The sequence below is a fragment of the Alligator mississippiensis genome, chromosome 1, assembly GCF_030867095.1.
Source record: "Alligator mississippiensis isolate rAllMis1 chromosome 1, rAllMis1, whole genome shotgun sequence".
NCBI lineage: Eukaryota > Metazoa > Chordata > Crocodylia > Alligatoridae > Alligator > Alligator mississippiensis.
Genome location: NC_081824.1, coordinates 451,843,706 through 451,914,823, shown reverse-complemented (window position 1 = coordinate 451,914,823; position 71,118 = coordinate 451,843,706). Strand labels below are relative to the sequence as shown.

Genomic DNA, 71,118 nt, shown 5'->3' with positions numbered 1-71,118 from the left:
TAAGGAAGCAAGTCAAATGATTGCCTTTCAACCTAAATGTACAGCCCTGTGTGTATACGTCATGCTACTGTCTGTAGTCAATGATCTCAGAGCCAGAAAACTGTTTCATGTAGTGCACAGGTAAGTTTGGTGTTATCAGACTTCCAGAAGCATAATTTTGGACGGTACAACATCTTCTCATACTTTTGCTGGTGGGAAAGGAGATGTTATAATTAGTAAAAACCAAATTAAAGAACCTTATTTAGACTTCTAAGTGGCACGTGTCCAGCCAGCATGCACCTCTGAATGCTCACCAGTTTTCTATGCTTGCTTGCAGTGCTACTATCCAGAGTCAATCACTCGACGCTTCTTTGCTTTTCTCTTTCTGCAGAGCTAGTCTTCCCACAGGAAGCAAATGTGCTTTCTTATATGAACAGCCAGGGGAACGCAGACATCAGCCAAAGAAGAAAGCCAGCTTTCCGTGTCTCCCCATTGTCTGCTGCAGCCAAGAAAAAGAGGAGGCGCCTACCTCGCCTCTTTAGAGGCAGCAGGGTCAGACCCGAATGAGAGCATCCTGACAAGGAGCTGACACGAATACCATTCTCAGGCTGGGGGAGACTGGGAACCTGTGGGGGGTTGGGGTGCAGGCATGGGAGGGATGGGGTCAGGTGGGAATGGGGAGCAGAAGGGAATATAATTTATGTTCAGGAGGGATGTTGGGCACAAGGAGTGGGAGGGAGAGGGGGAAAATGGGAGAGAGGTTTGTTACAAGGCGGGGTTAAGGGTAGGGTTTTGCAATTGCAAGAAAGCAGACCCCTGGGTGGGGGAAGGGGTATATACCCTTCCCCTTGCCCCCCCAGCCCTGCCGGTGCCCCTCACTCCCAACCCACAGCCCCTTTCCCACCCACCCCCATACCTCCTGGTGCTCCTCCCTTATCCTGCAGAGAATGAAAGTAGCCATCAATCCCTTCTTCAATTGCCCTCATCCCCCTCAGCCTGCTCACCTCTGCCTGGAGCCCCCTCACCTGCCCCTCCAGGGCCTCAGTCCGGGCACAGGTGGGACAGGCAAGAGACTCCCGGCCCCCACGCTACCCCCAGGCCTCAGAGGTCCCGCCAGGCAACCCCCGCAGACAGGGCTCAGGGCACTGCCCACCCATCCAAGGGGCCTGTCTGGGTGGAGGCCTCACAGGAGCTGCGGGCCGGAGGCAGCAGCAGGGCAGGGGCCTTGGCTGCGCTCCGTGTCACCACCCCATAGTAGCACCCCTCCTCCTTCACTTCCCTGAAGTCTCTGGCATAAGCCCCCATGTGCTCCTGCCCATGCCTGGCCTGTGAACTGCAGTCAAACTGCTCCCCTGTTGGCAGTCCCTGTTCGCTGGCTCCCTGGTCACAGCCTGGTCCCCAACAGTTTGTGATGCACAAACACTCTCGGGAGACGAGGTTAGTTATATGCTCAAGACCTTTCCCAGCTTTCATTGGCATGCATGGTTTTCAAACTGTTTTGGGAAGGCTTCTGGATCATCTCCATGTTTGTTGTGAGGGGAGATTGGTGTGTTCAGCCTGAGGGAGCAGCTGGGGCTCGCTAAGCGCCTGCAACTCCAGGGTTTGACTGCATCCTGAGTACTGCGAGATGGTGTTTGCACTTGAACCTGGCCTCTTGGCCACCATGCTCATGCTGGCGCTGGACCTCTTTGTGCTGGCGCTGGGCCTCCTTCTCCACCATCTCCATTCGCTTCAGCTCCAGGTCATGCTTGAGCTTGCACTCCTCAGCTTCCAGCTGCAGCTGGTATTTGCACAAGTCCCACTCAGAGGATGGCCCCTCGGGTTCTGCCTGCACGTGCGGAGGTGATCTTGCAGGCGGTCATCATCACACAGGATCTTAATCAGGTCTTCTCTCTTCTGCTCCTTCCTCTCTCTTTCATCACCTCTTTCAAGTTGACCACAGTCATGTGGTCATACTCGTCAGTCACCCCAGCTATCTACGCTGCCCACTTGACCCAATGCCAAACGAGAGATTGTTTGCTCAAGGGTTTCCAGTGACTCTGTTCCCTTCCCCAAGTGATGCCTTCAAGAAAGCAGGTTGTCGGATCCCACAGCTACCATCACACGTGGTGGGCCAGTGGCTACTGCTCCTGCGTTGAGCCACCCACCTCACTGAGCCTGACCACCTTCCAGGCTCTAAGTGCGTCCCTGGGGGCACCTCACGTCCAGGCACCCCCACTCCTGGACCACACCTGCAAGGCTGGGGGAAATGAAGGCACCGTTCTCGATCTGGACTGATCTTGGCCCTATGCCCAATGGGAAACAAAGGCCTAGTAGCTTTTGAGGGTATTTGATCCACTGCAAGAACTTGGGGTGCTTCCCTGTCTGAAGCAGAAATAGAGGTCCCCCTTACTCAGCCAAACCAAGGGGATCCCAAGGCATAAACTACACCCTCTCCCAACAAGTCTCCCATGCTAGGAGAAATGTATTAGTTACAAGGAGTAGGTTTGCAATATGGCACAGGATTGAGCAATATCAGAGAAATCCCTTCCAGCAAATGGTGGCATGGTAGCCTTTGATCACGCATCTGAGTTAATGCAGGCTATCTATTTAGTTAGTGGGGCTGTGCAAAATTTTGCTGGGTTTTTCATTTCAAAGCTGTTTCAATGCATTTCAAACTCAAAACAGTGAAACAAACAAAACAAAAGGATTTGAAACAGCTTCGAAATGAAACAAGGGCACTCAGAACATTTCGAAAGTGTCAAAATATTTTAAGTTTCGAAGCTGGGCTTATTCGGGTTCAGCACCAGTCACAGGTGACAGGGCAGCCTCCTTTCATCCAGCTCACAGGTCTGGGGCTCGCATCCCTGGAAGGAGTCCGGCACAGCCTGGCAGCCTTCCCCGGGGTACAGGCTGCACCCAGCACTGGAGATAAATGCTGCTGCTGCCTGTCCCAGGCAGCAGCTGCAGCCTCCCCTCATCCAGCACAGATACGGGAGCTTGGTCCCCCAAGAGTAGTGTGGCACAGCCCAGCAGTCCTCCCGGGGTGCAAGCCCCTGGATTTCTGCTGGGCATGGAGTGTACCCGGCACCGGAGAGAACTGCTGCTGCCTCCTGTTCCAGGCAGCAGCTGCAGCCTCCCCTCATCTGATACACTGATCTGGGCGCTCACATCCCTGGCAGGGCTGCTGGGCTGTGCCAGACTCCTCCCAGGTATGCAAACCCCTAGATCTGTGAGCGGGATAAGATGAGGCTGCTGCTGCTGTCGGAGACCAGTGCTGAGGCCAAGTAAGCCCTGTTTCAAAATTCAAAATCGGTTCAAGCTTTTGAAATGTTACAAGTGCCCTTAGTTCATTTTGACTCCTTTAGTTGTGTTTCAATTTCACTGTTTTGAGCTTGAAACATTTTTAAACAGCTTTGAAATGAAACAGCTGGCAAAATTTTGCACAGCCTCACTAACTAAATAGATAGCCAGCATTTACTCACATGCGTGATCAAAGGCTACCATGCCACCGTTTGCACTAAGGGACTTCTCTGATATTGCTCTATCCTGTGCCATATTCCAAACCTACTTCTTGTAACCAGTACATTTCTCCTGTGTACCTAGCAAGGGAGACTCATTGGGAGAGGGTGTAGATTACGCCTTGGGATCCCCTTGGTTCGGCTGAGTAAGGGAAACCACTCTTTCTGCTTCAGACAGATAAGCACCCCAAGTTCTTGCAGTGGATCAAATACCATCAAGGACTACTAGGCCTGTGTTGCCCATGGGGCATAGTGCCAAGATCAGACCAGATCATGGTTGGTGGCTTCATTACCCCCAGAGAAGCACTTGGAGCCTGGAAGGTGGTTGGGCGCAGTGAGACACATGGCTCAATGCAGGAGCACCCTCTACTGGCCCACCACGTGTGATGGTAGTGGTGGGTTCTGACAACCTGCTGTCTTGAAGGCATCATTTGGGGAAGGGAACAGAGTCACTGGAAACCCTTGAGCAAACAATCTCTAATTTGGCACTTGGTCAAGCGGACAGTGTAGATAGCTGGGGTGACTGACGAGTATGACCACATGACTGTGGTCAACTTGAAAAAGGTGATGAAAGAGAGAAGAAGGAGCAGAAGAAAGAAGACTTGATTAAGATCCTGTGCGATGATGACCAGGCTGCAAGATCACCTCCTTGAGTCCATCCAGACCCTGAGGGGCCATCCTCTGATTGGGACTTGTGCAAATACCAGCTGCAGCTGGAAGCTGAGGAGCACAACCTCAAGCATGACCTGGAGCTGAGGCAGATGCAGATGGTGGAGAAGGAGGCCCAGCGCCAGCACAAGGAGGCCCAGCGCCAGCATGAAGCTGAAGAGGCCGGGCTCAAGTGCAAACATGATCTCTTAGGAGTCCAGCACAGCCCAGTAGCGCTCCCAGATCTGTGCCCTGGATGAGAGGAGGCTGCAACAGGGAGCACAGAAGAGAACATAGTCTGACAATAGTCAGAGGGATGGACAAGCCTGGGGATCCTCTCCACAACATCTTGGATGCGGGCAGCAGGGAGACAGCACACCTCTCGGGATAAGTGGTCCAGATGGCAGATAGGTCCTTCCGTGCCCCTCAGGAGAGAGTCCCCATCCCCACCCGGTGTGTCCTCCTCGGGGTGGGAATACTTACTTCCTGAACACTTATCTCCTCCTCTGGCGTCTCTGTGGGAGTCTCCTCCTGCATAGTGCAGGGAGCTACCTGATGTGCCGTGCCGGGGAGGAGTGGCCCCAGCTCTGCATGCTCTGGACCTGGAGACAACTGTTTTCCAGGTGGCTGCAGGGGGTCTTTGTTGCCAGTCTTCTCTGTGGCCACCTCCTCCCCCTTCTCCTGCACATCCTTCCTCTCTGCGCCGTTTCCCTGGAGTAGGGCCCAGCGGTAGTTGTCAGTGTAGCCTTCCTGGGCCTTGATGTGCATAGCTGGCGTAGCTCCTGCTCAGGCTCCCGCACTCGGCGCTCCAGGGGCTCCACCAAGGAGCACATCCCACACGTGGGGGAGCGCCTGTGCTCAGGGTCAGCAGCCGCTGCCACCCCAGGCAGCCCCCGCAGTCCAGGGCCAGGGCTGCACGCTCTGTCTGGGTGGGGTCTCCGTGCGGGGAAGCTGAAGCTGACGGGCACGGCGAGTCACTGCCACGGCTGTGAGCTACTTCTCATACTTACCTGGTCTCAGCAGCTGCTCTTCAGGCCTCTGGGCTCAGGCCGCTTGCTCGGACCAGCCCTCTGGGCGCCTTCTGCGCGCCCCTCTGCACAAACTCCCGTGCAAACCGCTGCTCCCTAGTTGGGCTGCGCCTGCTTATGCACTCTGTTCACAGGGCTCCCGGGGGGCTCAGCTAAGGAGGGACCTGGGCGGGGGGGTTTCCCTCCCGGGCTCCACTCAGCCGACATGTCCTGCCCGGCACGGCCCCACACGCACACATGCACACACAATCTCGCACACATGCTCACACTTCCTCAGCCCCCTACAAGCTCCCCTGTGCTCACTCACCCTCTCTCTCAGCCCAGCTCCTACCTCCTGGCTCTTCACTGGGAGGTCCGGGTCTTTGGCTCCCAGGAACACTATGGGCATGAACCCACGTGTCTCCCCCGGGAAGCAGACCCAAGAACAAATTTGACTAATGTAGGCCACTGGATGTTCCCCCACCTCCTGTGTCTGGGACAGCACCGCACCTAACGCCACGTTGGAGGTATCCGTCTGCCATATAAATGGCTTGTTGAAGTCCGGTGTACACCCCTGGCTGGGTGCATAGAGCATTTTTAACTGAAAAATGCCTGCTCCATCTCAGGTGTCTCAGGTGTCCAGCTCCCTGCTCCCTCCCAGCCCTCCCAGCATCCCTCACTCCTGAACTCCCCCAGCCCTGCCCGTGCCCCCCACTTCCAACCCACAGCCCCTTTCCCACCCTCCAGCCCCGCTGGTGCTCCTCATTCCCAACCCACAGCTCCCTGCTCCCCCCGGTAACCCTAGATAGGGGGGCATCGGCAGAGGGGCGGGGGGCAGAGGGTGTCTGCAGGGGGGTGGCGGTGGGGGGGCAGGTGCAATCCATGGGGGTTGGGTGGGGAATGGGTTGGCACAATTTGTGGGAGGATGCGGGCTAAGCACAATCCATGGGAGGGTTTATGGGGATGCAGGATCTGCAGGGGATTTCTGGGGTCTGGGAACGTTTGGCAGGATCAGGTTTTTAGCCCCCAGCCTGTGTCAGTTCCAGTTTTCGTCTAAACATGGCAACAGCACGGACGTGCACCCGGACAGTGTCTGCAGAATGGCTGTACAACCTCCATTCCTGAGATGACAAAATGTATATAGTTAAAAAGTTTATGTTCCTATTATTTAAGACAATTAAATATTTATTAGTTAAAAAGTCCTGGTAAAGGTCATTTTTTTAAACAGTTGTACTCTCCTGAACAAGATGTCTTTTCAAAAGGCAGAATGCTTCTTCGATTCAACATTTATTAATATTTTGCTGAAATTATGATAACATTAGGAATTAGCTGGTGTTTTTCTACGTGGCTGGCCCTGGGATGCTCAAGCAGCCGTCAGGTGTTCAGACATCCCTCGGGAAAGTGAAAATAATTGCTAGGAAAGCAGACAGTTAGCTCTTGAATGACTCCGGCGTCAGGACCCCAACCCGCTGCTCAGAAAACTGCAATAGGAAATGAAGAAAATAGAGAGCCGTTTTTACAATTTGTTCCTAATCAGATTTGTCACAAATAACACTTGGTACTGGGGAAACAAGTCCAGCAGAAAGCGTGCGTGGAGAACGAGCAGCCTACTTGTGAGACTCTTCAGAGAAACGAATACCCAGCGATTTCCAATTCGTTTGAGTTTTCTCCAAAATTCTTTGGACCATTATGGAGGATATAGATATAGCTACAGATACAGATATAGATATACTCAAGGTTGAGTAGGGAAGGGACTCCCAGCAGGAATACAGCTTTACAAAGTAAGACCTAGTTTTGGAATGAGTAAAATCGTCACCTTCCCTTTCTTCTGTCCCCACCACATCATGTCCCTTTCTCATCTATGAAGTGTCTGGAGTCCCACCACTCACGCAGGTTTCTAACCTGTGTACAGGACCTCCACCTGACACAGGAGGTACATGGTCCCACTAGGGGGAATGCCATACTGGATCTGGTATTGGCAACGGGGGATGACATGGTAGGGGACCTACAGATCGGTAGCGATCTGGGGGACAGTGATCACCTAATAACAGAATTCACCATAAGACGTCGAGTGGGTAAGGTAACTAGTAGAGTGAAAGTACTAGACTTTAGGAAAGCTGATTTAAGTGAACTCAGGCGATTAGTCAAGGACGCACTGCAGAGTAGTTTTGAAATGATGGAAGCCCAAGAAGGGTGGCTGTGCCTTAAGGAAACGATCCTTCAGGCACAAAGCGAGACGATCCCCATGCGGGGTAAAAGAGGGAAAGGGGCCAGGAGGCTTCCTTGGCTGACCGCAGAAATCCAGGGCAGCCTAAGGGCCAAAAGGAGAGCACATAAAAAGTGAAAACAGGGAGAGATCACCAAAGACGAATATACCTCCTCTGCTTGTGCTTGTAGGCAGTTAGATGGGCCAAAGCTACCATGGAGCTGAGGATGGCATCCCAAGTAAAGGACAAGACATTCTTCTTTAGATATATAGGGAGTAAAAGGAAGGCCCAGGGAAGAATAGGACCCCTGCTAAATGGGCAGAAGCAATTGGTGACGGACAGGGGGGACAAGGCTGAACTCCTCAACCAGTTCTTTGCCTCTGTTCCTAAGCGAGGGGCAGGACAAGTCTCTCACTGGGGTTGTAGAGAGGCAGCAGCAAGGTGCCAGACTGCCATACGTAGACCCTGAGATGGTGCAGAGTCACTTAGAACAACTGGATGCCTTTAAGTCGGCAGGCCCGGATGAGATCCATCCGAGGGTGCTGAAGGCACTGGCCGACATCATTGCAGAGCCACTGGCGGGAATATTTGAACGCTCGTGGCACACGGGCCAAGTCCCGGAGGACTGGAAAAGGGCCAATGTGGTCCCCATTTTCAAGAAGGGGAGGAAGGAGGACCCGGGCAACTATAGGCCAGTCAGTCTCACCTCCATCCTTGGCAAAGTCTTTGAAAAAATTATCAATGCTCACATATGCGAGAGACCGGCAGGAGAAATTATGCTGAGGGGAAACCAGCACGGGTTCATGGCAGCCAGATCGCGGCCCAGGTCCCTGCCCTTAGGTGCCTCTACTGTCCCCACAGCACCGACTCCCCTCCCCCACGGCACCCACAGGGGACACGGCTCCCCCACTGCCCCCCAGCCCCACCACACTGTTCTGCGCTTGGCCCCGGGCCCCACAGCCCCACCCACGGCCAGGCGGTGTTGGCCTGAGCGTGTCCCAACAGCCCAGACACCAGTGGGGCCTCCCGCACGGCACCTCTCCATTCCCACCCGCAGCCCCTGCCCCCCAGCCCTCTGCAATCCAAATAGGTCGGCAAAGGGGTTATTTACATTACTTTGGGCAGCTGAAGGTTTGTAGCAAATGTGCGAGGGGAGGGCAGGGCAAGGCATATAGCAGCTTTTTCCCAGCACACCATTTATCTTCGCTGCGGGGAAAAGAAGCACAGAGCAGGGGCTGTGAGCATGAGGAAAGTCACTTGTGGGGCATGTGTGGAAGAGGGGCACATACAGAAAAAGTGCCACTTTTCCTTTGTGAAGAAAGTGAGACCACAAGAAGAAAGGGAGGAGAAGGGTACGGAAAAAGAGGGGAAGATGTGCTGAGTGTTATGGAGGGGAGCATGGGGGAAATGGAGACAGAGGGGGAGGAAGAATAAAATGGGGGGGGGGAATGTGTTAGAAATGGCATTGGGGATTGAACTTGTTCCAACAAGCTTTCTTCTCCCACAAGTATCAGAAGAAAGCTTGGAGATGGAGAGAAACAAAATGGAGGATGGGGGAACAAAGATGGCTGCCGGGAGAACATGGAGGAAGAAGGGGGTGGGAAAAAGAAACAAACAGAAGAGCATTTGGAAATACCCTCGGGGCAAGGGGAAACTATGAATGCAAAGGATGGGAGAGAACAGAAAAAGTTAAAAGGGAGGGCTCCCTAAAGAATTGTGTGTCAAATTCTGGGACTGGGTGGGTAAGACTTAGTTGGGGTTTTCAGGAATTCATGGAACGGGGTGGGCGGGAGATAGTTTTGCAGAAGGGTGGTGATTCTACTATACAAGAAAGGGGATAGAGAAAAGAAGTTACAAAATTGGAGACCTACCACACTCTTGAATGTAGACTACAAGCTACACACATAAATACTGGCAGCATGGATGGCTGAGGTTTTAAAGCAGGTGGTTGGGGAACACGAGTCGTGTGTGGTAGAGGGAAGGAAAATCGTACAGATGCACTGAGTTTTGAGGGATGTGTTCGGACATGGGAGGGTAAGGAAATGGAATTTGGTGGTGGGGAATTTAGATTTAGAAAAGGCATACGATAGGGTGAATCATGGGTTTTTGTTTAGGGTTTTAGAGGGGATGGGTTTTACAACAGTTTGTGGGATGGATAGCGGCAGTATATGCTGGGTGGGGCATTTAGTAGGGTTCTGGTAAAGGGTTTTTTGGAGGTCATTTTCAAATTGGATCAGAGGCCAGACAAGGGTACCCCTGGTCTTTGATCTTATGTGTGTGTGGCATAGAGACACTGGCATGCAGGATTTGGGGGGATAAGGGCATTCACGGGGTACAGACTCCATGGTGGGGGGGGGGAAGCACGGTGCTTACTCTCAATGGATGATATTACAATACTAGTCAGGGATAGACTGTCATTGGGAAAAGTTTTGGGGCACACTGAGGAATATGGGGAAGCATCTGGAGCTGAAGTGAACGAGGGGAAAAGTATTTTGTGGGCAATTGGGCAATGGGAGGGGCTTGAGGGGTATGGGTTTCAAGTGGTAAAGGAGAATTTGAAAGTGCTAGGGGTGACATTTGACTTGACTGGGACAGGAGAAAGGGCATGGGAAGAGATAGGGTCAAAGGTGAAGCAGGTATTGCGGTTATGGGGAACAAGGGGGCTTTCCCTGGGAGGGAGGGTAGAGTTGTTAAAGAGGCTTTACTACCAGTGATATTATTTACAGGGATGGTGTATCCGCCATCCTGGCTTCAGGCAAGGAAAATTCAGACTGAGTTCTGTGTTTTCTTCTAGAGAGGAAAGAGCATGATGGAAGGGGAGAATTATATAAGGCGAAGGAATCGTGGGGGTGGAACTTTCCCCAAAGTGGAGGTTTTCATTTCTGGACACACGGTGGCAGCCATGGGGAGAGGGGGGCAAGGAGGAAAGGGAGTGGCAGGGAAATTTTGTAAGTATTCATAGGGTGGAGAGTGTTGAGGAAGCTAGGGGTTTTTGGGACCTGGTGGATGGAGTTGTGATCTGAAAAGCCATCACTCCATTATGCACGGTTGGGGGCCTTTGTTAGAAGAGAAGGGATTGGAAGTTTTGGGGGCAGGTGGGATACAAGGGCCAAAGAATATATTTAAGCTAATTGGGGGAAGGGGTGGTTTAACAGATAGGGGAGACTTATCATGGGAGCAGGTATAAGAGGTGTGGAAAGGGGGTATAGATAAAAGATGGAAGGCAGAACACAGGGAGTTTGAGTTTCTGAGGAGGTTATTGATGGGGAGGGAAATTCAATATAGGTGGGGTTTGGTGAGGTCAGGGAAATGCCCAAGGGAATTATGTAATCAAGAGGAGATGGCACACCATATTTTCTGGGAAAGTTTGTGCGCCCAAAAGGTGTGGGGAAGAGTTGGGACATTTTTGTGGGGGAGTGGCTGGGGGAGAGGCGTGTCATACAAGGTTATGTATGGATTGGTGGCGAAAGGGGAGAAAGAATGGGAACAGAGGGTGTTCTTCATGGGGATTCGGGTGGCAATTTGGAAGGTGAGGCGGCTATTAGTTTTGAGGGGTTTATTTTACACTGTCCAGGAATGTTTGCCGTTGGCATACCATGAAACGAAGGGGTATATAGGAGGGCAGGGATTGGGAAATGGTGAGTTGGAAGGGGTTGTTTTATCCCACGGGGGTGGGGTAAAGAATGTATGGTGGGGGGTCAGGGGGGAAGGAGAAGTGTTTTAATAGGAGGGAAAAGACATGTAAAGAGAAGCCTGAACGTGTCTAAATTGGGGTTTTTTGTTTTGTTTTTTTTAAAACAAAGAGAGTGGGCTTCTCATGCTATCACTTTCGAGTTAGGTTACCGTTTCTCTGGTTAAAGGCTCGATGAGATGGCTAGGTAGAGGATAGCGTAAAAGTTAGTTGTGAAGAAGAAATGGATTCTCATGGAGTTAGTGTTTTCTGCATTTTATGGTTTTGTTCGGGTGTTTTATGCATTACTAACAAAAAAGAAAAATATCCATTCTTACCAGCTTAAAAATTGCTGGAAAGACCAAGAATCACTTCTTTCCCTGCACTGGGCCTAGTATTGCATCTCCTCCAGGACCAGCACCAACCCAGTCCAGCAGACTGCCATAACAACAGCCGTAAAAAAAAAAAAAAAAAAAGCGAGTCAACTAGCAGCTTGTTTTTCTTTCCTCTGGTGCAGTGTGGGTTCTTGTCAGTGCTGACGGGCTAGGGAAGGCGGTGCCACCAAGACATCCGAAAGAGTGCCGGTTGCGGAAGCGACAGCACTGCTCAGCTAAGTAGCTAAAGGGTCTTACCGTTCACCAGAACAGATTATGCGAAAACCCTGACTTGGGCTAGTAGCCAAAGACCTGGCATCGCCCCTTGGTCAGAGTAGGTGAACGCCTGTACTTTGAGGACAGAACATGGATAAACACCCCAGGACCCTAGGAGGCCCTGATCCACTGACAAGTACACTTGAGGCACATCAGGAGACCCCCAGCTGGGACAGACCACCAACTAAGGGGTATGGAGGACCCTCACATGGGGGTGAGCCAGCGAACGCGAGTTGGCAATGAACCCCAACGCACCCCCTGCAATGTCGGGACCCTGACAGATGGTGGTGGACCCCCAGCCAGCGGCAGACTCCGGGAGGAAGAGCGACTCTTAGAGCCAGGAATCCTGGCTGACAAGAGCCACCTCCAGGCAGAGGACCCCAGATCCCAAAGCCCCCCAGATGACAGTGGAGCACCCCGAGTGATGGCAGATCCCTCTGGACTACCACAGCCCCTCAGCGATGACAGCAGGTCCTAAGTGGCAATGGCCCCTAGACCGCTGTGGTCCTAAACACCACACCCCCCCCACCGAGGGCCTCCCCACCATGGTGGGGGAGCTCTGGACCCCCTGCCACCAGACTCTCCGATGGATGACCCAGGCAAAAGTGCAGACGTGGCAGTGCTCACGTTCCTTCCCTTTCCCTCCTTGCAAAGCTGCTATGCCCAACCTGCCATCACACAGTGACCTGCACAAGCACCTATGGCACTTCCACCAGCTGCACCTAGCATTCTATTATGCCCTCTGCGGCACTGAAGCTCTTGAAGAACCACCAGAAAGGATGCAGAGGCCATGGAGCCAAGAGGAGACCCGGCATGCTGGCGAGGTCCATTGCCCCGGCCTGTCAGACCCAGGCCATGGTGCGAAGACCCAGACTGGCCACCCCACTGACAACCCCACTGGACCAGAACTCCGGGGCCCCCAGTGGAGAGATCTGTCCCAACAATGCCATGACGCAGGTCTATGGCCAGGGATCCCTGACTGGACGCAATGCCCCAACCACACGGCCCTCCTCCTCGACACCTGGGGCCACCCAATGCCCCTGATCTACTGAGGATCCCAGGGCCATCTGGAGGAAAAGCCACTGGGATCCTCCCAGCTCCTGAGCATGCCAGGATCTCCAGGTGTAGAGCCCACCCATCAGCAAAGGAAGCCCACCTCATGGTAAACCCTCTGGCTGGTGGAGCTCTCCCAGACCCCCACCTTCAAGGCCTTGGTGGCCCACCTCACAGAGGAGCTCTCAGCGGGTGCTTGGCCTGGCCGACCCTGCGGGGGCAACAACAACAAAACTACAGACCACAGCCACAGATGCAACCCAGGTGCCAGCCCTATGACCCAGTGGCAACCTCCCAGATCCAGAAGCTGTACCAGGCCAACTGTCCCAAGGCAGTGAGAGCGATCCTGGAGGGATCCTCAGCTTTCTGCCCAGTCCCCCAGGAAACTGTTTAATTATTTCAGCAGGGTCTTCAACCCCCCAGCAGAAGCTGCTGCCCCACGCCCTGCAACTGCTGGAGCATTGACCACTGGCCCCCCAGCAGAAAGGTTCAAGGACACCTTCATGCCACAGGAAGTGGAAACCCACCTCAAGAGGACCAGGGACACTGCCCCTGGCAGGGACAGTATCAAGTATAGTCTTCCCAAAAAACATGACTCAGGCTGCCTTGTTCTTTCTTTCTTTTTAACAGGTGCAGAGAATCCTGGCACACACCCACCACCTAGAACAGGGATATCATGGTCCTCATCCACAATAGGGGAGACCTGACTGACCTGGACAACTGGAAACCCATCGCCCTGTGCTCCACCATCACCAAGCTGTACGCCAGCTGCCTGGTGGCCTGCTTTACAGACTGGGCAGTGACTGGTGGGGCCAGCAGTTGGAGGCAGAAGGGCTTCATGTCAATGGAGGGCTGCTACAAACATAACTTCACCCTCCAGGTAGCTTTAGGCAAGGCCTGGAGGACCAGGAACCAGTGCATGGTGGCATGGCTGGACATCTCCAACGTCTTTGGCTCCATGCCCCAACACCACAACTTCGGCACCCTCCATGAGCTGGGCCTACCAGACAGCCTCATCCACCTGGGGTGAGAGCTCTACCATGGATACACCATGACTGTCCGCGCCACTGATGGAGAGACTGTAGAGACCGCCCCCCGGATGGGGATGAGACAGGGATGCCCCCTCAGCCCCATCATCTTCAGCTTAGCCATGGAACTACTCCTTCGAGCCATGGTAGGCAGCCCCAGCAGGCTCCACCTGTACAGCCAGAAGTTGAGCATCCTGGCCTACACTGAGGACCTCGTTCTCCTCGCCCCTGATGCCACCCAGCTGCAGCAGATGCCGGACACGACATCTGAGGCAGCCAGGTGGATGGACCCACGCTTCAGTGTTGCCACGTGCTCCTCTCTGCACACCGATGGCCAGCAGAAGAGCTGCGTCCTGGACTGCACCCTCACGATCCAGGGCCAGGCAATGAGGCACCTGCGTGACGGCGAGGCCTACTGCCACCTGGGGACGCCCACCAGCCACCAGGCCAAGCAGATGCCAGAAGAGGCCATCAAAGGGATCCTGCAGGATGCCCACAAGCTGGACTTGAGCCTGCTGGCCCCCTGGCAGAAGACAGACGCGGTGAAAACCTTCCACATCCCCCACGTCGAGTTCATCCTGAAAGGCTCAGCGGTCCCCAAGACCCCGCTCAAGAAGGCGGACGCCAAGATCCGGCCGCTACTCAAGCGGTGGCTGCACCTGTCACTAAGGGCCAGCAATGAGGTCCTGCACATCCCCTACTGGCAGGGAGGTGCCAACACACACAGCATGGGAGACCCCACGGTATGTACCATTGCTGCCAGTGCCCTGGAGCAGACCGCCCACAAGAGGATCGGGAGGCAGCCCACCGGACGTGACTTGGCCACCTTCCTCAGCAGCTCGCTGGAGTGCGTGTTGCGGGACATGTTAAAATACGTGTGGGGGAAAGGGGGTGGTGATGGGGAGCACGGATTTGGAGAATGCATATGACAGTGTGGCGCACAATTTTGTGTTTGGAGTTTTGGAAACAACGGGGTTTCTAGGGAAGTTTGTAGGGTGGGCGAGAGCACTGTATGGGAGGACATGAAGTAGGGTGTTGAAGGGGTTTTTGGGGGAAGAGTTTAGGATAGAGAGAGGGGTGCATCAGGGGTGCCCCTTGTCTCCAGGGTTGTTTGTCTGTGGGATGGAGCCGCTGGCACAGTGGGTTAGAAGGGAGAAAAGGGCGAGGGGGATAGCGGTGCCAGGGGGAGGGGAGCTAAGGGTGACATTGTATATGGACGACGTCACATTTGTGGCTTGGGATGAGGGATCGGTGAGGCGGGTAGTAGACAGGATTAGCGAGCATGGGGAGGCAGCAGGATCCCAGGTAAATAGCGGAAGAGGAAAATGTTAGCAGTAGGGGAGTGGAGGGGTTTGGGGGATAAAGGGCAGAAGGTGGAGCGGGGGGGGATAAAAGTTTTGGGGGTGCACATGGATGTGGAGGGGAAAGGGGAACAGGCGTGGGAGGAGGTCCGAGGGAGGGTGAAGAGAGGATTAGGGCTATGGGGGGGATGCGGGGGTTGTTTTTGGGGGGGAAGGTCAGGGTGGCAAAGCAAGTGTTACTGCTAACAGTGTTGTTTGTAGCAGTAGTGTACCCGCCAGCCTGGTTACAGGTAAGGCGGGTACAGATGGAAGTGTGTTTATTTTTGGGGGGAGGAAAGACAGAGGGTGGTGAGAAAGGAGCTGTATAAGAAAGAAGAGAGTTGGGAGGGTGGGGGTTACCGGAGTTAGAGGCTTTTGTTTATAGTCATTTTTGGAAGACAGTGGTGCGGGTGGCAAGGATGGAGGAGGGGAGGGAAAGTGGGGGGGGTTGTCAGTATTGGGCAGGGAGGTATCTGAGGAGGTTGGGATTACACAGGGGGCAGGGCGGGGCAGTGGACGGGTTTGTGGGCAGAAAAGCCCTGCGAGGTGGTATGTACGGGGTGGAACTTTTTGAGGGCAAAGGGGTTGGACAGATTAGGTTGTGAGGGGTTGGGGGAGGCAAAGAGGATGTTGAGGGAGAGCAGGGTAAAGGACGGGATGACGGATATTGGGGAGTTGTCATGGGCACAGGTAGGGAGGGTGTGGAAAGGAGAGCATGAAGATTTTGCATGGCGGGTGTTGAGGAAGATACTACCAGTAAGGCCAGAGCAAAGCAGATGAGGCTTAATTCGCTAGGCGAAGTGCCCGAGGAAAATATGCACAGGGGTAGAAGTGATAGATCACGTGGTGTGGGAGTGCCAGTTTGCACAGAGGGTGTGGCAGCAAGTAGATAGGTTTTGTAAAGCAGCTGGGGGGGGGGGGGGGAAGTGTGTTACTTTTGAAGGTGCAATGTCTGGGTTGGTAAGTCACAGGGAGAAGGAGTGGGAGAAGAGTTCTGTTGTCATGTACACGGGTGCGGTGTGGAAAGGGAGGTGTTTATTAGTGCAGAAGGGTTTATATTTTACATCAAGGGAATGCGGTCAGTTGATGTACGCAGAGTTGCGATATTACAAAAATAAAGAGAAAAAGAAATGGAAAGGAATCGATTGGAGGAGGTTGACCAAGAGGGAGGAGGGGGAAGCAAATGGAGAAATGTATAATGGGAATGAAGCGGAGATTTCGGAGTATAAAGGTGTTGGAACTATGTATTTTTAGATGTAATAGAGAGTGAGTGTAAACGTTAAAAAAGCAGAAGTAAGGGGGGGAAAAAAAAAGGGGCGGGAATGCACTAATAGCAGTTTCTTTTTTGTGGGGGAGGGGAAAAGCAACAGTAATAGATGTGAAATGTTTAGAATAGATGTAAAAGGGGAAAACTGCTCGAGTTTGTAAAATGGATTGCATGATAGTTTGTGATTTCTGTTTGGGCTTCATGTTTTATACGTTTTTGATACTTTGTTAATAAAGTAAAGTATTCTTACTGAAAGAAGGCTTTGAAGGAGCGACTCTGCTCACAAGAACAGAGTTTATGGAGAAGTTATTGCTTAAAGATATTGGGCTGAATCCTAGAGATTTAAGCACTGGGATTGTTCATGAAAATTCTGATGTTTGGGGGTTAACTTTTTGGAAAGAAAAGCCAATGAGGAGTTCTGGGAGAGACAAGGGCAACTTACAAAAGAAGTGAAATGGAAAGGATTGCGGTTTGAAACAGGAGAGAGTACTGTTTCTGAGAACGTTTAACCATGAATTAGAAAGAGAGGATGTAGAAAGATGCTTGGGGGCACAAGTGCACAGGGTGAGGTATTTTTCCATAACTCTTTCCACCCACAAGATCTGGACAGGGTCCTGGAGAGCAAAAGTAATATTAATGGAGGACCCCAATTTTGGAGGAGTAAGACACACAGCATCAAACTTCTACCTAGGGCCCCATACAGGCTACGCAAACTATGTTGGGCAGCCACAGTTATGCAGTAGATGTGGGAAAGGAGGGCACATTGCGGCTTTCTGTGCACAAACGAGGCGTTTCAAATGTGGGGAGATGGGACACAGGGCAAACGAGTGCAAGAAACAGATGAAGTGTAACACATGTGGGGAAGAGGGGCACACATATAGAGAGTGCCTGTATTCTTATGCGAACAAGGCAAAAAACCAAGAGAGAAGGAAAGAGAAGCTCAAGAGGGCGAGATGGAGGCAGACAATGAGTCAGGCATATCTGCTAATGAGGTCTCAGAGCACAGGGAAGCATCTGTGTGTGGGGAAAGAGGCAGGGGAGGGGCTGGAGCTGGCAATGGGGTTAGAAATGCTGGAAGAGCTAGAGAGAGACTGGCCACCTCCACGGTTGAAAATCGTGGTCGAGAGGGAGCCTGAGGGCAGGAAAGAAGGAGGAAAGCAGGCAGGGACACAACCAGCTTCGAAGAATGACAAGTCCTGCTCAAGAGGGAGTCAGGGGATCCCGCTGGGGCAGGCAGCGAGTGGGACAGAGAAGCCAAAGAGAGAAAAGAAAAGGGGCAAAGGGAGGGAAAACAAAACAGGGATGGGAAGAGGATGAAGAGGAAAGGGGTGGGAGACAAGGCGGGGGGAGGAAACACCCAGGAAAACCCGCAGCAGGGGAACAGAGCCTGGAAGGGAGGGGGAAGGGAGCAAAGGAGCAGAGGGTTATTTCAGCCTGGCGGCAATCGTTAACATAGCTCACGTGACGGGCATGAGGGAGACGAGGTCACTGGGTGGAAGGGCAGGGCAGGGCAGGAAAGGGGGCATAAGGGAAAGGTCATCCATGAGTAAGGAGATGAGGAAAACACGAAGAATAATATTGTGGAAGGTGAGGAGTTGGTTGAGGAAGCAGAGATGGGAGAGGATTAAAAAGATACTAGAAACAACAGAAGCAGAAGTGCTGTGTGTGCAGGAGTGTGGGATAGGGTGGGGAAGAGAGTGGAGCTGGTTAAGAAAGCAGTGGCAGTGGGGACCTTCCTGGTGGGCGGGAGCAGGAGGGGACCAAAACCTGGGGGTGGGAATTTTGATTGGGGAAGGACAAGTGCTGCTAAGAGTTAAAACCATGCAAGTGCTGGTGTAGGGGCAGGTACAGAAGATGGTGCTGGAGTGGGAAGGGGAGACAGTCACCATCTGGAACATGTATGCACCGGGGGTGACAGGAGAGAGGATGGGCTTGTTTAAGAAACTGGGAGTGTGTTGTGGGGGAGGGGGACAGAGAGTTGTGGTGGGGGATTTCAACTGCATCAGAGAAAAAGGGGACAGGGTAGGGGAAGAACATGAGGGAGAACTGGATGGGACAGGGAGATTGCTAGGGAGATGGGCACAGGAAGAAGGACTGAAAGGTATTTGGAAAGGGGAGGCTGTCTGTACAAGGATGGGGCCAGGGAGGAGGAAAAGATCAGGGATAGATTTTGTGTTTATGTCAGAAGGATTGAGGGTGCAAAAGGAGATAAGGGAAGTGGGAATGTCGGATCATAACATCTTAGGAGTGGAGATCGGACAAGGAGAAGCGGGGAAGGGGGTATGGAAATTGATTTTGAAAGACCTAGAAGATGGAGAGAGATGCAGGGAATTAGTGGAAGAATATAAGGGATGGAGAACATTGAAAAAGTAGTTTGAAACAAAGTGGGAGTGGTGGGTAATGGTGAAGGAAAGGATCAAAGAATGGTTTAGGAAGCAAGGGGGGGGGGAGAGCAAAGCAGACAAAGCACAGTTTGATACAGAAGCAGCAAGGAGTACAAGGATTAGTAAAGGAAGCACAAGCAGGAGAAGATGTAAAAGAGGAACTGGGGATGGCATGGAGGAAGGTGGAAGAGTGGTTTGAACAGAGAGGAAGGGAAAGAATATTTTTGGCACAGGCACCGTGGGTGCAGAAAGGAGAGGAGTGGAGTGGATGTTTTGCAGAGAGGGTTCGGAATGGGAAGAAAGAAATGAAGGAAATAGTAACGGAAGGGGGGCAGGTAGTAAAGGAGCAGAAGCAGATCTTTTAAAAGAAGTAACAAGGTTCTATAAGGACCTGCATAGTAAAAGGGAAAAAAGAGGAAGAAGAGATGGCAGAAGGGGAAGAAATACAGCAAATGAAGGAAAAGGAAAGGGAAGATTTGGAGAAAGAGCTAACAGCAGAAGAAATAGAAGAGTGTCTGAAAGGAATGAAGACAAATAAAGTGCCAGGGGTGGATGGGATACCAGGGGAGTTTTACAAAAAATTTTGGGGGTGGTTGGGGACAGACATAAAAGGAAGTGTTTAAAGAAATGATGGAAGGGGGAAAGGGTTTGCAGAAGGGGTAATAGTATTGTTGTATAAAGAGGGGGAGAAAAGGGTTGGCAAAAGACAGGGAACATTAAAATTAAATCAAATCAGTCATATTACCAACCCTTCTGTTCATGGGGTGGGTACACCCTCCATTGTGCAGACAAGCAAGGCAGATACAAAAAGGAATTGTGCGCATTTTTCTGGGGAACTAAAGGGAAAAAGGGGAGCACATAGCGAGATTTATAAAGCAAGGGAATTAGGGCGGTGGGGTTTTCTAGAGGTTGAAACATTTGTATATGGGCATGGGGTGGCAGCATTAGTAAGGGAGGCATGAAAAGGGGAAGAAATAGCCGGGAAGGTTGCAAAGTATTGAGGAGGCAGAGTTCTGAGGGCATGGGGGATATTTGGAGAAAGATGGACAGGAACGTGGGCACAGAAACCATCACAGCACGTGGACAGACTGGCGGCATTCGCAAGAGCACAGGGTTTGGAAAAATTGGGGCTGGAGGGACTGCAAAAAGCAAGGGTGATCTTCAAAACAATTAGGGGTAAAGATGGATTAACAAACATGAGGGATTCAACATGGGAACAGGTGAGAGGTGTGGAAGGGAATAGCAGATGAAAGATGGAAAGGGGTTCATGGGGAAGTAGCATGGTGTATAGTGAGACGGGTATTATCAGTAAGGGAAGTACTACATAGATGGCGTCTGGTGAGATGGGCGGGTGCCCTGGAGAGTTCTGCACACAGGAAGAAATGGTTCACCACATCTTCTGGGAGTGTGCGTTTGCGAGAGGTGTGGGGAAAAGTAGGGGAATTTCTAAAGGGAGATACGATACCCTTTGTGCCCAATCCTATGGAAGTGCAGTGTATAGATTGGTTAAAAGAGGAGAGAGGCAATGGGAAGTACTGGTGATCTTGATGGGAATGAGGGTGGCACTACAGAAAGCAATGTTTGTTGGTAGGGAAGGGGGTATATTTCCCGGAAAGGGCATGCACACAGCTAGGATATTATGATATCAAGGATTACATTGGGGGAAGGACAAGAAGTGAAGGGAATAGGGTGTGGCAAAGCGTTTGGTGGCAGGAATTTCTTTCATCCGGCCAAGATAGGGAGAGGAAAAGTGTCGGGAATCAGGGAAGAGAGATAAATGGAAAAGGTGGGGAAAAAAAATTGGGAAGACAGCAGTACAAAACATTGAATTCTGCATCACAAATGATGCATTACGAAAAAAAGTGTTAACTGGAAATAAAGCGGGGAAAGATGCAAGATGACATTAAAAGGGGGGAAAAAAAGTCAATGTATGGATTGTATATAAATAAGAACGGGGAATATGAGACAAAGGAATTATATATATGAAGGAAATGAGGAACAAATGGAAATAGGAAAAAAAAAAGACTATTTGTAAAGATGAAGAGTTCTGAGAAGATTTAAAGTGATTCAAGAAGAGATATGGGAAAATGAATTGTCACTGGCCTGTTATTGCACTTTCTGCAGGACCAGCACCAACCCAGTCTGGTGGATTGCCAGAACCACAGCAATAAGAAGGGAGCTGACTAGCAGCTTGCTTTTCCTTCCTCCAGTGCAGCATGGGTGCTTGTCTGGCATGACGAGCTAGGGAAGGCAGTGCTGCCAGTGCAACCGGCGCTCTTCCGGATGTACAAGTGACCGCGCCGCTCAGATGAGTAGCTGAAGGGTCTTACGGTTTGCCTTACCCAATAACGTAAAAATCCTGGCTCAGGCTAGTAGCTGAAGACCTTGGGTCTTCCCTCAGTCAGAATAGGGGAACACCTGTGCTCCGAGGACAGAACATGGATAAACACCCCCAGGTCCCAAGGACGTCTCGATCCACTGTCGAGAACCTGCAAGGCACGCATGGAGACCCCAGTTAGGGCGGACCGCTGACTAGGCATCACAGAGGACCCTGCCAGGAGGGTGAACCAGCAAACACGAGCTGGTGACAAACCCCCCCCACAATGTTGGGGTGCCGACAGGCGGCTGTTGACCCCTGGCCATTGATTGACCCCCAGAGGCAGAGGGACTCTGAGCCCAGAACCCCAGCGGACAAGACCCACCTCCTGGCAGAGGACCCCGGATCCCGAGGACACTCCCCAGACAATGGTTGAGCCCCCTGAGAAACGGCAGACCCCTCCAAACTCCCACAGCCCCTCGGTGCTAACAGCGTGCCCTGAGCAGCGATGGCCCGCAGACCCTGGTGGTCCCAAGGAAGACCCCCCCCCCTTCAAGACTCCCTCCGTCCCCTGGTGGAGGAGCCCCGAACCCCCAACACTAGATACCCCTACAGATGACCCAGGGGGAGGTGCAGACAGGGCAGTGCTCATATTCCTCCTCTTCCCCCTCCCCGAGAAGCTGTCATGCCCAACCTGCCACCCACAAAGACAACACAGGTCACACAACGACATGCAATAACACCTACGTCGCTTCCACCAGCTCTGCCTAGCATTCTTTTGCACCCTCTGTGGCACCGAGTACGAGACCCTGAAGCTCCTGAAGAAGCACCACAAGGAATACAAAGGCCACGGAGCCGAGAGAAGACCTGGCATGCTGCCACTGCCCGTCAGACCCAAGCCACAGTGCAAAGACCAGCCACCCTGCTAACAACCCCCTGAAGGTCTGGTCCAATGGATCCCCTGATGGAGAGGCCTGCCCCAGAGATGCCACCACACAGGTCTAAGCCCAGGGATCCCCGACCAGACGTGATGCCCGAACCAGAAAGTCCTCCTCCCGGACCCCCAGGGCCACCCGACGCCGCTGGCCCACTGAAGATCCCAGAGCCACCCGAAGACCACAGACTGCAGCCACAGAGGCAACCCAGGTGACAGTGCTGTGACCCGGCACCAGCCTCCTAGCTCCAGAAGCTCTACTGGACCAACCATCTCAAGGCACTGAGAGAGATCCTGGAGGGACCGTCAGCTTTCTGCCAGGTCCCCCCAGAGACTCTGTTCAACTACTTCAGCAGGGTCTTTTACCCCGCAGCAGAAGCCGCCGCCCCACATCCTGCAACCATCGAAGTGGACAATGCCCAGAGGACCAGGAAGCAGCATGCGGTGGTGTGGCTGGACATGTCCAATGCCTTCGGCTCCATGCCCCACCGCCACATCTTCAGCACCCTCCGTGAGCTGGGCCTACTGGGTGGCATCATCGTGGTGCGAGAGCTCTGCCATGGATGCACCACGACCTTCTGTGCCACTGACGTAGAGACCACGGAGATCCTCATCCAGTTGGGGGTGAGACAGGATTGCCCCCTCAGCCCCAGCTTAGCCATGGAACTGCTCCTTTGAGCCACAGCCTGCCCCAGCAGGCTCCTCCTGTATGGCCAGAAGTTGAGTGTCCTGCCCAACACCAATGGTCTCGTTCTCCTCATCCCTGATGCCACCCAGCTGCAGCAGATGCTGGATGTGATATCCAAGGCGGCCAAGTGGATGGGCCTGCGCTTCAACGTCACCAAGTGCACGTCCCTGCACATGGACAGCAGGCAGAAGAGCCGCATCCTGGACTCCAGCCTCACAGTCCAGGGCCAGGATCAGGACAGAGCTCAGGACAGAGATGAGGCACCTGCGTGATAGTAAGACCTACTGCCACCTAGAGACGCCCACCAGGCACTGGTCCAAGCAGATACCACAAGATGCCACCAATGGGATTGTGCAGGATGCCTGCAAGCTGGACTCATCACAGCACTTATCTTCTGCCAGGGGGCCAGCAGGGAACACCTTCCTCATTCCCCACGTCGTATTCATCCCGAGAGGCTCGGTGGTCCCCAAGACCCTCCTCAAGAAAGCGGATGCCAAGATCCAGTGGCTGCTCAAGAAGCAACTGCACCTGCCACTAAAAGGCCAGCAACGAGGTCCTGCACATACCCTACTGGCAGGGAGGTGACAACATCCCCCTCATGGGAGACCTCTGCAACATAGTGGTGGTCACATATGCCATTTGCCTCCTGACCTGCCCAGATGCCATGGTAAAATGTCATTGCTGCCAGCACCCTGGAGGAGATCACCCACAGAGGATCCCGAGACAGCCAACTGGATGCAGCTTGGCGACCTTCCTCAGTGGCCTGCTGGAGGGCGAGTTCAGCAGAGACAGCAAGGACTTTGCAGCACCGTGGAGCCGAGCCCGCAACACCACATGCCGCCTTCAGAAACACATTGGCTGCTCCTGGATCTGAACCAAGGAGTGCCAAGAGTCTCCCTGGAACCAGCCCTGCATGCCGACCGCATCACAGTGACACCCTGCATGAGGACCTTCCTGGAGCGCTTCCTGAAGGACCCCAACCGAAACAACTATGCCGGTGACCTGAAGGCCAAACCCAACCAGGGTAAGGTCTTTGACATCACCTTGAAGTGGGACTCCAGCAATGACTTGATACCCAGCAGGAGTGTCATGCACTTTGCAGACTGGCACTTCCTGTACCGCGCCCGCCTCAACTGCCTGCCTCTGAATGGGGCTGTCCACTTTGGCCACTGGGACAAGAGATGCCGGTGATGCGGCTACACAGCGGAGACCCTCCCCCACGTGCTGTGCAGCTGCAAGCTGCATGCCAGAGCCTGGCAGCTCCACCACAATGCTGTCTAGGAAAGCCTGGTGAGGGCCATCCCAGACACAGCAGGGGAGATCTCTGTGAACCGCACTGTCCTGGCCTGAGAGCCAGATGTGACCCAACAATCAGCATGAGCGAAGAGGCCAAGAAGGGCACGATCATGGACGTAACCATCCCCTTCAAGAACTGGCGCCAAGCCTTCACCAATGTCCGGGCTCACAAGCGGGAGAAGTACACCCCGCTGGCCAACATCTTGAGAGGCCGTGGCTATAACAGCACAGTCCATGTGGTCACTGTGGCAACGCTTAGACCCTGGGATCCCAGCAATGAGATCGTCCTGCGTGCCTGCTGCATCTCCCACCCCTATGCCAAACTGATGCCCTGCCTCATGGCATCAGACATGATCCACTGGTCCCACGACATCTACGTGGAGCACATCACGCGCTATCACCAGTACTCCGACCCCCCAGACCGACTGTCACTGGACTGGACTCAGGGGACCACCTGAACCTGGTGCTGCAATTGATAGACTTTGAGCAGAAGGTTCAAAAATGGACCACCCCGGTCCACTGGAAGAGGAACCCTGCAATGAGACTCTATATATTGACTGAGGAAACGGTCTTCAGCCTACTCTCTCCATTACAGACCGTTGTACTGATTTGTGTGCATCTCTCCTCTGTCTTGGTGTTGCAACCCCCCTGCCTCCCCTTTCCCCACCCCCTGGCTTAGTTGGATAACATCATATTTTTTGAAACCTAGTTGAATTCCCCTCCTCATCCCCCAACCCTCTTTTGTTAGTCCCTCCCTCAGGCGGTCTATATTTCCTTACTGGCTTTGTCATCTTTTTGGTTCATAACTCTTAACATCCACTAATAAAATTCAAATCTGTTCTTATCAGTTTAATTGCTGATAACATCCTTGATGGGAACACTGATGCATTAAAAGCATTCTTGGCACAGGGAGAGGGCCTCCAGGTTTGCTTCAACCACTCCAGGTATCAGCCTAGTATTGCAGTGCTGCTGAGCCAGATGCCTGCTCCCCTACTAGGGGAACTCCCCACTCAGATCCAAGAGCAGCACAGGCCTGGGCCTGGGGCCTGAGTCACTACTCCTGGGTGACCGCTGGGGGTGGGGAGGTGGGTCAGGCCCTATGCAAATTGGGGCCAGCCAGTTCACAGGGAGGCTGGAAGGGGCTTAGGCCAATGCATGGGTGCACACTCACCTCCCTGCCAGTCTGGCAGATGGCAGGCTGGGGCAGCCCCTGTTGCCAACAAGTACAGCAGCCTGCCTCCCTACCCCCCAGCCTCTCCAGGAAAGCCGCCTAAGACAAGACGCTGCCTTCGTTGAGCATTAGAAATCACCAGCACCAGCCAAAGCAAGAGGAGCAAGGGGGGGAAAGCCAAGCCAATACACAAATAGCCAACCCCAAGAGCAAGTAGGCATGTGACTGGCAGGAATGAAGGAACAGGCAGCACCTCACTGGTTGCCTGCCTGCCAGGAAGCCTCGCCCCAGAAATGCAACTGTGCCCTACAATGCCCCACCCCACCACACACCTGCAATGCCACCCACAGGGCCACTGACTGACTGTGGCTTTCCTGCAGGGGAACCAGGCACTGTGGGACTGCCACCCAACCACAGCCCCATCCAGAGAGCCTTCAGGCCCTGCCATGGCCAGGCCTCATCTTGGTGGGCCAGGGCCCATCTTACCCTCAGCCCTGGTCCTCTCTGACCTGACCTCACTCATCAGGCCCCCTCGGCCCCTGGCCCTGATCCACCTCTGGCCCTGGGCAGCTAGTCTTGAAGGCTCATATCAGGGCAGCCGGGGTGAAACCCAGCTGTTTCCTGGCTTGCCCAAGAGGGACCCAGGAGGATGGCAGAACAGGAGAAGACAGCAGAGCAAGATCCAGGCCAGACATGAGGGTGATCAATGGAGCAGAGACCCACAGGACTGCAGTGCTTTGAAAAGGTCAGGTACCTGAGGGGAGCAGGCCATGGGAGCAAGAGGTGGTGGGAACCCCAGGGTAGGTCAAGACCAGCAAGCTCATCATGGGAACTCCCAGCAAAGATGGAGTCCAAACCCTGGTATTCAATAGTTATAGGATTTGGATGGGGTCATGGAAGGCATAGGTAATTTTACATGCACAGGTGAGACATGGATGGGATTTATCACCTTCCTTCAGTAATTTCTTTTGGGTCACCCCAGGGTTATTTTGGACAGCCCAAACTACGTAGTAAGCGAGGGGGCACTTGAGGTTTTTTTGTTCTAGGACTGTTTGCTTCGGGTGTGGGGAAAAAGGCTAATACTTGTCTAACAAAAATAACATGCATCATGTGCAAGGAGGAGGGATATATCCCTTGGGATTGCCAGACCTCATACACAAATAGAGCAAAAATGGGGAAAGCGGGGAAGGGGAGGGAGGAGGTGGAATCTGAGAATGAGTGTGAAAGTGATATGAAAGAATCAATGGGAGACGCGCACATCTATGGAGCTGGGTAAGGGGGAAGGAAGGATAATTGAATTGGGGTCAGGGGTGGTTATTTGTGGAATGAAGCCAGTGGCTCAGTGCATTAGAAGGGATAGGGGAAGAAGGGGGTGGAAGAAGAAGTGAAGATTTGTTGTATATGGATGATGTCACTATAGTAGTTTGGGGTAGAAGGTCAGTGGAGAGAGTCTTGGGACATGTAGGGAGTGACAGGGAGGCATTGAGAGACATGGGTTACAGGTGCTGGGGAATCATTTAAAAAAAGGGTTGGGGGTACATTTTGAGATGAAGGGGAAAAGGAAGAGGGTGTGGGAGGAGTTGGGGGCATGGATACAGAAGGTGGTGGGATTGTGGGGTACAAGGGGATTATTTTGGGGGTGGGGGAAGGTGGAATTGGGCAAGCAGGTGCTGCTGCCTATTATTTTGTTTACGGGGAGGGTTCACCCTCCTTCATGGTTGCAAGTGCAATACATTTTAAAGAGAAGTTGGCATTTTTTTGCGTGGGGGGAGGGGAGAGGATGGCAAGGGGGAGATTTGTAAAACTGGTGAATTGGGGGGCTGGGGTTACTCAAAATAGAGCTTTTTCTGTAAGTGCATGTGGTGGCTGTGACTAAGGGAAGTGAAAAAGGGAGAGGGGTTATTGGGGAAATTGTTGAGACTGGGGAGAGCAGTTGTGTAGGGGTTACAGTTGTTGGCAATGAGATGGATGGATTTACAGGCTGAAGGAGAAAGAAAAAGAAATGATACATTATGCTAGGATGGGGTTTTGTTTTGTTTTTTTTATAAAGGGCAGAGGGACTAAAGAAGCTAGGCACAGAAGGTTGGGACAGTGCAAAACCAGTATTTAAAGTAATAAGCAGGGGGAAGTGACAAGGTGATGGATGTAGGGGATCGATCAAGGGCATAGGTGAGAGGTTTGGAAGGGGATAGTAGGTAAAAGGTGGCATTTATTAGCAAGTAAGGGGTTGTTTTTATGGTTAAGGAATGTTTGCAGCTGGGGTATTATTAGGCATGGGGATATATGGGAAAGGAAGGGCAACTGAAGCAGTGAGTATGGCAAAATGTGAATTGGGAAGAATAGTTTGCCCCTACAGGGGATTGGATAAGAAGATTGGGGGCGGGGGGGTGGCAAGTGTGGTGTCGAGGGATGACAATTATGATAAGGGATGTGTAAGAGGTGAAGCAGTGGGGATGAAGTTAAGCCAGTTGTAAATACATACATACACACTTTTGTTAAATGTGTTACAGATAACAGAAATCTTTAACATGTTGGGTATATGATTTACCAATGTGTAAGGTGACATGGAACCAGGTTGTGCAACGTATCTGTGGCTGAATGATAAAGGGTTGTAGATGCTTCTAAATCTGGAGATGGTTTTGTTGGGTTTTGTGTTGCAAGGTGGAAAGTTTGGTTGAGGTTGGGCATTTTAAATTCGTTACCTTATTAATAAAAGAAAGCCTGTAAGCATCCTGGTGGCACATGAAAATTACTGCATCTGGGACAGAACGTTTTAGGGAAAGGAAGGCATATAGTGTCTTTTGGGAGAGGCATGCAGAGGAATTAGCATGGAAGAGACAATTAACAGAACTGCGCTTTCAAGCCAGAGCAGACTCCCATGAAAGAGGGCTGTTTTAAGAACGATCAATGATGTAATTGAACTGGAGGACATCCAACATTGTCTGGAGGCTAAAGGAAAAAGAGAGTCCTTTGGGTGGACAGAGCTTTCAATAAGAACAAAATATGGACCGGTTCACAGAGATCTGGAATGGCGAGAGATCATTGAGGAATCAAACATCTTCCTTCCAGCTTCTGTTTGGGTCCCCATAGGGAATATATCTATTATTTTGGTCAACCAAGGTGACGTAGTAAATATAATGGACCAGGGCCCATTGAAACATATTGTCAATGGACAACAAGTTGCTGATGCTGTGGGATGGGGTATAGGGCAGGGGTATGCAAGGCTGAAGTAATGTGCAAAAACATGTTGGGAGGAGGGGCACAAATTTTGAAGAGTGCCCCCACTCATAAGGAAGGAAGTGTCAGAACGGGAGGGAGAGAAGATGGAAGGGGACAGCAAGTCCCTGGTATCCCTTCAGAGGATGGAAACATTCAGTATGGGAAGGAAGATGGCTGGGAGAGTATTAGAGCTCAGGACAAAGATGAATTTATTTGAGGAAGTAGAGAAGCTGGCTACATCAACTGTAGAAATTGTTGTAGAGCAATGGACAGCCACAGTAGAGGAGAGGGAGGCAGGAGAAAAAAGTGACAGGAAGTGCAAGGGGCATGGGGTTAATTGGTGTAAGTAACTATTTGGAAATTCTGTTGGGCAGGGAAAGGCTTTGCTGGAAAAATCATGCAACCATCCAAAGAGTGAAAGTGGGGATACCAAAGCAAAAACGGGAAGAACAAGAGAAGAGGAGTGAGAAGGGAAAAGATATAGGGGAAGAAGCAAGACTGACAAATGGTGTAAGTGAAATCAGGAGGAGAGTCGGGGTGGGGGCAGCTTTTCTAATAGCCCGTCAGCTATTGTAAGCTAGGCTTAAGCAACAGGGATGTGGAGGGTGGGGGTTGAGAAGAAATGGAGGTATGAGGGGGGAGGGAGGAGGACACTGGGGGAGTAAGACAGGGGAATGCATTTCATATTGTGGAACATGAGAAATTTGCCGAGATGGAGGTAAATGGGAGGAGATTAAGAGGGTACTAAAAGATAAAGGACGTGCTAGTCCTTCAGAAGCATAGGATAGGATGAGGAAAAAAGGTGCTGGGAATATGGGGAGGGAGAGGTTTGTCTAAGACAGGGAAGGTAAAGCTAATCAAGTCTGTGATCTTACCGATCCTGCTGTTCATAGGGTGGGTATACCCTCCATCGTGGAGGCAAGCGAGGAGGATACAAAGGGAATTGTGTGTGTGTTTCTGGGGAAGTAAGGGAGAGAGGGTAGCACGTAGGGAGCTTTATAAAGCGGGGGAGCTAGGGGGATGGGGTTTTCCAGAGGTGGAAACGTTCATATATGGGCACAGGGTGGCAGCATTAGACAGGGAGGCACGGAGAGGGGAAGGAATAGTGGGGAAATGGGTAAAGTACTGGGGAGGTAGAGTTTTGAGGGAATGGGGGATATTTGGAGAAAGGTGGACAGGCGTGTGGGCAGGGAAACCATCACAGCACACGGATAGGCTGGCGGCATTTGTCAGGGCAAAGGGTTTGGTAAAACGGGATGGAAGGATTACAAAAGGCGAGGGTAATTTTCAATGCAATTAGGGAGGAAGATGGATTAACGGATGTGGGGAATTTGGCATGGGAACAGGTGAGAGAGGTGTGGATGGGAATAGAAGACACAAGGTGGAAAGGGTTTCACATGGAAATAGCGTGGTGTATAGTTAGGCGGGTGCTATCAGTCAGAGAAGTACTACACCGATGGAGGCTGGTGAGATCGGCAGAAAGCCCGGGGGAGTTCTGTACAAAGGAAGAAAATGGTTTTTGGGAGTGCACGTCTGCAAGAAGGGTATGGGGAAGAGTAGGGAAGTTTCTAAGGGCAATAGGGTGGGCACAGGGGGTGTCCTATGAGACCGCAGTGTATGGACCAGTGAAACAAGGCAATGGGAAGTGCGGGTGATTTTGATGGGGATGAGGGTGGCATTATGGAAAGTGAGGTGCTTGTTGATAGGGAAGGGGGTATGCTTTACACAAAGGGAATGCGTACAGCTGGGTTATTATGAGATTAAAGACTACATGAAGGGAAAGGGAGAAAAGGGCAAAGGGAGTAGGGCATGGCAAGGCGTTCGGTGGCAGGAATTATTCCAGCCGGCCGGGATAGGGTAAGGGTAGGGAAAGAAAAGAAGGGATAGAGAGGAGGGAAAGAAAAAGCATCAGGAAGTAGGGAAAGGAAATGCGTCGGGAATCAGGGAAGGTGAAAACCAAGTGAGGAAAACAGTAATACTGAAACAAAAACGAGTTGTGTATGCTATAAATAAAGACGTGTGGAAAATGTGGTAAAGGCAAATAAAAAGAAGGGAAATACGAGACCACAGAGAAAGATTGTGTAAAATGTGAGGATGCATTATAAATGTTGAAAGTGTCCCAAGAACCTGTATGAGAGAGCAAAAGGTATTGTCATGGATTGCATTGATGATTATGTAAGAGGAGGATCTGGTGATCCAATTGTGAAGAAATTGTGATGGAGAAAGGAGACAGGAAGTTCCCATGGTTGTGTCATGCATTATTGATTCACGTATGATATTGTTTATTGTGAGATATTGACAAAAGGAGGCGGTGTGGAGAGATAAAGAAATATTTAATATTTCCTTAATAAAAAAATAGAAGGCAGAAAGCGTGCTGTACAGCCTACATGAAGATCAAAACATCCTCTAGCAAGAAACAAGTCACGGGGCATGTCATTAGAAAGAGCATTAAGGCAAAGAGCAGCGAATAGCGAGGCAGCAGGAATAACCTGAAGGCACAGTAGGGATCACCATTAAGATGGCTGCATTACCATGCCCACATCCCTCCTCTCAACATCCCATGGTGAAATCTTTGCATGGCTTCCACAGATCATCCCCTTCTCCACAGGGGCATTCTGATCAGGGTACCACTTCTTCCTCAAAAGAGGGAAAGACAGAGCTGGCAGGGACCACAAGAGGTCCTCTAGTCCAGCCCCTGCCCAAGGCAGGGTCATCTCTATCCACGGTACCATATTACTACTAGAACTAAACCAATGGCATTGTCACACACCCACAAATCATACGACCCCAAGATGTCCTTTTGCTTCGCCTGTGGCAATAGTAACCCATGTCCTCCTTCTGCAAGGGTTGTTAAAAGATGCTGAATGGCACACAAGGAAGAGGTCCATGCCCCTGCTACAAGAAGACACTCATCCCCACAATCTGTACCCATCTGACCAAGGGGTAAAACTTCTTCCTGACCTCAAACTGGGTGACCAGCTTGACCCTGAGCAAAGGGGCAAGTCCCTCTAGCCAGGAACCTACAGGTTTTACTTGAGGAAGGAGTATTGGCAGTCTCCAGCCTTGGTGACAGTCGCTCAGCGCTCCTGAGGAAGGAATATGCCTACCACAACACACAGCAAAGGACAAAGAAAAGAGTCTTTCCCAGCCTCATGCTTCTGGGCTTCACTGGTTGCCTCATGAGACACAAGCAGAGTAAAACATAGGCACAGTTACTCCTAGATCATTCCTGATCAATGTTTACCTGACCTCTTTTTCAACACCCCCAGTGATGAAGGCTCCACAACTTCCCTCAGCAGTCTAGTGTACTGCTGCACCCTTTTAACAGCCAAGTCCTTCCGGCTATCCAACAGTAGCAAGACCAGCCCTCTGTTCATGGGACATGAATAAAACAAACCAAGCCTTTCCTGTAGCCCTCTTGATGACATCCAGGTCAGTCCCGAATGCCCTGCCCCACTCCACAGGCATTAAGAGGCACTGGAGCACAACTTCACCTCAAGCTCTCCCTCCTTGACCTCATCCTCTACCACCCGCTCTCATGACAAACTGCTCAGTTCCTTTCCTTCAGCACTATGCACATACTGCTGAGACATCAGCACTATGTGCCACCATTCCCACATATTCCTAACACAGATTTACAGTGCCCGCCACCCCTTACAAGAGCTCTCTACAGCCCCTACACTCCTCCAACCACATATTTGTATTTCCAGAAGACCCATCATTACACAACATTTCTCCATACCCACCACCCCTTTTAGCATGAAGTGGTCAATAAAGCCCAAGGGTAAAACATCTTGGGCACCATCTAAAATACAAATAAAAGCATGACCACTCCTGTGCCACTCTCCACCCTTGTCTTCACTCTCTCCCTTTCAAATCAACCCTTTAAAAATGCCATCCACAGGGATGGGCCAGGAACCACTGAGAGTATGACAAAAGCCAGCAGAGGCCTACCGTTTCTGGTCTGGCTTCTGTTAGACTAGGAAGTGGCTTCAGGAGCTTGACTGCCTGGATGGCCTCATTGAGCCCAGGTGGGACCAGGCTTCTGCTCTGACCTTGCTGAGATGCCACCTGCTCAGGAGATAAGATCAGATTGAGAACCTGCAAGTCCAGGGCCCTGATCTGGCCTCCTTACAGTATATGCAGGCATTGTGCTAGAAGTGGGGGCTTTTGGGCTAGCCTTCTTTGGGTGGCTCTGACAGAAGGCTCATACATTTTCTGCAGGTTGCTAGAAATAGTCTGCCAGTCCATAACCTTGCCAGTCAAACACATTAATACCATTTCCTCCCTAACTTTTGGTTGTCAATGGTGATTTTTTGAGTTGGAATTCCTTATGCCCCCAGCCAAAGAGGATGGTTTGGGGACTGCCAGGAATAGGTTGTCTTTGTGCATAGCTTTGCCAGGGAGATGTAGAAGACAGGGTGGGCACGCAGAACATCAGATAGCTACAAGCAGAAGGACACCATGTTGGTGACTGCAGAGATGGCATAGAGTCCTAGATACCCAAGACCTTGTTTGACAGAGTTGAGGGGTGGCTTTCAGGTATTAGGAAGAGAGCGATTCTTTACTCCTACAATGGACGTGGAGCACCCCCCCCGCCCCGAGCACTGTTTGTAGCCTAAAACTAGACCTTCTTGGCAGGCTAGTGGTGGTGCTTCACGTCATCATGTATTCATTGCAAGTGGGTTCCCAGTTCTGTGACTACAGGGGTGGAGATGTTGGACAGGGCTGTGGGGAAGTAGGGATGAAACCCACACTTGGCATCAAGGGGCTGCACTGGCTGGGTGACAGATCCAAGTTGTTGTATGCAGATATAGACACGGGCAGGAGCACAAGCCAGTCATGGTGATGGCAGTTAAGGAAGCCTCATTTAGCATTGCTCCAGCACCTGGTTCTCCCTTGTCTGCCAGTGTCAGACAGACTAGAGCTCCTGCTCTACCCCCAAAAGGGACAGGAACAGAGGGCCCAAGACTGATACAGTACAGGTAAGCACCCCATGCAGCCAAAACAAATGTCCAAAGTTACTGGATCCAAGTTGAGTGGGATGCCCACAATGGACTACTCCATTGTAATGGGGTTCACCCTGTGCCTCACTAGGAGGCACCTCTCTTTGCAGAAACACTTGTCCATTAAGTTGTCCATAGCACCCAAGCCCACAAGGACTGACAGCTGTACTGCTAACCAGATGGCATGGGCAAGGTCCTTGTGCTCCACAAGACTAGCAGAGGCCCAAAGCTCACAGCTGGTTCTTCTAGGTCTCCCACAGATACAGTTCCCTGGATTTCTAGAGCAGTAGATCTTCCTGGGGCACCAGGAGACCTGGGATTGTGGTGTGGGGTCCCCTCTCATGGCCATCTTTTCCACACACTCCTCTGGAAGGCAGTGGTAGATCCACAAAGAGCTCAGTCAAGGGCCCCAAGCAAGCAGGGGACTCAACAGGAACAAGTTCATCCTTCAGCTCCTCACTAAGCCTCTGGCAGAATTGCCACAACTTCAATCACCTCATTCCACTTGAGGCCAGGGGCCTACCACTGACGTGAGCCACTGTGGGCTTTAGCTGGCTGCCATGCTGAAGATTTTAGGGGGCTATTTTGGCAGAGATGAACTGCAAGGGGTGGGCAGGTGCCTATGGGACTTCTTCCCTGTAAGGCTTGGATGGACAATTTGAAAGACTGAAGCCCTCGAGGAGCAAGGAAGCCCAGGTCAGGACTTCTCCCTGCAAGCAGGCCAACCATTAGTCCCATCTTGGCCTGGTCTGTGGAACAGATGATGGGGCACAGTGGAAAGAGCAGGCAACACTGATCCAGGAATCCCAAAACACTTCTTTGGATCTGGCTCAAGTGCACTGGGAGTGGGACTTGTGGTAGCAGCAGCAGTCTTCTGACAGCAGGGCCCCAGCCAAGGCTCGATTGTTGCTTCATCTCTTGGGGATGGTTTTGCTCAGCATTTGCCAGGCTCCAGCTTTAGCCTGTGCCCCTTCCAGGCAGTCCAACAGCTCTGGTTTTCCCCTCTAGCTGTTCAAACAGTGCCTGGAGCTGCTGAACTGCCTGCTGGAGATGGGCCATCATTTCTTGGGATTCAAGGGGTTGGAGGGCTTGCAGGGATTCTCGGGCAGAACGGAGTTTGTATTTCTACTTTGGGTCCTGCCCCACAGCTCCAAAAAGACTGGTCCAGGTAAAAGGTTGGGACCGAGGCATTGGTGGTCTGGCCTAATGATTGGATACTTGAAGCATGGAGGGCAGTCCAAAGTGGTTTCCTAGGGACTGGGGGTATCAGGGGGTCGGTACTGGAACTGGAAGCCGCTGTCAAGATGGAACAGGGCCAAAAGCTGCAGCCAGAGACAAGGTACTCCCTGCATCTTCTTCCAGGGTACCCACAGATTAGTCCAATTGGTAGGCATCCTAACTGGTCCCTAGCATGATGTTCTCCCACATTCATTTGCACAGTGATCCATGTCTGAGCCAAGGCTGAGGTAAGCCTCACTACCCTTCATGTATCTCATGGGCTCACCCGGGATCCTGTTACTGGGGGCCATAAGTTTCTCTTTCCAGAGGTGATGATGTATATGGGCACCTTGGACTGGAGGGGAACAAAAGCTCTGTTCAGTCAGCTGCCTCACAGCTGTTGTCCAGCACCTGCAGGAGTTCATCAAGTCACCCTCAGAAGCCAGGAGGTTTAGCTTTTGGTCCTGGGCCCTTGGTAAGCCTCCAATGGTGGGACTTGGGAGGCAGCCTCATTTCAAGTTCGGAACAGCATTTCACCATTATGATCAGGAAGTGACAGTGTAGTTGTTGTAGGCCTTGGGGACCATGTGTGGAAATCTGGCCTGATATCCCAGCTCCTGGAAGACTCATGGCTAAGGCACTGAGCCAGAGGCCTGCACTGACCTCCACGTGGACACCTTGCTGTCTGGGTGCTGTCGTGGGTCATCAGCAGCCAAGGTGCATTCAACAGCCCTCGCTGGACATGAAAGCTTTCTGGTTCAGGCTACAATCCACCCATTCACTGCCCAGTCCATGATCTGAGCTGTGTTGTGGCCCAGCATATTGTTTACATTTAAAAATGGTGGAGCAAAGGGTGATGGGCCCTTCAGGGATGCAGATGGTCAGGCTCACTGTTTTTGTGGATGAGCCAGGTCATTACCTTCTTCCAGGACTTGGCCATGCAGCCAGAACTTCCATCAGGTGGCCAGAGACATCAGCACAAGGCCGTCTGGGTCCCACTTCGTTAGCTGGACTCAGTGCGGTCTTGGTCTGGAGCTGTAGTCCATGTCCTGCTCTAACCTCCACCTCTTCCAGCAATAAGCTTAGCTTGGCAGACAGCTTGAGGGTAACTGGCAGCAAGGGTCCCTGAGGCAGGTCTGTAGATCACATTGACAGGCAGCAGCCTTCACCATTGAGGACACCACCATAGTAGGCAGTCTCTCCTGCAGGGACTGTGCAAGATAACCTGGGACCCACCAGATCTCACTGCCTTAGGGAAGACTGAACAGTCTAGTTTCTGGATCCCAGAGCTGGTTGCTGATGTGCAGGCCAGAGCTGTGGTCAGTAACTGGAGCCACACAATGACAGGTGCAGACAGTGGACCTTGCACAAGTTGGTATTGGGGATACTATGGGCTTATGCTGATCTAGAGCAGCATAATCTACACACTACCAAGCCATAGCCTGGAAAAAAAAGAAGGAAGTCTCTTGGTTGCGGCCAACAGTAATGCGCTAGACAAGGAACAAGGAGTTGTCTCTTGGAACATGTTAATAGGAGCTGAAGGCAACAGCTGTAGTGCCCCACCACCTATTTTTATATAATTAGCCAGTTGGTCTCCAAGTGATAAGGTGTTCTTGCTAACCCCATATGGTAATCCTCCCTTCAGGCCCATCATGGCCATTTGCAATTCTTATGCCATACTACAATAGCATGGCTCAAGCAGGAGGCGTCCAGACTGTTTCTAGGAGACCAAGTGAGCCTTACAGATATTACCATTGTTTCATCAGTCAAGGAAAGGAATAAATCAACTCATCCAACTAAGCCAAAGCAAATAGAGCAAATGGCCTAAATGATGGCATACTTAAGTAGACCATCCCAATACACAGCATCATGCCTTTGGCTTTAAAGCCTTAGTAACAGCAACTGATCTAACCAGATGCATCTGTTAGAGGAAAATATATCTACCCACGTGTCCAGTTCCTTGGAACAAAGCTTTTTTCTTTTCCATAATTCTAGCAGCTTTGTCAGCATGGACCATAAGTCAGAGGCGAGAAGAACACACAATAGGTGCAAGCAACAGCAGCAGCAGCGTTCCACGATGGTGTGGGGAAAGATACAGTTCTGGAAGGAAAGGTTCTGCATCTTGCACAGAAAGGTGAAAACCCCACCTAACTGACACCTTCACAATCCATACAAGAACTGCTTTGCTTCAGTTCCAAGAGGTTCCAGGGAAACCAAGCAATGTCAATAAAAACAGGTCACAGCCTTTGCGATGGTACTGGAACAAGCTGTCTCTAAACACAGGGCACAGACTACAAGGGAAAGTTCGAGAACTTCCCAGATTCTAAGCCAGCTGCTGCCAGTGCGTGCTACCTCCCTCCCAAGTTTCCCCAGTTGGTGCAAGTGAGAATTTGTTGTGCACTTGTGGGTTGCTGGACATGCACTGCAACAAGCATGTGTTCTCTTGCTTTGGCATGTAACAATAAGGCATCAGACTGAACAGGTCACCTGCTCCTTTTCTCAACTGAGGGGTGGCAATTATGGGAGCCATGACTGTACCTTAAGTCTTTGTCCAAGCCTGCAAAAGAAGTCCTGATCCCTGAAGGGCTGCAGGCTCATCTCTTCACAGCCTGACAAGTCCCAAGGTTTGGGGAACAGGTGGCTGGCCCACTGCTGGAGAGAAGAGCAGTTGCATGCGACTCTGGTCTCTTGTTACAAAGGCACCTGGGATGGCTGTCCATCTTCCACTGCCTTAGTTAAGCAACAGCTGACAATTCTTTGGTCAGTCTGTTCCATGAAGTTTCCAACTTCCAGCAGACTACAGACTTCCCAGGTCTCTTCACCCAGCTTCAAAAGCCTATTCTGCAACTCTCACTTTAGCCTCGCAGCTTGAGGTCAGGCCTGAACTGCTGGAGATGGAAAGAGAGAAAAAGAGACAAGTGTGTCAGTAGCGTTAAGGTGGTTGTTACAGCCTTATGAATGCATGAAGCAAAGGAACCTTATGCCTATGAAGCTAAATATACTACAGGTTTTAGTGGCCACAAACTGGGACTCACTTCACTGGCCATGGCCAGAAGCAGTCAAGTCTGTTTTGTATCCAAGATCTGAATCATCCCAACCAGCAGAGCAATGCCCAGGCTTTCAATACATGAACAATACAGATGCAAAGTTCAGATGCAGATGGACGTTGCCCAGACACAGGATTTCTGTTTTGGGCTCACTGTAGCACCACTATGGGTATGTGTGTACACGTGTTTTACAATCAATACGTTATAGTACATATATTATTAATATGTTACAGAAAATTGTATCTTTCTACAAGGAGTACATGTATAGTCCTCCCCTGCCATAGAGAAAAAGCATTACGTGTTTTCACAAGATTTTGCACATGTACCAAACTACCTACTCCTGGACAATAAATGCAGTGCTCTAGGATGCTTGTACACATGCCAAAACTAGCCTTCAAAAAAGTGACTTAATTGCCCTTTTGCACCACTTTAGTGGTGTTGCCGTTTACACACTTGGCAGCACGTCGCACTTTCATTTCATGACAATGTACATTTTAAAGCAAAATATGCTGTGAACAGTATAGAAGGAGAGGAATTCAAGGCAGGTATTTCAGGGCACCTTATGAAATACACCTCTCCTTTGAAAAGAGCTGCTAGGTACTTGGTTTCACTGGGCCCCAGGGGCAGTTGTAAGATCTGGAAAGGTGGCAGGGGAGGGGGAGGAGGGGCTGCCACGTCGCTCCATAACACAATGACTGTTTCTACAAATGATAAAGAAACTAAAAGCCTTGCTAATATGCTATGGGTCCAACGCAGCCTGGCCACAGATGGAGCAGCTCTCTACACTCCCACATACACATCCCTGAGACCCTCTGCAGGGCCCCAAAATGCCTCCCTCTGCCCTTTCTGCACTGCCCTGCCACCTGCAGTGCCCCTTGCCTCTTCCACCCACCATCCCCTCTCACTCCTCCAAGTCCTGCCCTGCCTTCTCTCCATCCCATAAATCCACTATATCCTGCACATATGCATCCCACCATATCCCAGCTCTCCCGACTCCTCACTGCCCACCCCCAGCTCACTGAGCCCTCCCAAGCATTCAAACCTCATTGTAGCTCCTCATATCCCCTGGCTGCCCCCCTGCCCACAACCCCTTTTCATCCACCCAAAGTCTTCTCCTGCCTCCCAACCTCACCCCCCAGCACCTGCACACCTCCCTATACCTGCAGTGCCCCAATCCTTCCTCCCTATGGGGCCTCCTGCCCCCCAAAGTCCCCTCATGCTAGTGACCAACCCTCATCCTGCAGATGCTCATGGCCTTGCAAGTCCCTTCTCTAGAAAAAAACAAACAAACAAACAAACAAACAACTCTCCCGAACCCTTTCCTTCAGAGACCCTGACCATGAGGCATGTGGGGACAGGACTTCCCCCTCCCCCCACACATCCCCCCTCCTCCTTACACTAGGCCAACTGGCTTCTGTGCTCCACAGACAGAGACTAAGCTATCTCTGGTATCCCAAATGTATCCGACAAGCAGCATCCCTACTGGGAGAATCAAATCCACCCATCCACCTCTGCCAGGCAGCGTTTGCATTATAGCTCAAAATACCACCTTTCCCTTCTATACGGCATGTGGGGGGCAAGGAGGTGTGTATGGGGCTTGGTTGGGAAGTGGTTGTGTGGGGGGTGTGCAGGAAGTTGTACGGGGTGTGGGCATGGTGGGTGGGGAAAGACTATGGATGTGTGAGACCATACAGGGCGAGTCCCCAGACAACCCCAGATCCTAGATCTGCATTCAGGGGCAGACGGTGTGGACACATTGGCAAGATAGCATGCAGCTCCAGACATGGGCATGATAATTAGGGGCTCCTCCAAGGGAGAAGGCAATGGGCCCAGTTTGAGTTTCTTGGAAAAATACATTTCTTCCTCTCCACATATATAGCAACATAGCATCTATCATAAGCTTCCCTTTACATACCTTACAAACAATTTGAACTCCTACATAGCCATTACTACCAATGCACCCATCTCCCTCATACCCACCCACAGACTTTATCCTAGTTCAAAAGCAGGAAAAGCTAAGAGACTATTTGGGTTTCACATTGGCCCAGGACCTTTTTGCTTTCTGGTACTGTTGCTGCTGTGGTGCAAGACCCGATTCTCAGTCACCTATTGGCAGGTTATGTGGAGCAATATAAAAGTGAGTAAGGAGGAAGTTGATTTTCATATTTCAAATAGTCAAAGGACTTTCCAGCTTCTTAACACATCACCCATTCCAAGCCTTCCTCAAACAAAGACAAAACAAAACAAACAAAAAACCAAAGCCCAATCCTTCAGCTTTAACAAGCAAAAGCAGGGCTCTTCCCGTCATAACACAAGCCCAGCCCTTTCTCCTTCCTAGCTATTAAAGCCACCCCAACCACCTCCCTTATGCTCTCTCAGCTAGCCCCTTCACTGTTTCCACCTGCAGGGCCACCCAGGGGCCTGATCCTCTCCACCTGCACCTCATCACCAATTCAGGCTGTCTGCACCTCTTAACTCACATGGTCCCTTTGGAGAATTGCAGTAATACTTCTTGCTCATTATTGGAAGTCCAATACTATGTGCTCAGTGTATTTTCACTGGGAAATTTGAGTCACACTCATTCATTAGGGGTTATTTGGCCTCTAATTTACTTCTGGCTAATGTCACACACATTACAGATTGACTAATGACCTGCTGTAGTCTCATGGCACACCTTAAATGAGCTGGTAATTCAAACACATTTCCTGACCACCTACTCCACAGCACAAGGGGCTAGGACCCTCAATCCAAACTGGCAGAAGGAATAGGTATACTCCCAAGATTCCTCCTGTACAAATTAGAAATTTCAAAGGCGCAGCTCATCTGGTCCCCTTCTGCTACTGCTCGAGTGTCTCCCTTAGGCTAGTGTCCCACTCACACCCAAGAACATTTGTTAGCAGTTCCTACAGCTGGCCAATACAAGGCTGTGGTTATCTACCACAGCTGAACACAATTAAAGTCAGGGCAGTCACTGTAAACCTTCTGGATCAAAGCAATGGGCTCCCAACTCTTTTCAACAAGAGGCTTCCACTCAGTGGGGATCTTTCAGTTATGGCAACAAAGGCAAAGCAAAGGACCTTTTCCTTTATGTGCCAGATGTTTGTGCTGTACAAAAGGAAGTGTTTTTAGATTTTCCAGCAAGAACATGGAGATGACAAATTGCTATTTCCATATAGAAAAAGGCCTTCAGTTTTCTGAGACAATAAATGTGTCTTCTAGTGCACATGCACTGCCACCAAGAACTATCTTTTTAACAACTTTAATCTCATGACATGGTGTAGCTGAGGTGATCCTTGAACAACAGCAGTCACTAAAGCACAGTTTAACCAGGTACAGCACAAATTCTGCAGCCTGGACCGTTTGCTTGCTCATTATGATGGTTTTCTATAGCTGGTTTATGAACACTTCGTTTATCAGCATGTCACAGGCAGAAGCAGCATCTTATCTAAGAATTTATAAGCACGTTAGATGGAATTGTTTTTAAATCGTTACTAGCACAGTAACCCATTAGCCTTTTTGGAGCTCATGTCATTTCTAATAGATTCTTTATTAAAAGTTCTCCCAATAATGTACTAATCCTCTGTAACGTGTTAAAAGTTGAAACTGTAATACAAGCAGTAAGGCCCAAAGTGAAAAAAAATCAGTATATCTGGCATATCCATTGAAGAGTCCCTTTTTTGTTCCCTGAAAATAGGGGGCAGGAGTGAACAGCAAGAGACTTTCCTGAGGTTTTACTTACAACATGCATTCAGCATTGTCCACAGAAACTGCTTATACAAATGACCTCTTTTTACCTGACTATGTGAGGGTCACTCTACTCATGTTTTCCATGCTTGACTCTGGTTATGTGCTAGAAGGGTAACTAAGAGTATTCCTAATCTGCACCCTCATTAGTATGCATGTTTCAGGAGGGGGCTTCTCACACCTTTTCTCACTGTTTGTGGCCTTGGGTTTACTGTTTGAGGTCTAAAACAGGCTATTGTAAAGGGCAGGTGGATCAAGTTGTGTGTCCACTGGCCTTCTCTGCCAAATCAGTGACACCTGTAGGCACACACCAGTTGGTAACACAAAGTTAGACAAAGGTCACTGATGGGTCAGCCCTCCTCTAAGCAGTGCCAGGTCTGCAATGGGGTAACCCTTCGTTTTTATAGGAAGCTGCGATGTAAGTGGGAGAAAGAGGAGAGATCCCAGACAAGAGTCACTTCCTGGGTGGTCTTTTTAAGTCAATAAAAATCCCTGTAGTGGGTCCAGGGCTAAACCTGATACTTCCTGTTGCTAATGTGCAGGCCAGGAGCAATCCAGGGCCCTTTTGTGCACGCAGGCTGTGGCCAGCAGCCCGGGCACACGGGATCAGAGAAAACAGGCAGCAAGCTAGAATTAGTCACAGACACTTAGTGGTTGATTTAAGATTGTTTACTTACACCAAAGATGGTCACAGTGTAGGCTGGACAGTTTTCCAGGCACAGCTCCCCTTAAATGCTCGTTCAAGGACTACAACAAGCTCGGTATCTCCTACAGATGTGTCAAAGCTCCGTGGATCCGTCTCCTTTGCATGCAGGGAGGGGTACATCTAGGAATCAATCAACAACGGGGAGAGGCCAGAGGCTGATCAAACCCCTGTTGCCTTTTAAGAAATGCATTGGGTCCAAAAGGATCCACAGTATTTAGAGATCTTCACACAAAACAACAAATTCTCTCTCTTTCTTTCTCTCCAACTTGGACAGAAACCACCCAAGCTTCTCATACGGCTAGCAAGCCAATCACTAGCCGCCACGTGTGCATAATTTAACACAAACCAATAATGTGGCTCGAATTCTAAAACAAATGGCGGGAATTCTTTTCAACGAGCATTTCTCAGATGCAAAGAAGAAATGCACACTGCAAAGAAAGTTGCAAATTTGGTGGGAAAATAATTTAGCAGTGCCAAAGCACACACAAAACAAAAATCACAGCTTTGGGTTGTGACAGCTAAATGAGCTGAAATTCTGTGCGCTTGCTGTTGAAGGTGGTCAGGGTCCAAAAGGACTGTGGTTTCACAGACAGGCTGAGGAGGGCCAGTAGTGGAGTAGGGCCAAGTCCTGGTGGTGATGACCCAGTGGGGATGGTCAGAGCAGCATTCCCCAATAGTGCTCTCCAGTGTCTAGAGCAGTGCTGCCCTGTATCAGAGGTGCAGCAACTCCTGCGCAGGTTCTCTAACCAGCACTTACTACTTGGGCTGGGGTAGGTGGTTGAGTGCTCAAGGCAGAGTGGCAACCCCTGGCAGCAAGGGCCAGCACACATGTGGGGTGGTGGCCCTACCCAGCACTGCCACCATTTGCAAGTGCAGCTGGTAGAGCCCTTGGGCAGCACCTGCTTTCTAAGGGAGGTGAGGGATTGTTTCAGCTGGCCACAGCCTGCTCTTGCTTTCATTGTCCAGGGTGCTTGGGTCTGTGTCTTCTTAGAGACTGGAAGGAAGACCAAGCCTCCTTTTGTGTGGTTAGGTTCAGCTGCATGATTAGCTAGAAAGCAGCCAAACTCAGAAGCCCACTGAGCTTGAGTGCTTAAAACTGAGTTGGGTGTGTGGTGGGAGAAACCTCCCTAAGGTTTGTTGTCTAGCTGTAATTTGATAGACAGACAACGCAGGTAAAGAAAGACAGCTGTTTATTTGCTCGAGCAAAGACCATAAAACCAGCAAAAGGCAAAATGGCCCCCCCTCAAGGGTGAGGCGATCTTTTGTACTTATTACAATAAGGCAAGACTTACAGGGTTAACAAAAGCATTACTTGGGCAGTGCTTTACAAATCTTTGTAACAGCATATTTCTATTAAGTTGAACTAGCACTTTTTAAAAGCTAAATGTTAAGTAACAGTAACATTATGTTAGCAAAACCTTACACAGTAGTAGATACTTCTCAAGGACACAACCACTGCACCCAGAACAATGGCTTCCCTGTCTTATCTTGCTTCTTGCTGTAGCTGATTTTTCAGCACAGACACAGATCCACTTTTTAACTCAGAAAATTCTTAATACAGTTAAAATGATTACTTGACACAAGCAAAGGCTTAGCTATCATTCTGCCTTGTGGTCAGCTGCACTGCTAGGCCACAGGTCATGCCTTGTATTCAGCTGTAAAGCTAATACTTCTTAATAATCCAAATTATTGTTAGCCTAACAGTATGCTATCAAAAAACTATTCTATTTCAGGGTAATAACAAACCTGCGCACTACAAGTGGGCAGCCATTTCCTCACGAACTCCCCCTCCACCCTGCCCCCCATACCTTTTTTGCTTGCTTTGCTTTGCTTTGACTGGGCAGCAAGCCCCTGGGGTTTTGCTCACTCATGCTCATGCATCCTTGCAAAACCCTGCCTACCTCTTTGTCCTACTACCTTTGGGTTGTGTGGATTCAATGTGAAGATGAGGGTGAGAGACTGAATCTTTTACCCTGCACTGGAAAATGTTCCTGATCGCTTTGCAAGGCTGGATTAAGGTCAGCAAGATTAGGGCTCGAAAATACATGTGGAGAAGGAGAACCGTCTATCAGCCCTGGAAAACCAAACAAAACCTGCTATATTCTGTGCTTTCCGTAATTCAGCCTCGGCCCCCCAGCCTGGGTTGACCAGCCCCAGCCTGGAGCCAGGCAGCTGCAGGAACAAGAAGCCTCTTCCTCAATGGGGCTCCTTCCTGGTACCACGCAGCTTCTCCCTGCCCACGAGTGGGAATGTAGGTGAGGGCCCGCGGCTGGGGCAGGGGCTTCAGCTGGAGGAAGGGACGGGAGCACGGGGGTGCTGGTGCCACTCGCTGCAGGGGCACAGGACTGTGCGCTGTGGGTCCAGGGGGCAGATTGCTGCTGCCACGTGTGGGCAAGATTGTGGGCTGCGCTGTGCCAGGAGTGAAGATCCAGGGCCCTGCACACCACTAACCCTAACCCCCCCTGCACCTTCCCGCACACCCCACCAGACGCACACCTGCTCCCGACCCACCCCCTCCACCTGCAATATAGAAGGGAAAGGTGGTATTTTGAGCAGAGGTGGGTGCGTGGATTTGATTCCCCAAATAGAGATGCTCCATATCTTAGTCTCTGTCTGTGGAAGGCAGAGGCCAGTTGGCCTGGCGTGAGGAGGAGGTGCGGTTGGGGGGAAGCAGCTGGAGCCCTGTTCCTACGTGCCCCATGGTCAGTGTCCCAGAGGGAAAGGGTCTGGGGGTGGGGGCCTTCACAAGTTCCACGGGGTTTTTGGCGAGGACCCCCATGTTGGAGCACTGCAGGTGCAGGGAGGTGTGGGGGTGGCTGGGGGCCGGGGTGCAGCCGGAGTCTGGGCGGATGAAAAGTTGGGAAGAAAAGGGGTTGTGGGGAAGGAAGGAGGCTGGACATGTGAGGAGCCGCAGTGAGGTTTGAATGCTTGGAGGTGCTGGGATGGGCCCAGGGGAGGGGGGTGGGCAGTGAGGAGTCAGGAGAGCTGGGGCATGAGGGGGTGCATCTATGCAGGAAGCAGTGGATTTATAGGCTAGTGAGGAGGCAGGGCAGGACTTGGAGGGATGTGAGGGGCTGGTGGGTGGAAGAAAGGGGCACTTGAGATGGCAGGGGCAGGGGCAGGGGCAGCGTATCGGGGCAGAGAGAGGCACTGGGGGCCCTGCAGAGGGTCTGAGGGATGCCCATGTGGGAGTGCTGGGAGCAGCAGCTCTGTCTGCAGCCAGGCTGGGGTGGGAAGGTAACAGCTATACCTCCCTAGCATTATGTGCCCCTGCCCCCCCTGGACGTGGCAGTGACCCCCCAAGGTCTAGATTTCTTTCTCTGCTTGGATTAGAAACTGAATTTGTAAGGCATCTAGTTCCTTTATCATTGGTGGAAAAATATTCACTGTGTTATTGAATGATGCACCACACAGCTTAACTGCCCCTCCTCCCCCTCCCCTGCCACCTTTACAAATCTTACAACTGCCCCTGGGGCCCAGTGAAACCATGTACCCAGCAGCTCTTTTTAAATCAGAAGTGTACTTTATAAGGTGCCCTGAAATACCTGCTCGAATTCCTCCTATTTTATACTGTCTCCACACGCTGTAAAGGTGGCTGGCCCTGCATGCGAGATACGGGGGTTGCAGGCAGCCGGGGGCAGCTCTGGAATCCTGGACCCTGCTAAATTTTCACCCAACACGTTCTCATCCCTGGTCTTCGATCTCGGGGAATGGGGCAGACGAGTGGATGGGGCGACGGTTTTCTAGCGAAGTCAGTAGAATCAGCCCTACCGCCAAATGAACCTGCGTGTTCCCTGTGTAGGAGGCGGCCAATATTTGAATGCGAATGAGACAAAGGACACGATGGGGATGCAGCAGGATTCGCTGCGCCTCCTGAACTTATGTGGATCATACTTCACCATTCTTCATTTTGGTGCCCCCAAAATTGTAACTGCTGCCCCTGAGATGCCAGAACTGTGATTCTCCACCTCTTCAGACACGAGGTACGTCTCAGTAAATGTCAGCTTTTTTAATACTGTTTTTCAAGTTTGGAAAAACAATAAAGCCGGCTTTCTGTTGCAAAGCCCTATGAAAGACTGCAAGAAGTAAGGATGTTTTTGCTATTGTGTGCTCCTGTTTGAAATCTCTGGGTTTATCTCATGAGTCATGTTTGCACTTTTAACAGTGTGACCTGGTGAGGTCCCCTGTGACGCCTGTGAAAGGCTCTCAAGGCACCCCAGGATGCTAGCTCCCTGGTGGAGAATCGCTGCACTGAGCTCCCCAGACCAGTTCAAGAGACTGAGAACAAGCAAAGCACTTGCTGTAGCAAAATGGCCTTTCCTCATAGTGCTGTTTGGAACAGCCCTGCCCTGTGATACCAGTACAGGGCCCTCCATTCTCCTGGTGTGCTGCCTTGCTGACCTGGAGCAGAAGGGCTGGTTGATTTGGCCCAGACTAAAAACAGTAAAACATTCAGTTAGTTGTCCAGGAGCAGCTAGTTTTGGTTCATGTGCAAAACTGTACAAACACCTGATGCTTTGTTTCTCTCTATCTTTATTGAGGGCGTGGGGGGAGGTATACATGCACTCTTTGAAGAAAGATTTGATGTTTTCTGTAATATGTTAATATATCTACTATAATGTATTGAATCTAAAATATGCACCTATACTGGTGCTATGATGACCAAAACAGAAATCCTATGTTTAGGGAACTTCAGATCTGAACTGGCACTTGCATGTGTATTGTTCCTGTACTGAAAGCCTGGGCATCGCCCTGCAAGCTGGGATGATTCAGATCTTGGGTACAGAACAGACTTGACAGCTTCTGTCCATCGCCAGTGAAGTGAGTCCCACTTACGGTGGGCACTAAAACTTGTAGCTTATTTAGCTTCATGGGCATAAAGTTCCTTCATCTTTTGCATTCATAAGGCTTTAACTACAATCTTGATTCTACTGACACACTTGTCTCTCTCTCCACAGCTTCAGGCCCGACTTCAAGCTGCAGTTCTGAAGTGAGAGACCCAGAAAAGGCTTGGCAAGCTGGGTGAAGAGACCTGGGAAGTCAGCAGCCTTCTGGAAGTTTGAAACTTCTGTGAACAGATTTACCAAAGAACTGTCAGCTGTTGCTCGACTAAGGCAGTGGAAGATGGACAGCCAGCCCAGGTGCCTTTGTAACAACAGACCAGAGTCCCATGGCACTGCTCTTCTCTCCAGCAGTGGGCCAACCACCTGTTCCCCAAACCTTGGGACTTGTCAGGCTGTGAAGAGATGAGCCTGCAGCCCTTCAGGGATCAGGACTTCTTTTGCAGGCTTGGACGAAGACTTAGGTACAGTCACAGTTCCCTTAATTATCCTTGCCCAGTTGAGAAAAGAAGCAGGTGACGCATCTTCAGCCTGATGCCTTATTGTCGCATGCCAAAAGCAAAACAACACATGCTTACTCCAGCGTGTGTCCAGCACCCCACAAGAGCACAAGGCAGACTGTACTAACTTGAAACAAGGCTGCCTCCTAAGTCCTGCCATCAGAATGGTAGCCAGGGGCCCTGGATGAATGTAAATGTCTTGGACCCTGAGGAAGACTTGATGACCTCCTGAAGGTGCGGGACAAAAGCAATGAAGCAGCTGACTGGACAGAGCTCTTATTTCGATGCAGTCCAGCGCACCTCACTACCTCATCTCTGGAAAGGGAAGCTTCTGTGGCCCCCAGTATCATGATCTAGGGTGAGCCCAGAAGCTAGCTGGAGGGTAGTGAGACGTACCTCGGCCTTGGCTCACACACATGGATCACTGTGCAAGATGGATGCAGGAAAACATTATGCTGGGGATTAGGCAGGATTCCTACTAACTGGACTAATCTGCATGTATCCTGGTAGAAGGAGTACCATGTCTCTGGCTGCAGCGTTTAGCCCCGTTCCATCTTGACTGCAGCTCCCGGTTCCAGTGCCAGACCCCTCTGTACCCCCAGTTCCTAAGAAACCACTTTGGACTGCCCATATCCTCCAAGTGTTTAATCACTAGGTCAGACCACCAATGCTTTAGTCCCTGACAGTTTAGTCCTTTTGGAGCTGTGGGGCAGGCCCTGAAGTGCAACTACAAACTCCACTCTGTGTGAGAATTACCAAAAGCTCCCTGGAGCCCCTGAAAACTAGGAAACAATTGCCCATCTCCAACAGGCAGTTCAGCAGCTCCGGGCCCTGACTGAATACCTGAAGAGGAAAAACGGGACCTATTTGCCTGCCTGGAAGAGGCACAGGGCAAGGCTGGGCAAGGCCTTCCCCAAAGATGAGCTGTCAGGCAGCAGCAGAACTTGCTTTTGGCAGCAGGGCCCCAGCTGAGGCCAAAGTCCCACTCCCACAGTACTTGAGCAGGATGCAAAGAAGCCTTTTGACATTCCTGAATCAGTGTTGCCTGCTGTTTTCACTGTGTCCCCTCGCTGGTCTCTCAGACCAGGCCACTATGGGGCTTAATCATTAGCCTGCTTGCAGTGGGGAGTATGGACCTGGACTTCCCTGCTCCTAGAGGCCTTCAGTCCTTTTCTGAAAGGCTTGGATGGGTATTTTGAAAGCCAAGTCCCATATATGTAGCAGGAGTGCCTGTCCACCCCCTGAAGTTCAGGTCTGCAGAAATAGTCCTCTAAAATCTTCAGCTAAAGGATTGAACATGTGCTGGTTGCATCCCGTGGTTGCTTGGGGACTTTGAGTGAGCTCTGTGTGGATCAACCACTGCCTTTCAGAATGGTGTCTGGAAAAGATGGCCTGGCAGAAGGGACCCCACACCATAATCCTAGGTCCCCTGGTGCCCCAGGAAGAGCAGAAAGAGCAACAGATCCTGAGATGGAGAGCCCCATCTGTCCGAGGTAGAATAACTCATGGTGGGCAACTGCCCTTTGCTTATCTTGTGGAGCACAAGGACCTTCTGCAGCCATCCACTGTGCAAAGCACAGGGGTCCCCACTATAATGGCACAGAGGCTTCTGGTCAGAGCAAGGGGAACCAGGCTGTGTAATGGTTTTATAACCTACTCCTGCCCATAATTTGCTCCTTTAACCTCAGGGGCAGGGACCGCTGTAGAATGCAGCCCTTTTCTGTTGTTGCTCACCCCACCTTGTCAGTAGTACAGCCAACAGCCCTGGCCCTGGCCTGGCGGTTGACTGGCTTTTGCTTCAGGGTCCCACTCTATGTTTTCTTTTGTTTCTGCAACCCATTTCCTTTTCCCTTTTCAGCAGCTGTATCCAATTCCATATGTTGTCCCTCCACATCCCTCTCCCTCACCCTTCAAACATCTCTTTTGTTCCTCCCTTTCCTTCATACAACCCCATTTCTACTCCCCAGCAAACTCAGCATGGTCAACATTTTGCAAAACTTCCTCCATCTGGTCATCCTTTTCTGATTCAGTTAGCAGTTTCGCTGCCTCAGTGATGGAGTCCTGCTGGGTTCCAGCCTTGGGTGTTTCTTCAACAGTAAAAATGCCCAGCTCCGACCCACTGCCCCGGTCTCTTCCTCCTCTTCACTCCTCTCTCCCTCTTCTGCAGGTTCTCTAGCACGATTCACATGTGACTTTGGATACTGTCTACAAACATGTCCTACCGCCCACTCCCACCACATAAAGGTCACATTGTAATTTCTCCTTACACACAGCTGCTCTGTGCCCATTACCACTGCACCTGTAATAAATGGTGAGACTGCAAAATGCAGCCAGGTACCTTTCCAGCCCACATCGGGTGCAGCGTTTCGGCGGCCCATAACAAATTAAATATCCACCCTGGGGCCCAGTGGCCCAGCATGCTGTGATCACTGTTCATTCAAACGCTTCCAGGTAGGCCTCCACATTGTCTTTGATGGTCATCTTGGGGATCCTGAACTTCTCAGAGGCTCCTAACACTGCAGCCTGTTGGGCCTGTATCTTTTCATTCAAGTCCTGCTGTCGGGTAAGCGCAGCTATCCGTGCATCCGCTTCTTGGGCCCAAACCCAAATCAGCTCCTTCAGCTGTACCTGTTGAGCCTGCATAATCCGAACCACCATTTCGTGGGCTTGTTGCCAGTCTCGCGGGACCGGTATCCTGTAGCTGGGTGGAGGGGTCCTCCATCTCTCAGGGCTGGGTTAGTCAAGACTTACAGTTATGTCGGGTCTCTTCTGTTTCCTGGCCAATGCACCACTGTAAGGGGGTCAATGTTGTGTTGCCCAGAGTCACGTTGCCTTTCGACTGGAATAGTAGTGTCTCGTTGTTGTAGACCACCTGCCATGCCTTCGATGTTATGAGAGATACGTCTAGACACTCCTGGGAGACAAGTGAGACTGGTTATAGACTCAGGGTATCAGCAGCTCTTCGCAGGGCTCTGCCATCCCCATCCCCTGTCCTCACAACACCTGATGTTCTGGGCATTGTTGTTTGCCCCTGAGGTCAATATTCCTTCCCTCGTTTGAAGCACCTTTGGCTAGGGCCCATTTCTAAGTGGCTGCTTGCCCCTTTCTTCCCCGCACGGGGCCCAAGTCAGCTATCTTTCTCTCTTCTGGTTCCCCCGTCACCCTCCTGCGACTGGGCCCACTCTCTTGTCCCCCACCTTTGGAGAGTAATTCTGCCTATGTTTTCTTCTTCCCCTTAGGTCACTGGAGTGGTTCTCTCCACCCCCTGGTACTGGACTTAACAGCTAATCGAGCCTCTTTGTTGGATCAAATTTCTCACTGGCTCTTGCCAGGTAAGTTGCGAGTTGGGGTCTCACTTTAGCTTCTGGGTCAGTCTTTTCTCTTCATCTGCTCACTGATCTCCTGTTCTTCTCCTCTCTGTTCCCTTGTTTCCTCCAACCCCTGGACCCTCCCTCAGCATCCCTTAAATCTTCCTTTTTCCAGTTGCGTCTGCTGTGGCAGCTTCCTATTCGCTACCCATCTGACCCAGCTGTTCCTGCTTTTCCTCTCTGGTGTGGTTTCCTTTTTTTTCCTTTTTCTTTTCCCACATCATTTTGCTCTTCCCAGGCTTGAATCCCAGAGGCTGGGTTTGCTAGGGCAGCCTTTGATCTGCCACGGCCCCAGCTGACTCCTCCGGTCATTTTGAGTGTGGTGTTTTGCATCTCTGGGTTTGCCACGGCTACTCCTGCTCCTCGAGGTAAGTCTTTCTCTCTTGTTTGTCTCTCCTCCTGCCGGTGGCAGAGTGGTTCAGGCACCCTGTCATAATGATCAAATGGTTCAGCCTATCCTCCCCAGTCACTGAGTGCAGGTAGTTCTTAATAATCTTAAGCTTACTAGAAGTGTGTTCCCCAGATGCAACAGAGACTGGCAAGGCAGTTGTCATATTGAATGAAATAGTTTGAATGTTTGTAATAGTTGCCCATTAGCCAGTTCAGGAAGACGACAAGATTTATCTTCTTATCTAGGCCATTGTTTTGGTCTACGTGCAGAAGGTCCTGACTTTGCTCAAAGTCTTAACTCTTGAATTTTATCTTTAGAGGCCTTTAACAAAGTGAACATAAAAATGACCCTTAAGCAAACATCCCACATTCTGAGAGATCAAACCCTAGGAGCCTTTTAAAAAATTGGAAAGAAAGGAAATTCCTCAAAGTAATTAAAATGGTCAACAAAAGAAACTAATTACCAAGCAAAAGAATCTGTTAAGAAAGATCTGAGCCCAAACTTGGGAGTAGTGACAGGTTTGGGTAGGAGGGGCCCAAGACGGCAACTCACTCAATACAAACTGTAACCTACTGTCCCAATTTGGAGGTGACCTCACTTGCGACGAAGGAAGAATCGCAAGTGTAGGCCGGATCAGACCAATCACCTGAACCACCCTCTCTGTGAACACAAATCTCTTAGTTCACGCTGAAGCCGCGGAGCACCCGAAAGGGATTGAAGGAAGGGGACTTAGTCCTATCAGTATTGAGGCCAGCCCATTGAATTGTAATCCTGAGGTGAGCCCATTGAACCATACTACTGAGGCCAACCCATTAAATTGTACTACTGAGGAATGAAGCCATATTTAGGTGTTTGGCTTCTTGGAATTCTAGGATTGTAAGTATATTATGCAAATAATAGTATTGATTCAAATTTAACTTTTAGTTGTAATTGTAGTTGTTTTTGTAATACTAATTCTTATAGCATTGTTTGGGAAGGAAGTGCATTTGGAGCATTGTTTCTGATATCTGTAGTTATTGTGTTTTTAATGTTTGTGGTATTTCTTAAAGCTAAGCAGTGTTATATGTGTAGCAAAGAAATTTGAAATAAAATTGTGTTGTATGAAGTAAGTGTGTAATCATTGTGAAATCGTGCAATTAACCAACTACTCCCCCAGCCAGTGCATCAAACTAATCAGTAAGTTGTGTGGGATTTTCTCTATTCCATAACCCACTAGAGATAGCAGTGAGCATTTTCAAGCAAATGCATATTTGAGGGAACACAGATTCTAGATCTTTGCCATAAATCCAGTGGCAAAACTCAAGTGCAGTGCCCATGGCTCCTCCAGAGGTGCACAAATATGAGTCTTTTCTGATTTTGTAAAACAGGCAAAGTTCTTCTTGCAACTCATCCTTGTTCACATCTCTTGGGTATGTGGTGGACAGGCACACTGCAAACTTTGTAATTTCTTCATCCTCTGCAACAGCTGGTGGGTCAAGTATGGGTAAGAACAAGCTTGAGAGTTTCTTCATGGTCTCAGCTAGGCTTCAGAGATCAGAGAGGAGCATATCCATGGCTGTGATGAACACTTCAACCCTGAATCTATCTTCAAGGGAAGAGATTGTGTGTTCTGTATTGGCTGGCTCATCGTGGACAGGCTTCATCCTTTGGATTCTTCTGTGTGTTCTCTTGAATTTGGTGGTGACACCTAGACCCTCAGCGATGACCTTAACTTCTGTGAGAAGACTTGGTCAGGAATTATTCAACCACTGAATTTCTTTCAGGAGGCTCTTGACATGTTGCAGCCCTTTTTCCATGGTGAGCTTGGATCCTTGGACAAGCTTGCTTTGGTTATTGATAGACTTGTACCACACTGTAGTCCGAACGATGCATCCTTCTCATTGCATTGCATCCAGTCTCATTGAAACTTCTCATTGAAACATCAGCCTGGGTTTCTGTTGTCAAGTCCAATTCTTCCTCAATTTTGAAGAGAGAATCCAGCAACCCTTTAGGATTTTTCACAAGGGGGTGAACAGCATCGATTCTCGAGCCCCATTGAGTTGTTGACACACAATGAAGAGAGAGTTCTGCAGTTTCCTGAAGAATTTTCCATCTTGCAGGACTGTATGAAAATACAGCGTACAGACTCTGTACATTTCTGAAATACATTTTCAATGCAGGGCTCTTCTCCATGGCCTGGGTACCACATAGGTTTAGAGAGTGTGCACTGCAGGGTAAACAGTGCCTGAGGATTTTCATCCTGTATCCTAGTTTTCACGCCCTGGTATTTCCCAGACCTATTTGAAGCATTGTCATACCCTTGGCCTCTACAGTCCTGCAACTCTACCTTTCACTCCACCAATACTTTCTTGATCTGCTCCACGATGTCTACTCCTTTCTTTATCACAGTCCACCATTTTCAGAAACCATTGCGGCACATCCCATGTTCCATCTTTTTCGTGTACATAAGAATCATATTTAGTACTTTCTTGGCGCACACCTCCAAATACTCGTTCTGACTACACCAGGACATGTAGTGTGCTTGCATTTTCTCCCCAGTCATTCAATGCTCCGTAATAGTTTTGAGGTGGCAGTTCAGATCTTGATTGTATTTACTGATGAACTGTACCGTAGAAAGGAACAAGCCTCAGTTGACATGCTCTAGGGTAGAATGTGATCTTCAGAACAGCCAATTTCGCTCTGCTAGAAACAGCATAATGTCAACCAGACCTCACAACACTTTACACCACTTTTCCTTCTCTGAATGTATACCCTTTTCAAGAGTATTACCAATGGCTCCTTTTCCACTAAGAGCATTTGTAAGATCTTTCCACGACCAGAATTGGCCTTGTGACTCTTCATTTTGTCATACAGTTTTCTCCAGTTATCATTCACACCCCCATGGCAGAATCTGCAATGGTACAGGGCTTGATTTTTTTTGTTCTGATCTTGGAAGAGACAGCATGGAAAGCAGAATAGGCCAGCTGGCTTGTGGCTTCACACGAGCCCGTCCACTTTCACGCTCTTGTTATTAGTCTTGCGGAAAACAGATGTAGGGAATGACTGTTTGGAGGAATCACGTGGGAAGCTTGCAGGTTTGGGTGGTGGGCCCTTGGACACAATTAGATCCCTCTGCAACATATCGAGATGCCCCCAGATGTCTGGGTCTTTAGACAACATTTCCTGGTGAAGCGTCACAGGGTTTCTGGCTGTGGCCTGCTGGCTGGCCTCCTCCACTACTCAGGAAGGAAGAGTTCCTCCCTTAAGGCCTGGCCTCACACCACTCCTAGGCCTTGTCCCTGTGGTAACTGCCACAGAAAATTACTCTCCAATGGGACCTTAGCTGGAAATCTTAGCTGGTGCTCACGTAACCCCCGTAAGCTGAGTTGTACTTGGTTCAGGTTTGTGGGTGTAGCAGAGGATAAGCAGGCCTTGCTGTAGTATGCATTTTTGCATGTTAGTTATTATGTTAAAATGATAATAGTATTGAATTGATCAACCTCTATGATTGTATGAACAACTAAAGCTCCATTTTGTGCATGTTCCGTCCTTGACATGAGTAGATGAACTTCATATGCCCTGTGTACGTGAGAGTCTGTGTGAGAGAGGTGAATGGTGAAAGAATGGTAACTATTTGCATGAAAATAGAAGAAGATTTAACTGATTGTACAAGCAACAAGGCACCAATGTATAAGTTACCAGGCAGTAAACTAATTAAGCTCATTAATGGATGGCTGAAAAACTCATCTGCAATCAAGTTCAAAGAAGATAATCAGAAGAAGGAATTCTGCATATCTTGCCTGCCATTTGAACTACACAATGCTTCAAGAACATAATGCTTCCAGGCAAATATACCAACTACACAATGACTGGAATTACCTCATTGAAGATACACTAGAATGACCTAAAGACTGAGCATGGAAAAACCCCGAGGCTGCACAGAGATTTGAAATCCCTATAGAAGTGAGATGCAGACAAACCAAGATGGGGAAGCCACGCTCTGCAACCTCATGGAGCAAGGGCATGCATGTCTGTTCTTCCCCCCCTCCTATCACCCTCAATAAGCCTGGACCTGGCCATCCAGTGCTAATATTGAGTAACATCTTCTGTTAACTATAACATCTTACTGGAGGGGTTTTGTCTGTATGTCTCTTTGTATGACTGGTGTGTCCAAGCTTATGTATCTGCTTCATGTAATCAATAAACACAGCATTTTGCCTTATCCCCCTTTTTAAGGTCTCGCTCTTCATTTGAGCTATTGGCAATTTTAAGTAACACTGCCCCTGTTTAAGGAAAAAGAAAATTTACTGCAGAGAGAGTAGACAGAGGAAGGAGGATTGTCTTTGTACTGTTGCTGGAGACTAAACTTGTATATTTAGCCTTTAATCCCTTGATTGAGGGCATTGTGAGACTGTTCTTATTCTTATGGGCCTTGGTAAGCAACTGCTGTTGTTTGAAGGACCAGAAGAGAGCAAGTCATCTCTGCAATACTCGAAAGCAAGATTTGCAGTTTGCAGCACACGCTTCTTCAATCAAGCTGGACTTCAATATTTCCCCCCCAAGAGTTACATAGACAATTTGCATTTAAGTACTTTTTGAAGTGGGGAAATACGTGGACCGGAATATGTGTTCTGTCTAACGTTGTTATTTTCCATGGCAAATATAAAGACAATAATACATGTATAATTTTCATTATTATAGTCTTGCAAATTCATTTCTGACTTTGGCCGTTAAGAACACACAGAGCTTACATTCACTCGCTCCTTGAACGCGTTCCCCTGGAGGTCTTTCTGTGACAACAGGCCCGCTCTGCCACGGATCCCTCCTTAAAGCCTTCCCTGTTCCTTCTCTCTTCACAACAGACTCTGTAGCCAGGGCTACTTCGCCTAGGCCCTAGGCTTTGCCAATCATAAGCCTGCCTGATCAATCTTGTCTCTTTTGCTACCCGTAGATAAAGAAAGATGTTACCTTACCATGATTGGCTTAGACTCCCCCTTGGACATCAATGCGACCACCACTTAAGCCTCAAATGAGCATTTGTTTCACACGCAACTATTTATAATATTTACTTCATGGTTGGGGGCGGGTCCCATAATGTCACGATTTCATGTTGAGACTGAATCAATGTCATCTTACACTTTAATACACCAATTTCCTCTTTTTTATGAAAACAAAATACCAACAATTCTGGTGAGCAATGTCTTGGGGCGGGGGCCAATGGTACACACAGGAGCTGAGGCGGGGGGCCCTTGCCTTGCAGGGGCCTGGGGCAAATTGCCCCTATTGCCCCCCACCCTGAGCAGCCTTGTACCTTAAACAGGAACTCATGGTTAGCCCTGTTATAGGCTTTTTCCAGATCCAAATTCCCTAACATCTCATCCCATTTATGGCCTGTACAGCATGCCAACAAGTCTCTTATTAACCAATGGGTGTGTGTGACCCTTGGACTGCGCATGTTTGCTCTGTCCCTATCACTTGCTCTAAAACCCACTTCACTCTTTTCGCCAGCACCTTTGTGAATAACTTATAATCAACGTTTAGGAGGGTTTCTTTCCCACCCTTTATATGTAAGAGTGCTACCACCCCTTTGGCAAAACCTTTGCCTACCTCCCCTTTTTCCATTATCTCCATAAAAATTTCTACTAGATTGAGTCCTACCCATTTCCAAAATTCATAGTAGAACCCTTTTGGTAATCCGTCGATTATTTGCTCCCATTGCCTTTAGGTTGCCCTCCACCTCCTGCGCCGCAACGTCTTTTTCTGAACCACTCTGCTCTTTTTCTTTATCCTGCTCTCTAATCCCTCCATGAAATTCTCTCTCCTTGCTGAGTCCAGTCCTCCTGCTTTATATAGTTCCTCACAGAACCTTGTAGTCTCTTTTAATATTTCGTTTTGAACTTCTATCCACTGCTCCCCCTCTACTTGTACCTTTCCTAATTCTCCCTTCTCTTTCCTGACCGTGATGCCAGGTATCGGTTCCATTGTTCCCTTTCCTCCACTCATGGCGCCTTTGCCAAAATCACTCTTTCTTGTGTACGCTTCTGGAACCACACCTCTACTTTGCGTTTTGCTTCCATTAGTTCCTCATTCACCGCCTTCCCCTGTGCTGCTTGTTTTAGTAATACTTGCACTTTCCCTTGTCTCTTTGTGAGTTCCTGCGTTCTCTCCCTCGCTTTCTTTTTCCCCAGAGCTTGAAACCATTCTTGTATTCTTGTTTGTTTTATCACCACCCACCCTTCCCATCTTGTGCGGAAGAATCTTTTGATTGTTGTCCAACCCTTGTATACTGCCACAAACTCCTTACACGCTTTGTCGTCTGTTAGTAATGTTGTGTTCAATTTCCACACCCCCTTTCCCTTTTGTCCGTTTCCCCTGATCCCTATGTTTACTCTTACCATCCTGTGGTCTGAAAAACCCACGTCCACCACTGCTTTCCGCTCCACTACTACTCCTTGGGATACAAAAACAAACTCAATCCGTGAAGTTTTTCTTTCTCCTACTTCTATTCTTCTGAAAATGTTCTCTTCCTCCCATACATCCCTAATGCTCTCTTCTCGGATCCATGTCCCCAAAAACTGCCCAGTACTGTCCAATTTGCCATCTCCTACTCCCCCTCTCCTCCCACAGCTTTTCTGTCCCTGGGTTCAGTGATACAACTGAAGTCACCTATTAGCACCTGCTGGCCTCCCCCTCCCCCACAGACAGCGAGCTTCTTGAAGAAAGCTAGCCTTGCTGCCTTTTCTGCTGGTGCATAGAAGTGAAACAGCAGCAGACTTTCTCCTCCAGCTTGCCCCATTGCTTTTTGCATACGGCCTGCTACTAAGGTCTGTACAGACTTCACCTTTAGATCTGTCGTTTTTGTTTTTTTTTAAAGAAATTGTTCATGTTCCAAGCTAAATCAAGTCCAAATCCATGAGTCTGTCCAGGACCATAAGTGGCCCTACAACCAGCAAACATCCTCTAGCTCCACCAGGGGCTTCAGATGTTTCCAATGTCTTTTGGCATGCATCCTAAGTGCAGGCCCAAGTCCAAAGGCTTGGGGTTTGGATGCCCCCAAGGTTTGCTTGTCCTCAGCCCTATGGCTGCAGGAACAAGCTAGGGAGGAGCGTCCCATTTCCATAAAGTGGGCTTAAAGCCCCACCACCTCAGTGGGTACTAAACCATGCTAGGAGAGCAGTTATCCCCAAGGCATTTAAAGAAACCTGCCCTCATAGATACAGATACATTGTGTTTCTCTTGTCTGGCTTTGTTTGCTTTTCAATAAAATTATGTTAACAAAAAAAAAACAACAAAAAAAAGCCTGGCATTTTAAAAATGACCGCAACAGAGGCCTCACAGAGGAGGTTACAACAGACAACTGTCAAGGATTACATAGCACAGACATGATAAGTGAAGTCTCATACCACTTAAAACATGCACAGGAGCCAGGATCAGCCAGCGAGATGCAGTGGTAATGTCCCCACAACAACAAAAACCATGTTTCTTTATGTACCTCTTCAGTCATATGGCACTTATGCCAAAAACAAAATGCGAGGCGCAAAAACCCTCCCCTCTGTATCCCACACATAAAGCCTTCACCCACCCACTCCAGCACAGCGTGCCTTCCCGCAACTTAACCAATACCTATCCAGGGCTGGAACAACCTCTTGCAGTCCAGCCCTTGCCACAACCTCGCACCCCTTTCTTCCCTCTTGTCCCCATCCCTACCGCTATAAAACTCCAACTCGCGGATCCCTAAGTGCAAGCACGTCAATGTGGAAAAACACAGCCCCTTCAGTGCTAACATGCAGAGCACCTTCCACAGTGCTACTTTCATACATGTGATCGACACCCTCAGCCCCCACGTCCCATCCATCCCCTCTGATAACCCATACAAGACATTTTCAAATGTGACCCCATTCCCCTTCCCATATTCTTCAAATACATCACTGCCCGTCCCCACATCTGTTGAGCATAAAAACAGTCCCACATGTGTGACACCAACTTGGGCTGATCCGAAATCTCGCTTGGGCACTTGGGTGACCGTGGGCACTTGGGAGACCGTGACACCAGCAAGATGTTCCACACTGCCCTCCATGCCAGCTCCTCATGCTCCCCTTTCCGTTCCCTCCTCACCACCCCTTTCCACACCATATTTACCTGCTCCCATTCCAGCTCTCCCACATCTGTCATCCTCTCCTTCCCCTTCACGAATTTGAATAGCCTTTTTGCACCCCCCAGCCCTTCAAGCCCCAGCCCGTCCAAGCTCTGCCCTGTAATAAAATTTCCCAGTCGCGCATCAGGAAGCGACATCCGCCAGGCCTACACCCCTCTCCACCCACTCCCAAACAACCCCAACCTTTGTAATAATCTTCCCTCCGAGAACCTACAGAAATTTGAAACCATCCCCGGTGCCCCCTTGCTTCCCTCACCACCGTTTTCAGGAAATGAACATAAACAAAAACTTCCATGTTAGGGAAACCCCATCCTCCCAGCCCTTCCTCCTAACACAATTGTGTCCTAGCCACTTTCTCTGTCTCCTCCCCGCCCCTGCAAAGACGAGGCACAAAGCCCACTGGACCTGCCGGGCTTGTAGTCGGGATCGGGGGTACACCATACCCGTGTACAAAATCATTGGCAACAGGCACTGTTTGATAACCTTCACCTTCCCTCTAGATGATAAGCCTCGTGTTCCCCACATCACCACCGTGTTTCACCCTACCCTCCAGTACCTCCCATGTCCACTTCCCTTTCCCCTGGGTACCCATCCATACACCCGGTACGGTCATTTCCTCCCTCTCCACCTGCAATCTGAATTTCCCCAAATCCCCCCAATTCCCTACAGCCAAGACACTACTCTTCCTCGCATTCACCCTCACCCCCGATACCTCCCCAAACTCATCCATTTGCTTCATCACCCTCTCCAGGGACACCTCATCCCTCACCCTGGACATTGTGTCATCCATGTATAACAAAATGTCTCCCCTGATCTGCTGCGCCAGAGGCTCAATGGCACAAACAAAGACAACCTGGCAACAGCGGACACCCTTGTCTTACCCGGAGTCCACTCCAAATGCCTCCCCCAAGAAACCCCTCATCGCCCTCCTATAAAGTGCCTGGACTCAGCCCACAAATTTCCCTGGCATCCCCATCCCTGCCAAAACCCGAAACAAAAACCCATGCCCAATGCTGTCATATGCCTTTTGCAAATTGAGGCTCACAATTATAGTGTTCCACTTCCAGTCAGCAATGTATGACAACGTATCCTGAAGTACCCAATGCGCTTGTGTCATCCGCCACCCTGCCACCAGATACACTTGTTCCCCACCCAGCACCTGTGGTAGCACATCCCCCAACCTTGTCGCTAAGATATTTGAAAACAACTTATAATCCAAATTTAATAAAGTAAATGGCCTCCAGTACTTAATGTGGTCCCACTCCACATTCTTATAGCTCAGACCCACAACAGCCTGTGTAAACTCCTCCCCTACCGAGCCCTGGTCCATAATTTCCATAAACAGTGCCAATAGACCCCCCTTTAGTAAATCCCAGAATTTCAAGTAAAATTCCACCAGGATCCCGTCGACTCCTGGTGTCTTCTTTAACGGCGTCATTCTCAGCACCCCCAGCATCTCACTTTCCATCAATTCCCTTATCAAGCCTTCCGTGGGCAACTGGTGCTGCTTTAGTCAGGGGGAGGCACATGCCCCCTCTGTGACCAGTTCCCCCCGACTGGGGGGGATCCCCCCGATGGCAGACCTCGCTGCCCGAGGGGCCCCCCACAGCTGATCCTGCAACAGCTTCTGGGAGCAGCTGCAGCAATCGGCCAGCGCTTCCAGGGCGGGCACCGGCATTCCCACCTGCTCCCCCTGCCCAAGTGGAGAGCATTGCTAGTCAGGGAGTGCACATGCACCCCCTACACATTGCCACTGAACCCCTCTCTCCCTTCCACACCGCCCACTAAACTCTGCAGTTGTTCCTGCCGAGCAGAACAACTGCTCCTCTTTCCTGCAGAGCAACTCATTGTAATACTTGGTCACCTCCTGCAAAACCCCTTATGCATCTTCCATCTTCCATCCATCCGCTGTACAACCCCTGCCCCACAATCACCTGCTTCTTCCTTTTCATCTGAAAAGCAAAATACCTCCCCCATTCCTCCCCCTCATCCACCCACTCTGCCTTTGCCAGGAACATCCACTCTTTCATCCTGCTCCGGAAACAATTTTTCACCCCCTCTTTCGCCCTTTCCCATTCTCTCTGCACCACTTCCCCCTTTTTCAACCTTTCCCACAGTTCTTGGATTTCCCCTTGCAAATGCACTAGCTCGTTCTTTTATCCCCATGCCCGCCTCCTCCCCACTCCACCAAACCACTCCCTCACGTGCCCCTTAATTTCCACCCACCGGTCCTACCGTGTCGGAAAAAATGGCTGCAAAGTTTGCCACTGCTGGTATGCCCTTTGGAAGGCATTGCACTGTTGGACATTGTCTAGTAAAGAAACATTCAATTTCCATACCCCTCTCCCTTGTTTGACCACCTCCCCAATGCCCACCTCCATCCACAAGACATGATGATCCAAAAAACTCACATCAATCAGCTGCTTATTGCAGATCTCCAACCCCTCCAGAAGAGGTCATTTGTATAATTAGTTTCTGTGGATAATACTGAAAGTGTGTTGTAAGAATAACCTCAGGGAAGTCTCTTGCTGTTCACTTCTGCCCCCTATTTTCAGGGAACAAAAAAAGGATTCTTCAATGGATACGCTAGATGTACTAATTTTTTTTCACTTTGGGCCATACCACTTGTATTACAGTTTCAACTATTAACATGTTACAGAGGATTAGTACATTATTGGGAGAACTTTTAATAAAGAATCTATTAGAAATGACGTGAGCTCCAAAAAGGCTAATGGGTTACTGTACTGGTAACAATTTAAAAACAATTTTATCTAACGTGCTTATAAATTCTTAGATAAGATGCTGCTCCTGCCTGTGACATGCTGATAAATGAAGTGTTCATAAACCAGCTATAGAAAACCATCATAATGAGCAAGCAAACGGTCCAGGCTGCAGAATTTGTGCTGTGCTGTACCTGGTTAAACTGTGCTTCAGTGACTGCTGTTGTTCAAGGATGACCTCAGCTACGCCATGTCACGAGATTAAAGTTGTTAAAAAGATAGTTCTTTATGGCAGTGCATGTGCACCAGAAGACTTGGTGGCAGTGCATGTGCACTACACATTTATTGTCTCAGAAAACTGAAGGCCTTTTTCCTTTTTCTGTATGGAAATAGCAATTTGTCATCTCCATGTTCTTGCTGGAAAATCTAAAAACACTTCCTTTCGTACAGCACAAACATCTGGCACATAAAGGAAAAGGTCCTTTGCTTTGCCTTTGTTGCCATAACTGAAAGATCCCCACTGAGTGGAAGCCTCTTGTTGAAAAGAGTTGGGAGCGCATTGCTTTGATCCAGAAGGTTTACAGTGACTGCCCTGACTTTAATTGTGTTCAGTTGTGGTAGATAACCACAGCCTTGTATTGGCCAGCTGTCGGAACTGCTAACAAATGTTCTTGGGGGTGAGTGGGACACTAGCTTAAGGGAGACACTCCAGCAGTAGCAGAAGGGGACCAGATGAGCTGCACCTTTGCAATTTCTAATTTGTACAGGAGGAATCTTGGGAATATACCTATTCCTTCTGCCAGTTTGGATTGAGGGTCCTAGCCCCTTGTGCTGTGGAGTAGGTGGTCAGGAAATGTGTTTGAATTACCAGCTCATTTAAGGTGTGCCATGAGACTACAGCAGGTCATTAGTCAATCTGTAATGTGTGTGACATTAGCCAGAAGTAAATTAGAGGCCAAATAACCCCTAATGAATGAGTGTGACTCAAATTTCCCAGTGAAAATACACTGAGCACATAGTGTTGGACTTTCAACAATGAGCAAGAAGTATTACTGCAATTCTCCAAAGGGACCACGTGAGTTAAGAGATGCAGACAGCCTGAATTGGTGATGAGGTGCAGGTGGAGAGGATCAGGCCCCTGGGTGCCTCACCAGCTGGAAGCAGTAAAGGGGCTAGCTGAGAGAGCATAAGGGAGGTGGTTGGGGTGGCTTCAATAGTTGGGAGGAAGAAAGGATGACTGGATGGGCCCTGCTTTTGCTTGTTAAATCTGAAGGATTGGGCTTTGGTTTTTGTCTGTTTTGTCTTTGTTTGAAGAAGGCTTGGAATGGGTGATGTGTTAAGGAGCTGGAAAGACCTGTGCAAGCTCAGGTTGCAGGGACCTGACTAGTTTTCAGACCTTCAGAGCCAGGTGGACAGTGTCTCTGCTTACTGGTATGTAGCTCTTCTCAATATTTATCTCCTTTACTTTGCATGTGTGAATTGTGCATGAGTAGAGCCCCTTGTTTCTTGCTACCCGAGTAGCTGTTAATGTGATGTTATCTAGATGCTCTTCTATTCCCTTTTGCTAGTTCTTTTTCCTTGAGTATGCTGTGACTACTTACTGATCCCTTTGTTGTCCCCAAACAACGGTGAGTTCGTGCCCGGTGCGCTTGTGCCAATACACACACAGGGTTGAAGGATCCAACTTAATCTTTATTTCTGCGCAGAAAGTGGTGCTTGGCAATCATTTGCAAAGCAAGCACCCCCACCTCAGTGGGCGTCTGCCTTATATAGCTCCGTAACAGGTTAAACTTGTTGATGTGATGAAATGTATAGGAAGCCCAGCAAGTAACCCCCCCTTCCAGCTCTGGACTTTGTTGATACAGCTTTCCTTCTAGCGAGGCCAGCAGTTAAGCAACTAAGCAACAAGCGATCTCCCCCAGCCTAAACAACCTACTCTATGCCCTTGGTTAGATAAAATACTTTTCAAAACATACAAAGCTGTTCCCTGGTTAAAATGCATAGTGAAAGTTCAGGGGTACCCATCACCTTCCTCCTTGAAAGAAGGAGACCTGTTCTATAATTATGCTCTGCTTTACCCTGGTACTATATGTTTTGAACTTGTGTTGAAATCTGTCTCCTGAAAATAGGTCAGGACAACTGCAGGTTTCTGGAAGAGTCTAGACAGTATGGTATCAATGAAGTTTGAAACTTGGTCTGGTGGTGGAGCTGGTGTCAGGACTAGTTAGAGCACTGGTTCAGTGTTACTTGTTTTCCTGAGCCCCAGAGCCTGAGTTAAATCCTTTGCTCTGTGCAGATATCCTGTGATTGCTTAATCTAGTCGGCTTTGAATTTTCTGTACCTCCACTTGCTCTTCATGTTAATACATACTCGTATGCCCTGAAACTTAATTCCTGAGCTTTTTAAAAGCAAGTTTCTTTAGCTAGATGTGGTATCTTTTACTATACCAACTAAGTTGCTGGGGAAGAGAAGTTCTTTACAAGCTTTCAGGTGACACGGTCCTTCCGGCATCAGAAGTCTTGGGAGTCTCAGAACAGCAAGGGATGAAAAGCTTGAAGTGTGTGAAGGGCTGTGGGTGAATAAGTGGAAATTAGAAAAACAAAAGCTAGAGCGGGGACAAGATGTGGGGGGAAACATGCAGAAGTAAGGGAAACTCTACAGTAGTAGTTTCCCAAGGTAGAAAAGAGACTTGTCTCTTAAAAAGAAAAGAGCTAGAAAGAAGGAAGACAGAGTAGAAAAGGAGGGTGGGGGAGGAAGAGGGGAAAGGGGAGTGTAAAAGGTCAGGTACATAGACCAACACAGCTACAGCCTATACCCCTAAGAGGCAACAAGGTTCTTCGGGTAAATCTGATACCTTAGACCAACTCAAATAGTTGGAAAAAGTCTTTTCTGCAAGCTTTAGGGTATAAATACCCTTGCTCAGGCTAAGGCAGCATCTGCAGTTGGTGTGTGCTCTTCCTGGATGGACTGAATAGTAAAGCCAGAGGCTGGTATGTATGCAAGAAAGCCAGTCAATGACTACATACAGTAAGGAGGCAGTGGATGAGAGAGAGGTAGTAGGTGGGGAAAGGGGAATGAATGAAATTGGTAAACGGTGGACAGGTATCTGGGGAGTCAGGTTAGGCAGGTTATAAATGAAGACATTGGATTTCAGGCACATTAGTCCATGTCTCTGTCTTTTTTTGATCCAGTAGGTTGATGAAGTGAAGCTTTATAGGCTTTTCTGTGAAAGGGGCTTTGTCAATTCCTTTTGAGGATCAGAACTGAGAGGCTGGGGGGAGAGAGGTTTTCTTGTGTGACACGTGCTCCCACAGGGAGTTGAGTATTCTTGTCTGAGAGACGTTTGGTGAGTATTTGTTCTGGTGTGCGGTTGTTGTTTGGTCTCCCACTTACTTTCCATCGGGGCACTTGATGCAGCGGGTGACATGTATAACATTTCTGGAGGTGCAGGTGTAAAATCCTGGGATAGCAAGGGCTCTGTTGAGCTTCTGAAGGCAAGTTGAGCTGCATAGCTGGAAGGTGTGTTAGATGCACCTGAGCACTGACCTCCTGAGTATCTGGGAGTTTTTCAGAGCTGAAGAACTGCAAATGGGCTGAAGAGCTGTACAGTCTGGGATGTTCAGAGGACCAATCAGGAAAGCTTGGTGTCAGCCCAAATGCTAAACAGGCTCAAACTGATGCTGCATTATCTTGTACTGCTGAACTGTTCCAGGAAGTTCAGCCCATTAGCTGACTGGCTTGTACACCTGGATGCTTGTGGTCTACCTCCATATTTCCCAGCCTTTTCCAGCCCAAGGCACACTTAAATTAATGAACATTTTCCATGGCACACCTGTTGAGGCATTCCCCATCATACTGATTGTAGCAATTGCCCTGGCAAACCTCTGCAGTACACCTGCCTGTTCACTTCTGATAGCAGCCTGGCTGGGAAACCCTGGTCTAGGGGTTTGCTGTGCCCATGGCCAGCCATACCAGTTCTTATTGTTGATTGATCCTGCAGTAGGTTTCCACCAGGCACTAGTGGGTAGATTGAAAGCTTCCAGTCCCAGCAGCACCTCAAGTCTGAATCCTCTCCTTAGGACTGCCCTGCAGTTAAATCTCTGCAAGGGCTGTAGCTCACTTGCTCCCTGTCATGCTGAGCAGTCTTGAGTGTACTCCTAAGGTAAAGTAATGAAGCACCTATCATTATGACAGTTCTGTGACCAACTTGTGATTGAGAGACTGGTTAGGAAGTGTCACCTGTGAGCTAGAATAGAATGAAGCGCAGCAATGTGACCCAAAAAGCTATAGGAATATGGCGCATTCCTGTCCCATCTCCCATTTAAATGGGCTGTCATCCGGTTTGATCTCTGATGCAAATGAGACCCGGGGAGTTGGCTCCTTCTTGTCTGGAGGGTGCTAGGTGCGTCTCCCACTGCATCTTCACTGTCTCTTGGAAGTCCTTCCTGGAATGGGTTTTTGTTCAGGCAGAGGTGTGGAGGGGCTGAGTCCTTGGTGAGACAGACAGGCTGCGCACTGTGCCAGGGTTCCCTAAGAGCACAGAGCTGAGAGGTAACAAAAGTGCTGTTTCATTTTTGATCATGGAAAAATGTGTGTTTTGGGGTTTTGTGTTTTTTCTTTTTAATCCAAAATTTGAGCATTTTCTTTCTCACTAGAGAAAACCAGGATGCTTGCTGCTGAGGACCACTGAACTACTAGCATGGTGGACCTTTTTCTTGCTTCTGTGCCAGGTGTGGGAGGAGACAACCTATTGGAGCAGATCTCACTTCAGAGACGTGTGCTGGTGGAGGCTGGGAGAGTAAGGCTAATACTTAGCTGAGCAGCAAGTGGCTGAGGACCCCGGCCTTGAGGGCATACAGCTTGCCCCGGTAATGCAACCCAGCAGGCTGTCAGAGGGATGTGCTCTGAGGCACTTGAACTAGCTAGCACCGCAGGGTTGTTCTGTCCTTTCTGGAAGGAAGACCAAGCCTCCTGTTGCATGTTTGGTCAGGTTCAGCTGCATGAATAGCTAGAAAGCAGCCAAACTCAGAAGCCCATTGAGTTTCTCTCCTTAAAACTACTTTGGGTGAGCAGCCATTTCCCTACAACCCCCACCCCCTTTCTTTTTTTCCTTTTTGCTTAATTTGCTTTGTCTGGACAGGAAGTCCCTGGGGTCTTGCTCGCTCATGCAACCTTGAAAAATGCTTCTTGCCTACATGTCCTACTACCCTGGGGTATGTGAATTGAATGTGAAGATGAGAGTGAGAGACGTGCTCTTTTAGCCTGCACTGGACAATGTTCCTGACCACTTTGTAAGGCTGGATTAAGGCCACCAAGACCAGGGCTCTAAAATACATTTGGGGAAAGAGTAATGGTCGGTCAGCTCTGGAAAACCAAACAATCTCCTCTGAAATGTGACCGCTAGAGCCCTTCTGTAATCTCTGCTTTTCCTAATTCTGCCAACACCAGGGTTGGCTGTGGAGTTTGGATTGGAGTAAACTCGAGACAAGACACTGAGTCTCTAGGTTATGGAATGAGTAGCCCTGGCTGGCTGCCATGGGAACGTAATTTGGCTGCCCAGATGTAAACTGATGTGACACATCTCTACTCTGCTCCTTATCAGCAGGGATCCTGCTTTCCTTTGATTTAAAAAATCTTTTTAAAAAACACACAATTCTTTTTATTTAAAAAAACCGAAAAACAAAACCATTATCTGTCTTTTTCCATGATTAAAATGAAACATCACTGATATATGTGCTAGTGGTGTTCCCTTTTAATAGGGGGAGGGGGGGAATGTGGGTTTTGGCTTGTTTTTTATTTTAACCAGAGAAAACCAGGTTCCAGGGTCATCAGCAGGCATCCTGCAGAGTTGTAGCAAAGTTTAAAGCTACTGCCTCTCCTGGGGCTTACTTCAGTCCACCATCCCCCTAGGTATGCCACCTTACCGAGGCATGGGACTGTGCAGTTGGCACCTCCCTACACAAGGGAGTCTCCTGTTGGCCCACTAAATCACTTCCTTCTTGACAGGATTGAAAATAGGCTTTGCCAATAGATTTCCTTAAATACATGTGACCCAAGTCAAATCAGCCAAATCGATTCCAAATAGTCATTCAAGAACCATGTGTGGCTCTGCTACTGGGAAGCATCCTCCACCCCTGCCTGGGGCTTCAGATGCTTCCAAATCCTCTGGCAGGCATCCTGTGTGCAGGCCCAAGTCTGGAGGCTTGTGGTCCTGATGCCCCAGGGTTTTGTTTGCTTTCAGCCATACGTCTGCAGGAATAAGCTAGGGAGCAGTCTCCCATTTCTATAACATCAGTGTGCAATGAAGATCCTCCCTCTTCAATTTTGACATGACTCTCATTCACTCACTGCAACGTGTGGGTAAACATGAAGATGATTTATTTCTGTACCTATCTGCATATTGTGGACCAGAAAATATGAAAATAGGCTTCCTTCTTACTTACTTTTTATATTGCTTCCCATAACCTGCCAATGAGTGACTGAGAACCAGGTCTTGCACCACAGCAGCAACAGTACCAGAAAGCAAAAAGGTCCTGGGCCAATGTGAAACCCAAATAGTCTCTTAGCTTTTCCTGCTTTTGAACTAGGATAAAGTCTGTGGGTGGGTATGAGGGAGATGGGTGCATTGGTAGTAATGGCTATGTAGGAGTTCAAATTGTTTGTAAGGTATGTAAAGGGAAGCTTAGGATAGATGCTATGTTGCTATATATGTGGAGAGGGAGAAATGTATTTTTCCAAGAAACTCAAACTGGGCCCATTGCCTCCTCCCTTGGAGGAGCCCCTAAACATCATGCCCATGTCTGGAACTGCATGCTATCTTGCCAGTCGGTCCACACCGTCTGCCCCTGAATGCAGATCTAAGGTCTTGTGGTGTCTGGGGACTATCCCTGTATGATCTTGCACATCCATAGTCTTTCCCCACCCACCATGCCCACACCCTGTACAACTTCCTGCACACCACCCACACACAACCACTTCCCAACCAAGCCCCACACACACCTCCTTGCCCCCACATGCACTATAGAAGGGAAAGGTGACCCTTGTCTAACTTTGTGTTACCAACTGGTGTGTGCCTACAGGTGTCACTGATTTGGCAGAGAAGGCCAGTGGACACACAACTTGATCCACCTGCTCTTTACAATAGCCTGTTTTAGACCTCGAACAGTAAACCCAAGGCCACAAACAGTGAGAAAAGGTGTGAGAAGCCCCCTCCTGAAGCATGCATACTAATGAGGGTGCAGATCAGGAATACACTTAGTTACCCTTCTAGCACATAACCAGAGTCAAGCATGGAAAACATGAGTAGAGTGACCCTCACATAGTCAGGTAAAAAGAGGTCATTTGTATAAGCAGTTTCTGTGGACAATGCTGAATGCATGTTGTAAGTAAAACCTCAGGAAAGTCTCTTGCTGTTCACTCCTGCCCCCTATTTTCAGGGAACAAAAAAGGGACTCTTCAATGGATATGCCAGATATACTGATTTTTTTTTTTCACTTTGGGCCTTACTGCTTGTATTACAGTTTCAACTTTTAACACATTACAGAGGATTAGTACATTATTGGGAGAACTTTTAATAAAGAATCTATTAGAAATGACATGAGCTCCAAAAAGGCTAATGGGTTACTGTGCTAGTAACGATTTAAAAACAATTCCATCTAACGTGCTTATAAATTCTTAGATAAGATGCTGCTTCTGCCTGTGACATGCTGATAAACGAAGTGTTCATAAACCAGCTATAGAAAACCATCATAATGAGCAAGCAAACGGTCCAGGCTGCAGAATTTGTGCTGTACCTGGTTAAACTGTGCTTTAGTGACTGCTGTTGTTCAAGGATCACCTCAGCTACACCATGTCATGAGATTAAAGTTGTTAAAAAGATAGTTCTTGGTGGCAGTGCATGTGCACTAGAAGACACATTTATTGTCTCAGAAAACTGAAGGCCTTTTTCTATATGGAAATAGCAATTTGTCATCTCCATGTTCTTGCTGGAAAATCTAAAAACACTTCCTTTTGTACAGCACAAACATCTGGCACATAAAGGAAAAGGTCCTTTGCTTTGCCTTTGTTGCCATAACTGAAAGATCCCCACTGAGTGGAAGCCTCTTGTTGAAAAGAGTTGGGAGCCCATTGCTTTGATCCAGAAGGTTTACAGTGACTGCCCTGACTTTAATTGTGTTCAGCTGTGGTAGATAACCACAGCCTTGTATTGGCCAGCTGTAGGAACTGCTAACAAATGTTCTTGGAGGTGAGTGGGACACTAGCTTAAGGGAGACACTCCAGCAGTAGCAGAAGGGGACCAGATGAGCTGTGCCTTTGCAATTTCTAATTTGTACAGGAGGAATCTTGGGAGTATACCTATTCCTTCTGCCAGTTTGGATTGAGGGTCCTAGCCCCTTGTGCTGTGGAGTAGGTGGTCAGGAAATGTGTTTGAATTACCAGCTCATTTAAGGTGTGCCATGAGACTACAGCAGGTCATTAGTCAATCTGTAATGTGTGTGACATTAGCCAGAAGTAAATTAGAGGCCAAATAACCCCTAATGAATGAGTGTGACTCAAATTTCCCAGTGAAAATACACTGAGCACATAGTATTGGACTTCCAATAATGAGCAAGAAGTATTACTGCAATTCTCCAAAGGGACCACGTGAGTTAAGAGGTGCAGACAGCCTGAATTGGTGATGAGGTGCAGGTGGAGAGGATCAGGCCCCTGGGTGGCCCTGCAGGTGGAAACAGTGAAGGGGCTAGCTGAGAGAGCATAAGGGAGGTGGTTGGGGTGGCTTTAATAGCTAGGAAGGAGAAAGGGCTGGGCTTGTGTTATGACTGGAAGAGCCCTGCTTTTGCTTGTTAAAGCTGAAGGATTGGGCTTTGGTTTTTTGTTTGTTTTGTTTTGTCTTTGTTTGAGGAAGGCTTGGAATGGGTGATGTGTTAAGAAGCTGGAAAGTCCTTTGACTATTTGAAATATGAAAATCAACTTCCTCCTTACTCACTTTTATATTGCTCCACATAACCTGCCAATAGGTGACTGAGAATCGGGTCTTGCACCACAGCAGCAACAGTACCAGAAAGCAAAAAGGTCCTGGGCCAAT

At 49.5% G+C, this 71,118-nt stretch overlaps 1 protein-coding gene, 2 long non-coding RNA genes and 1 other non-coding gene across 5 annotated transcripts in view; 3 read left to right on the top strand and 1 right to left on the bottom strand.

Annotated features, from left to right (window-relative positions):
• Window positions 1–707, top strand: part of LOC132249442 (protein TsetseEP-like) — a 10,202-nt gene extending 9,495 nt beyond the window's left edge. The window contains exon 4 of the mRNA XM_059724581.1: window positions 371–707. Coding sequence (XP_059580564.1) covers window positions 371–546 — 176 coding nt within the window. The 3' untranslated portion in view covers window positions 547–707. The remainder of the gene's footprint in view (window positions 1–370) is intronic.
• A 24,063-nt stretch (window positions 708–24,770) lies between these two features.
• Window positions 24,771–24,957, top strand: LOC132247942 (U2 spliceosomal RNA). Its single transcript, XR_009459328.1, has one exon. It is a non-coding gene; the product is annotated as a U2 spliceosomal RNA (small nuclear RNA).
• A 5,715-nt stretch (window positions 24,958–30,672) lies between these two features.
• LOC132249661 (uncharacterized) lies at window positions 30,673–42,354 on the bottom strand. Of its 2 annotated transcripts, none has more exons than XR_009461182.1 (2): window positions 42,051–42,354; window positions 30,673–37,470 (listed from the first exon to the last, which is right to left on the bottom strand). It is a non-coding gene; the product is annotated as an uncharacterized LOC132249661 (long non-coding RNA). The 2 variants fall into 2 exon arrangements; XR_009461183.1 differs by having other exon boundaries at window positions 30,673–37,467.
• Window positions 42,355–63,243: 20,889 nt separating this feature from the next.
• Window positions 63,244–71,118, top strand: part of LOC132248468 (uncharacterized) — a 16,892-nt gene continuing 9,017 nt past the window's right edge. The window contains exon 1 of the long non-coding RNA XR_009459666.1: window positions 63,244–63,464. This is a non-coding gene — a long non-coding RNA (uncharacterized LOC132248468). The remainder of the gene's footprint in view (window positions 63,465–71,118) is intronic.